This window comes from Magnolia sinica, chromosome 8, assembly GCF_029962835.1.
Source record: "Magnolia sinica isolate HGM2019 chromosome 8, MsV1, whole genome shotgun sequence".
NCBI classification, from domain to species: domain Eukaryota; kingdom Viridiplantae; phylum Streptophyta; class Magnoliopsida; order Magnoliales; family Magnoliaceae; genus Magnolia; species Magnolia sinica.
Window position 1 is genome coordinate 66,610,991 of NC_080580.1, and position 72,089 is coordinate 66,683,079.

At 41.4% G+C, this 72,089-nt stretch overlaps 1 protein-coding gene, 1 long non-coding RNA gene and 1 other non-coding gene across 4 annotated transcripts; 2 read left to right on the forward strand and 1 right to left on the reverse strand.

Annotated features, from left to right (window-relative positions):
- Window positions 1-16,523: 16,523 nt before the first annotated feature.
- On the forward strand, window positions 16,524-16,630 carry LOC131254559 (small nucleolar RNA R71). The gene has a single exon (XR_009175677.1). It is a non-coding gene; the product is annotated as a small nucleolar RNA R71 (small nucleolar RNA).
- A 2,207-nt stretch (window positions 16,631-18,837) lies between these two features.
- LOC131254037 (uncharacterized) lies at window positions 18,838-20,154 on the forward strand. Of its 2 annotated transcripts, XR_009175449.1 has the most exons (4): window positions 18,838-18,864; window positions 19,076-19,149; window positions 19,426-19,566; window positions 19,697-20,154. It is a non-coding gene; the product is annotated as an uncharacterized LOC131254037 (long non-coding RNA). The 2 variants fall into 2 exon arrangements; XR_009175448.1 differs by lacking the exon at window positions 18,838-18,864 and having other exon boundaries at window positions 18,917-19,149.
- A 3,017-nt stretch (window positions 20,155-23,171) lies between these two features.
- LOC131254292 (ruBisCO large subunit-binding protein subunit alpha-like) lies at window positions 23,172-24,118 on the reverse strand. The gene is made up of 2 exons (XM_058255285.1): window positions 24,086-24,118; window positions 23,172-23,696 (listed from the first exon to the last, which is right to left on the reverse strand). Exons 1-2 carry the CDS (start codon window positions 24,116-24,118, stop codon window positions 23,172-23,174), a joined length of 558 nt encoding a protein of 185 aa, XP_058111268.1.
- Between the last annotated feature and the right edge of the window lie 47,971 nt (window positions 24,119-72,089).

Here is a 72,089-nt window from a genome sequence, read left to right on the forward strand (position 1 = left end):
ACATAGCTAGAGTAACCCATGCATTATATAAAAACATTCCAACCATAATAAAAATCCAAGTGTAGCGCCCATACAGGACTTATACAATCTCAAATACAAAGTTCATTAAACAAAGATAAAAATCTAGCTTCTAATGATGAAGCTCAACATGGGTCGTAGGGACCCCGTCTAGCTCCTCAACTACCCGATCTGCTTTAGCAACAATATGAACAATATCGGCTTGCTCTACACTTGCATCAACTAATATGATTTGATAGCATCAATGGCTATCGCAATGAGGAGCACCCTCAAAGATTATGCACTCATCATTCATAATCCAATATAGATCGCAAGTCATAAGAATCGATATATTAAACAACACAATGCATAATTATGATTATATATTCAAAATAAGCCAGTTAACACAATCTCGTCATGAGCATAATATAATAGCAATCGCAATATAAGTGGACCTATCTAGGTAGTTAAATAATCAATCTTGCAAACTCCATAAAATTACTAGAAAATCAGCTTTAAACCTCTACTTCACCCAGAAATCATATTGTATGTGAACACTGCAAGATGGCTACGAAATCGCTAAGCAAACACTCACTCCACCCGAAAATCACAATACGACTGAACACCGCAAGATGAAGAGAGAACAACATACAAATGTCTACTTCACTCAAAAATCATATCGTACGTGAATACCGCAAGATGGGTAGGAAATCGCTAAGTAAATACCGCTCCACCCAAAAATCACCACACGACTAAACACCGCAGGATGAAGATATAAGCAACACACAAACTCTAGACCACGTAGAAATCATATCATATGTGAACACTTCAAGATGGCTAGGAAATCACTAAGTGAACACCCACTCCACTAGAAAATCACAATACGACAGAACACCGCAAGATGGCTAGAAAACCAACAAGCCACAAAAGGGCGCTAATAATCCATCAAAGCCACAAAGGGTAAATAAGCAGTCTAAGCCATGTAAGGCAAAGTATGATCCAAGCCATGTAAGGAAGATGTGCGATCCAAGTTGCGTAAGTCAAATATGGACTGTAAGATGGTGAGTTCATGACAGGCTTCATTCATTACATCACTCAATCGTAAACAACAAACATATAGTTAATCAACAATGTACAACTAAAGATAGCATCTTATCATCATTCATTTATGCTTGCTATGAGATATGTTCATTATCTGACACAAGAATCATGTGCGCAACATATTAACATATTCACATATTCACATAATAAGTTAAGTAACTACATCAAGTAACTTAGGAGATACTAAATAAGAGGGATTAAGGCATCATCTATGATTAGAGTAATGAATTTAAGTGGGAAGCTCAAAGGGTGAGTTCTCACCTCTTGCTTCAACTAAAAATTCAAGATCTCAAGGCTCAGCTTTAGAGGCTCGACCCACACGATCTTGATTCCGAGCCAAGTCCACTACCCCCAACTAAAGCTACCTGAAGAACCAAAACACACGAGAGTTGAACCAACAACTAATATCCAACCCCAATCTGATTTGCGGCTAGAGATAAGATGTAGCCACTAAGTTGGCTCACCAGAGGCCCGGTTTGAACCCAACTTAGTTACAACCGATCTTAATCGACTCAATTCTGGCAAGGAATTCAACCCAACTTGATCTAGCTGTTGAAAAACTTGCACAAGCTAAGGAAAATGATCCGAACCATCAAATTTATAAACTGTTTATACCCAGCAACTCACTGAGTTAACTAGGTAATGACAAGCTTAAGTAGCGGGTTGGAGTCAACTCTCCTCTGATGTAACTAGATGAACTGATGCTAGACCTGGTCTAACAGTTACAATTGTCAGAATTAATTTCTTAAATGTTAGACTTGGTGGAAGAAATCAGGTGAGTTAACTCGGTAGCAACCGAGCGACTCAGCCATAGGTTTATGGTTAAAATCATACCTTTATTGGAGTTGATTTATCTGTTTATGGCCAACTATGTGGAGGAGGTCTCAACCCAACGTCTAGCTAGCTTTGATTTAGTGAGGAACTCAGTTTCGACCGAATCAACTCGGTAGCCACCAAAAACCCCAAGCTCTCTCTTTCTCTCTTCCTTCCTTTCTCCTTTCCTTCTTCTTCTCTTTCTTCTTTCTCACTCCTTTTCTTCTACTAGAACACCCATCAGCAATCCCAGCCTAAAACAAGGTTTTTAGCCTGCTGAATACCTAACCGGGTCAGGTCAGCGAGTCAACTCGACTTGCTAGCACCTCTTTCTTCTCTCCATGTCTTCTCTATCCTCAGCATTGCCAGCAAACTCGCACACAGCGAGCCAATAAGTCGCAACTCGGGCAACGGACTAATGCGGCATGACTCAGGATGTCTCACCCTCTCCGTTCTTCTGTTTCCACCTTCTTCCTTCTTTTCTTTCTTTTTTTTATTTCTGACATCAACTGCAAACTCAAGGTTTGAACTGAACTGGCCGAACTCGGTTCCGGCTCGCCTAAAACCCAACAAATGCGGTGGAGGAGGAGGTGGTGCTCTCTAAGAAGAAACTCCAGCTCTAACGGCGGATGACCATCTAATGGATTTTTCTCCAATCTGAGCCTTTGAGATAATAAGAATCAATCCAATGGAGCTTACAAGAAGGAAGTTTCCGAGCTTCGGGGTGATTCCACCAGTTTCTAGGGTTGTTGTAAGAATGAGGAAGACCTGGATTGCACTCGACTTCTACTTTTCTTATAGCATCGCCCTAACCCATACAACACCCTCAGAATGAAAATAAACGCCCCTCATTTGCTCTGCTATTGGGAGATGGTTATAAGGAGACAACACAACCAAAATTGGCCGCTGTTTTTCTCCCCCGTATAGAGGAAACCCTAAACCATATGTCTTTAAGTGGAGGGCTAGGATTGCTTTGTAGTGAATGTGTAAGTGTTATGGTTGATTGCTCCTTTGTTTTGTCAAATTTTGTGGTAACAAAAACACTATATGTGTCTTGTGTAGCATGAGAATATATATATGTTCAAGGCACTGCATCACAATGCTTCAAGTTGAGAATGAAGCTCGACTTCAAGACATACAAGGTCAAGTACAATGTCCACTCCTATAAGCTTCAAAGTTCAGAGTATTTCAAGAGCTACAAGACCTACATCAAAAGAAAAGTTCTTGTTCAAGACTCAAGTACAACTTAAGATTAAGTACAACTCAAGATTAAAGTACAACTCAATATAAAGTACAAAATGAAGTATAATTCAAATTCAAGCTTTAGAAGATCTTATATTCAAGCTACATTAAGTATAGAGATCTTAAGTTTCATAATCTTCTGAAGAAATGAAGTCTCAATGCCCATACTTCACTTTTGAGGTATGAATGACCTTAGATTGACCTTAGGGTAGGTCATTTTGTATATATAAGTCAATTGAATCATTTTATAAGTGTTTAATCTGTTCTAAGACTAGTCCTGGACTCTATTTGACTAGTCCTAGAACTGGCTCGACTAGTCAAAGAAATTCCAAGACCAGTCCTAAGTTGTTGCAAATTTTTGAAATTTTTTGGTTGAGCTATAACCAGTCCTAGGGTCTGCTCGACCGGTCGTGTGAACAGTTTACGACTCGTCCAAGACTAGTCCAGCAACTATGACTCAAACTACAGTAATGAATTCTACTTTCTCATGATCAGTCGTGGGCTTGTCACGACCAGTCGTGGAGGACTCACGACTGGTCGTGGACAGCCTTCGACCAGTCGTGGAACGGTTTTATCCGATCACGCTCAAAATTTTAAAATGTTATTGGTCCTACGACCAGTCGTAGTGTCCACAAGACCAATCGTAGATGCAATTTCTACAACTATAAATAGAGCACAATTTTCAGAGTTTTTCTGTAAGACCTGTATCCTAGCCTATACTGTTCCTTAGGCTTCTGCGGTCTTTCCGATCGAATTTCGACGACCCGCTATCTGTTATCGGCAGTTCCGCACAACCTTGAGTCGTGTCCCATATCCCAGAGTCGGATCAACCTGAGACTTGTACCCTAGTGACCGCGCTGTCGTCGTGGTTCTGATGTCACGTATTACCCACCGAGGCGATACCCAGGCCAAGAGATGTGGACCTGCGTTCAGTTTGAGGATGAACGCTGCGCGTTACAATCCCTAGAAATTATCACATCAATCACATCAATCAAGTATACATCACTCCCATCACTCACACCCATCCCCAAGTATAACAACCCTCCTTAAAGTCAACTCTCTCCCTTACACAAGTACACCCATCACCTCACTCACCCATCCCATCCTCTCTCTCTCATTTTCTTCATTTTCAAGCAACCATGAGATTCCAACGTCCAAGCTCTCTCCATGAGAGGAGCCAAGTGTGGCCCACCTTCATACCACTCAATCCAACCCTTAGACCATCATCCCAACCATCGAAGTTGTCCCCTTGGAGCTTTTGATCGTGTTGGCAGAAGAAGTCCATGAAAATCAAAGGTGGGTGATTTTATGACTTGATTTTTTTTATTTGAGGGCCCACATGGTGGGACCCATCTTGATGTATGCTTTGTATGTGTAGCCCACTTGTCTTCTCTCTCTCCCTCTCCTCATTATTTTTTTGGTGGCCCACCTAATGTGTGTATGTGTGGCATATCCATGCCATCTAACCGCGGGACCCACCCTGATGGTGTGCCCCATCTAGGCGCCGTCATCCACTCGATATCTAGTGTCCCTGGATGAAAGTAAAACACAAATATCATCTTATCCAATATCAGGTAGGCAGCGGATTGGCTTCTCCACGACACAGTAGTGCATTGAGGTTAGCAAGCTCTGAAGGTTTGATTAAGTAGACCCCACCTTGATGTTTGAATCTGATCCACACCGTCCATTCAATTTTCCCGCTCATTTTAGGCGTTAAGCCAAAAAATGGAGTTAATCCGAATCCCTGGCAGGCCATATTGTGGAAACTAGTGGTTTTGAGTGATATTAATTATTCAGACTCACTATGATGTTTCTATGCACAAAAACATATTCGATATGGGGCTTGTTAGACTTGTCCCGAGTTTAGGAATCCAACCAATGGAGTAGATTCTCCTGATAAGGGCCCCATCTATGGAAAACCCAAAGAAAACCAAAAAATAAAAATAAAATTGATATATATAAAAAAAAGGAGAAGTTGACGCTGCTTGTTGTAGCGTTCAGAGGACGCTGGCAGCAGCCGCGTCCTGTTGTTTGTACGTATGGGCAGGGAGAGTGGGCCCCACCTCAGGCCCCCACCGGATGCATGTGGAGCATCCACACCATCCATTTGATGGGTCCCTTTTATTTATATGGTGTCTTCAAAAATCAGTCATAAACAGACTCAAGTGGCCCACATCATCTACAAACTTGTGAAGACCTGCTAAGCCATATAAAAGCACTTACTAGGCCCACCTGAAATTTGGATGCTTCTGAAACTCGATTTGACCCCTTAACTAAGTGGGACACACTAAATGGATGGGCTGGATTTGTGAACCATGGCTCGGTGGGCCCTGATGTATGTGGGACCCACCGTTGGAAGCAGATTGGCTGGTGCACGTTAACGTTACAGTAGCAATAGCTGTTGTATTAACGCCTCCAATATGTGGTCCATTACGAGGTGTGGGTTAAATCCCAAGCGTCCGTCTGCTGAGGACGTGGACCCCACCACCATTGACACCTGTGTCCTATGTCCCTCCACCCATCCATTTTGACGTGACCCACCAGATCTGGACGGTGGGCCCTATCTTGATGCATGTGTTCATCCATGCGGTCCACTACCCAGATAGGGACGGTGATACCCAAGTAATGTATGTGTCTGGCCATCCGTCCAGGGCCAGCCTGAGGACAGCCACACGTGTGGCCTTCCACGTGGGTGGGACGTGGATCCCCTCTATGATGTATGTGTTACATGATCCCACCTATTGACTGATGCAGTGAGTTGTGTGGGCCATTGATGTATGTGTTAAATCCCAACTGTCCATCTGTTGGACTGGCCGCTGCCCTTACGTCAGCAACCGTGGGACCCACCTACTGCTTATGATGTTAGCAAGTTCCATGGAAACCCATCGTGTGTATGTTTTGTAATCCACGTCGTCCATCTGGACCGTGGACCCACGGTGATGTATTTATTCTACACCACCCAGATTGCGTTGGACGATGCTAGACAATGTTTAGATGGTGCTGACTTACATGGAAAATGTTGGACGGTACTGATTTACCTAGACAATGTTTGGACAGTGTTGATCATCATTCGTGGACCATGTGTGCAGTGATACATATGTTACACCTACAACTATTGCAATGATTTTGGTACGGCCTATGTGATGAAGCCCACCTTGATGTATTGGTAGCCCATCCATTAAGGCCCACCTTGATTGCAATTGTGGCCCACATGATGCGGCCCATTTGATGTATATGAGCCCATTAATGCGGCCCACTTGATGTATGAGGCCCATGGGTTGAGGCCCAATGTAATGTATACAAGTACCATGAGTGGGCCCAATGGGACGTATTGAGGCCTTTGTGTGGGCCGAATGTGATGTATTTATGGCCCATGTGCAGGGCTCACCTACTGTGTGTTTGAAGACCATATATTTTGGGCCTTGAATAAGGCCCAACTTGATGTATATATGGCCTATTGTGATATATTTTCGGCCCATATGATGAAGCCCATTGTAATATATTTCCGGCCCATTTGGTAAGGCCCATTGAGATGTATTTTCGGCACATGTTCAGGGCCCACCTGTTGAATATATGAGACCCATGAGTGAGGCCCAGAGTGATGTATGTGCGGTCCATATGTGAGGCCCATCATGATGTGTATTAGGCCCTTGAGAGGCCCATGGTGGTGTATATTGGACCATTGTGTGAGGCCATGGGTCCACTATGTATTAAGCTCCATGTGGGCCACTCCTTGGGAACAATGTGGGTTAAATGGCCACATTGTTATCGTTGAGCAATGATGGTTTAACGTCCATATTGTGACCTTCTCTTAGGCCTTGTTCGGCCGATTATCGTGACTGATTTTGATTATCGATCGATCCGATTGACGTGACTGATTTGCCGATTCTGAATTATCGATCGATCTGATTGACATGACCAATTTGCCGACTCTGATTATCGATCGATCCCGATTGTCGTGATTAATTTGCTGACTCTGATTATCAATTGATCCCGATTATTGTGACCTATTTGCCGATTCTGATTATTGATTGATCTGATTGTCGTGACCGATTTGCCGACTTTGATTATCGATTGATCTCGATTGTCGTGATCTATTTGCCGATTCTGATTATCGATCGATCCAATTGTCGTGACCGATTTGCCGATTCTGATTATCGATCGATCCGATTGACGTGACCGATTTGCTGAATCTGATTATCGATCGATCCCGACTGTCGTGACCGATTTGTCTACTCTGATTATCGATTGGTCCTGATTATCGTGATCGATATGTCGATTTTGATTATCGATCGACCCAATTGTCGTGACCGATTTGCTGATTTTGATTATCGATCGATCCGATTGTCATGACCGATTTGTCGATTCTGATTATCGATCAATCCGATTGTCATGATCGATTTGTCGACTTTGATTATTGATCGATCCCGATTATCGTGATCGATTTGCCGATTTTGATTATCGATTGACCCGATTGTCGTGACCGATTTGCCGATTTTGATTATCGATCGATCCGATTGTCGTGACCGATTTGCCGATTCTGATTATCAATCAATCCGATTGTTATGATCGATTTGCCGACTTTGATTATCGATCGATCCCGATTGTCGTGATCGATTTGCCGATTCTGATTATCGATCGACCCGATTATCGTGACCGATTTGCCGATTTTGATTATCGATCCATCCGATTGTCGTGACCGATTTACCGATTCTGATTATCAATCGATCCCGATTGTTGAGGCCGAGTATAGAAGCCGATTCCGATTGTCGAGGTTAATTGTAGAGGCCGACTCCGATTGTTGAGGCCGATTCCGAGTGTCGATTCCGATTGTCGAGACCTATATGATATATATGCGAACCATAATTGAGGCCTACTGTGATGTATTCATGGCCCATAGGCAAGGCCCACTGTGGTGTATTCGTGGCCTATGGGCAAGGCTGTTGTGATATGTATTAGGCCCATGATGTATGATGCATTTGATGTACTCGTGACCCATGTGTAGGGCCCACATGTCATGTATTCGAAGCCCATGAGCAGGGCCCACCTATTGTGTAAATGTGGCCCTTAAGTAAGGCCCATGGTGTTGTATATTATGTCCTTGTGTGAGGCCATGAGTCTACTATATATTAGGCTTTATGTGGGTTCCTTGAGGGCAATGCAGGTTAAATGTCCACATTGTTGAAATCGATTGTCGATGCTGGTCATTGATACCAATTATGAGTATGTGACTGCATAGCATCATGATACATGCCCATACTCATCATTTGCATGTTTGTTATGAGATGTGGTTGACCATTGCATATTTCATTAAGCAGATTGTTATGAGACTCCCCGATGGGCGGAGGTTATCTCACATGAGCGCACGGTATGCGTAGGGTTGATGCATGACTGGATTATATGACTCATGCATCTTGCATTGTGTGCCCTAGCGACATCAGGGTTGTAGCCTTCATAGGCATATTGTGGATTGTTCACTCCCCAAGTGCAGGGTTGTGATGTAGTAATAAACTCGGTGAAACCGAGGTCAAATCCCAGGAGACTGATGCTTGTACGTTACCTGAAACTAGGTAGAAATAGAACTAGCCTAAGATGAAATCTAAATCAAATATAAAGTGATGAATAATTGTGAGAGATTAATCTAAAACTTAAGAGAAATCAGAGATAGGAAACTAGGGATTCAGAGGATCCACTTGTAGAGATCAAGGAGAACTTATGCCTGTTTCAAGAACTCAACTGGACTTAGAGTCTCATCTTCATCCAGTTGAAGGGTGTAACCATGGAAATCAACTGAACTTCCTTTGATATAGTTTTCAAGAGATGAAAAGTATATGAATTAGAATGGATTCCATCACCAAACCATGCCCAGGAGACAAAGTAAACAACAAAATTAAACTAATTAGCAACCAATCAATCAATGTATGAAGGTTAGGAAAGGTACCGTCATCCAACCATGCCCAGGAGACGATGGTGAACAACAGGCCTTCCTGATGTCATAAACATCAAAAGGAGAAAGAAATACTCAAAGCCATCGCAGATCTATTGTAATTTCAGTCACAACAGACCATTAAAGGCTAAAAACATTCCCTTAATAATCAAACTAAAATCAAATTCAATTCATAAATTAAAATTAAATTAAAAGCATAAAATAGAGTCTCCCATCTCACTACAAGCTTCACCTCTTAGCCCTAACTAAGAGGCTTAGCCACACATAAACATGATGAAGCCAAGTATCTTAAAGGAAAAAATAAAACATAGAAAATAAAAAAGAAAAAGAATCAAGAAAAAAAAAATCTCTTTTTTGCTTTACGTTCTCCCCTTGGAATCCCTACCAATTGAATCCCCTCCCTCTCTCTTCTCTCTTGTATTTTATACATGTCAGGGGCAGTGGAATGGAGTGTGTCCCAAGAGGCTGAAGTCAATGACCTCTTTTACGCAGAAGAATCTGCATGCGAAAGGAAACGCAACTCACTTGCGTTTGGCCCGAATCTTAGGACGATAGAGTAGCTGATTTCGAGATCTGAGCCGTTCAGACTCCTTAGTGATGGAATGCGGCCGCATTGGAAGACTTTGAACGGTTCAGATCAACGAACCAATCATGATCTTGATCGTGGAACGGCCTGGAAGTCCCGATTTTCCCGGACACGGAAAACAGGGCCTGCGCAAGGATGGGTTCGCTGTTGAAGTCGGTGGGGCCCACTTCGATTTTATTTTGAGAAATCCATTCCGTCCACCGGATTCCTCTCGAAATTTCGGTTAGAAATGACTGCTTTTGGATTGCTTTTGATGTGGTCCACTGAATTCAATCACGCTACACTATTTTGAACACTATAAAACAGTCTTCTTGTGACCTCTGTTGCGGGAATGTGCCAGTGTGATTTTACCCAAATTCAACATGGGTTTGACTGGTTTTCGCCCCTCTGCGTGATGAACGGGTTGGATGGGACAGATGAACCATTATGGTGGCCCACTAGCTTCCGAAAGAGCTCTGTATGCAGGAAATAAAACGGCAGTTGCCGTTTTTTACTCGGTCACGGGATCAGCCTGTTTTGGAAGGAGGAGCAGCTGTCGTGCACGTCTGGAGCACCTGTGCACCGTGCACACCCTGACTCATGTGGGGTCCATGGTGATGTTTCTGGAGATCCACTCCATCCATACGTCTTACCCTCTAATTTAAAGGGTTGAAACCAAAATTGAAGTATATCCAGATATCAGGTGGGCCCCAAATCGCTGTTTTATGGGCTAATCTGAATGTTGGGCCACTTTCACCAGGATCCAATGGCTGATTTTTTTTATTTGTACGGTTAATTCTTGGTCCTCGAGCCATGTATGAAGTTTCGAGCCAAACAGATGATGTAAACCCAGTGATCTTGCATTTTGGCTGACTTTCAGGCCGCTTGAGCTTTAATTTCTCAATTTTTGCGGATCTTTGGCTTGTAATTCCATCTATCTTGGTCCCCTAGAGTTCATCCGTTGCCTTTGGTGTCATCAGAGCGTTAAATCTATGCTTTATCATCCTTTTTCAGTCTAAGCTCGTAAGTACACTCTGCATCACAAACACGATTAGATCAGCCATTAAACAGTATTATGCTTGTAGATCCAGGTAATAACTGGGGTCTAATATGCAATATTTGACCCTCAACACAACCCCCAACCAGCATCTTGCTAGTCTCGAGCAAAGTATGCGAAAAATAAGTTGAGAACTACAAGACAATTTCTATGTACTCGAGTGAATTTTGCAAAATAATCCAGATACGAGAATTCTAAGACTCATGAATGTTGGGCATTACTATCTCCTGGACTCGAGCACACAGTAAACGTCATAATCAAGTTCAAAGTATTAATCCATCAATTAGAATAATTCTAAACATTTAGTTTCATGGGTGTATAGTATAATCTCGGCTTATCAACATGAAACTCACTTCTCTATTTCAGGATATCATTGGTAGCCAACAAGAGAATTCATGATAACCAAAATTTGCCCCACAGATCATGACTCAATCAATGTTTACAACTTTTAATTTTGGATTAACAATTCCAACTTAATTGTGAAATTTAAAAGATACTGAATCCAAGAGTCATAAATTACCAACATTACGTATCTTGAAATTCTAAGTGCCCTAGATGGTCGTCAAAATCACTTCGAATTCACAAGAAATTTCAAAAAAAAATTAAAAATTTCACAATTTTTGCTCAAGACCAAGAAAACACTGATTAAGAAACCTAATCCCCCACCCCCAACTTAAAATCTACATTGTCCTCAATGTAAAAGAAATAAACATGCTATGCACATGGGACACGAAAATATAAGAGGAGTGATGGAAAGATAGTACCTGGGCGAAAGAATCAAGAGGCTTTCCAAAGATATCTACGTAAGAGCGGGTTAGCACAAGAGAGAAACCAACAAAAATAAAAATAATAAAAATAAAATCCTACCTACACCACTATCGCAGGTGCTCTCGATTGCATTTAGCGTATGCAACAAGCCTTTAAACCCCTAAGTTGCCCCTAGTGGACAAGTTGTAGTCTCGTGAGGGTTTGTAGCAATGTTACCCACAAACATTGAACTAACTAACTAAGAAAATGAAATGGAATGAAAAGCTGGATTGGCTCCCAGGAGAGCAAAGTTTACCGTCTATCCTAAAACAGCATAAAGGAAACTATCCTAGTCCTATGAAAACAGGAAACCTACCTATACCTCCATCAGACTAGGAGATCAATCCTGGTAAACAGGATCAATCAGAGGTATGGACATGTCCTCTGAATCAAATTTCTCGACAAATGGCTTTAAGCAATATCCATTTACTTTAAACTCCCTGCCATTGTCAGGATCTCTTATTTCAACGGCCCCATGAGGATACGCAGTGACCACAATGTAAGGGCCAGTCCAATGAGATCGAAGCTTACCTGGAAAGAGATGTAATCGAGAATTATACAAAAGGACTTTCTGACCAGGTGTGAATGATTTTCGTAAAATACGTTGGTCATGAAACACCTTCATTCTGTCTTTGTAAATTCTCGAGTTCTCGTACGCATCGTTCCGGATTTCTTCAAGTTCATTTAATTGAAGTTTATGTAACGAGCCAGAATTGTCCAGATTGAAATTCAAATTTTTGATCGCCCAGTTCGCTTTATGTTCCAACTCCATAGGCAAGTGACAAGCTTTCCCATAGACAAGTCTAAAGGGAGACGTTCCAATAGGGGTTTTAAAAGTAGTACGGTATGCCCATAAGGCATCGGTCAATCGGATTGACCAATCCTTACAATCAGGGTTAACCGTTTTCTCTAGGATATGTTTGATCTCCCTATTGGAAATCTCAGCTAGTTCACTTGTCTGTGGATGGTATGGGGTGCTCACCTTATGAGAGATACCGTATTTCTTCATTAAGCTCTCGAATGGTCTATTACAAAAGTGTGAGCCCCCATCACTAATGATAGCTCGAGGCATTCCGAATCAGGAAAGGATGTTCTCTTTTAAGAATTTAATGACCGTGTGATGGTCATTATTCCGACATAGAATCACTTCAACCCATTTAGTGACATAGTCTACAGCGAGCAAAATATATAGATTTCCAAAAGATTGGGGGAATGGTCCCATGAAATAAATGCCCCAGCAATCAAATGCCTCGATGATAAGAATGGGATTCAAGGGAATCATATTTCGACGGGACAACGCTGCCAATTTTTGACAACGCTCACAAGCTTTGCAAAACTCATGAGTGTCCCTGAACATAGTGGGCTAGTAAAAACCACAATGCAAAATCTTGGCTGTAGTCTTTTTAGCAGAAAAGTGACCACCACAGGCCTGTGAGTGACAAAAGGAGATGACACTCTGATGCTCATCGTCTGGCACACATCTCCTTAGGATTTGGTCTGGGCAATATTTAAACAAATATGGATCATCCCAGAAAAAGTTACGTACCTTGGTAAAGAATTTCTTCTTATCTTGTGCAGTTCAATGTGTCGGTATGGAACCTATGGCAAGATAATTAGCGATATCAGCAAACCAAGGTGAATGGGAGACTCTGAACAGTTGTTCATCGAGAACATATCATTGATATGGGTTGCCTCAAGGGAATTAGAGGTATTAAGGCGAGAAAGGTGATCGGCCACTACGTTCTTTACTCCTTTTTTATCTTTAATTTCCAAATCAAATTCTTGGAGTAGAAGGATCCATCTTATCAGGCGGGGCTTAGAATCATTCTTAGAAAGAAGATACTTGAGTGCCGCATGATCTGTGTAGATAATGATCAAGTAGGACCTAAATTTGTCCAAGGCGAACACTACAGCTAAGAGTTCCTTTTCCGTAGTCGAGTAGTTCACTTGGGCAGGATTTAGAGTCCTACTCGCATAATGAATAACGTAAGGCCTCTTATCTTCTCTGACCTAGAACTGCTCCAAGAGCATAATCAGAAGCATCGCACATAAGCTCAAAAGGAAGGCTCCAGTCGGGTGGTTGTATGATGGGTGCACTAGTCAACATGCCCTTAAGCTTAGTGAAAGCTTCCTGACATGGCTCAGTCCACTCGTATGATGCATCCTTTTGAAGTAGATTACATAAAGGACGAGAGATGAAACTGAAGTCCTTAATGAATCTTCTGTAAAACCCAGCGTGTCCTAAGAAGGATCGCACGTCCTGTATGTTCTTAGGTGGAGGTAGGTTAGAGATAAGATCAATTTTTGCCTTATCCACCTCGATTCCTTTGGATGAGATAATATGTCCAAGGACAATTCCCTTATGAACCATGAAATGGCACTTCTCCCAATTAAGTACCAAGTTCTTCTCTTCACATCTTTTCAGCACACATTTAAGACTTTCTAAACACTTGCTGAAAGATGAACTGAAAACAGAGAAATCATCCATGAAGACCTCTAGATATTTTCCCACCATGTCAGAAAAGATACTCATCATACAACGCTGAAAAGTAGCAGGGGCATTACATAATCCAAATGGCATCCTTCTGTATGCAAAGGTGCCATATGGACATATAAATGTGGTCTTTTCCTGATCCTCAGGGGTAATTTCAATCTGATTGTAGCCCGAATACCCGTCAAGGAAACAGTAATAGGAATGACCAGCTAGCCTTTCTAAGATTTGATCAATAAAGGGCAAAGGAAAGTGGTCTTTCCTCGTGACGGTATTCAGCTTCCTATAGTCAATGCACATTCTCCAACCAGTAGTAACTCTAGTTGGCACGAGTTCATTATTGGCATTGGCTATGATGGTGATCCCGGACTTCTTAGGAACTACCTGAGTTGGACTCACCCATTGACTATCGGATCTGGGGTATATGATACCCACATCTAATGGTTTAAGAATCTCGGCCCTAACCACTTCCCTCATGTTTGGATTTAGTCTACGTTGTGATTGCCGAGCGGTCTTCGCATTATCCTCAAGATAAATGCGGTGAGTACAAATCGAAGGGTCGATTCCCTTGAGGTCCGCTATCATCCATCTAAGGGCTCCCTTATGCTCAATGAGAGTAGATATGAGCATACTCTCCTGTTCTTTCTCTAAGTGGACAGAGATCACCACCGGGTATGTCTCATCTTGACCTAAATAGACATATTTTAAATTAGAGAGCAAAGGTTTTAGGTCAAGCTTTGGTGGCTTGAGGTTAGATGGTAGAGGCACTACATCAGTTTGGGGCAACTCTTTAAATTGTGGCCTCCACCGGTTAACTTCAAGTACCAGTGTAGTATCAAGTAAGGCACATGTCTTCCTAATCATGTTATCATCAAAATCATGCGAGTGGGCCAGGCACATCTCTAGAGGGTCAGAGGATAAGGTCAGAGGTGTCGTGAAAATCATCATCGTCGTCTAAGTTTTTGTCATTATTGAAAAAGATGTTTGACTCCAATGTCATATTCCCAAAAGACATAGTCATGACACCATTCCTACAATTGATAATTGTGTTTAAAGTGGCAAGGAATGGGCGACCAAGAATGACGGGAATCTGAGTGCTCATGTTATTGATGGGTTCGGTGTCCAGGATGATAAAATCTACAGGGTAGTAAAATCTATCAACTTGGACCAACACATCCTCAATTATCCCTCTTGGTACACAAACAGAGCGATCAGCAAGTTGTAGTGTGGTTAGGGTGGGTTTTAATTCACCCAAACCTAACTGTTTGTATATCGAGTAGGGAATCAGATTGACGCTCGCTCCTAAGTCAAGAAGTGCATGATCAATTCGATGGTCCCCGATTACACATGATATGGTCGGGCTACCAGGATCTTTGAATTTCTATGGCACGTCTTGCTTTAGGATGACACTCACTTTCTCGGTCAAGAAGATCTTCTTTTGAATACTCTGTCATCGTTTGGTCGTGCATAAGTCTTTCAGGAATTTGGCATATGAATATATCTGTTTTACGACATCAAGTAAAGGAATGTTGACTTTCACTTGTTTCAACACCTCTAAGATATCCTGAGAATTAGAGAGAGGTTTTGGTGCGACCAACCGTTGGGGAAATGGAGCAACTGGCTTTTTTAGAAGTTCTAGTTCTAATTTTTGTGGGGTCTCACTAGATCCATTATTGTTGTCCTCTTCTGGTTCTTGAGGCTTTTCGGGCCTAACCGGAAGGGTTTTATCAATGATCTTCTCACTCCTAAGAGTGGTGATGGATTTAGCGTGCCCCATTTGATTTGAAGAGCTGAGATCACTTATCTCGTATTGCGGTTTAGGATTGGGGAGCGGTTGTGCAGGAAGCATCCCCTTTTCTATAATCGTCATTTGTGAATCCATCTTTTGCATAAAGTCTCGCATTACCTAGGTTAGCTTTTGCATGGAATTTTGAACCGGTTCTTCTTGAAGTTTCCCCTAATTTGGATTTTAATTGAAGAAACCTTGAGGGGTAGCAGTTTGTCCATTTCTACAACTAAAGTTTGGATAATTTTTCCAACCAGGATTGTACGTATTAGAGGTTCGTCCATTGAAAGCTCTTTGATAATTATTTACGGCATTGGATTGTTCATTCAACACTTCTCAAAAGGCAGGTATCGTAGGACAATTTTCAGTTGTATGAATGTTGCAATCACAGATGCCGCAAACACTTTCATTAACCTTATCCTTCTTTCCTTCCATGGCCTCAACTTTTCTTATGAGCGTAGTCACTTTATACTTGAGATCATCCTCTTCTTTCAAGAGATACAATCCACCTTTCTCCTTAGATTGAGTCGACCTAGATGTGGTGTTCGATTTTGGGTAATAGTCCCATGATTGTATTTTTTCAGTAAGACTATTGAGGTAATCTCATACCTCGTCAATATTTTTATTAATGAATTCTCCATTACACATTGTCTCGCCATTTGGCACATGGAAGATGTCAGTCCATCATAGAAAAAATTTGTAATGCGCCACGTTTCAAAGTCGTGTTGTGGGCATGAACTGACCAAATCCTTGAACCTTTCCCAACATTGGTAAAATGTTTCATCCTCCTTTTGGGTGAAGTTCATGATTGCTTTTCTAAGGGTAATCGTTTTATAATGTGAAAAAAATTTCTTTATAAATTCCCTTTGCATATCATTCCATGTACTAATGGATCTAGGACGTAGTGAATATAACCACGTCTTAGCCTTCTTCTTCAAGGAAAAAGGAAAGATTTTCAGCCTGACTGTGTTCTCAAATACATTTTGAAAATATAAAGTGGCGATGATCTCATCAAACTCTTTCAAATGTAGATATGGTTCTTCAGATTCAAGCCCATGGAACTTAGGAAGGAGTTGGATAACCCCTGGCTTGATGTCCAGTAGCAGTGAGATGGAGATCGGAGGTAGAGAAGGTCTTCACTATGATGCAGTGCACATCTAAGCAATATCACTACCAAAAAAATGATCAAAGGCTACGGACTATGCTGGTTTTTAGCTACAGATATAGACCGTAGCTAAATTGCTACGGCTTAAAACCGTAGCGAAGAATGCCCAAACCGTAGCTAAAAGCTAATCCGTCCACACATTCATACAACCTGGGATAGCCCTATAAGGGACTCTATGAGGCCCATTAAAATGTATGTACTCCATCTAGTACGTCTATCCATTTTGAAAGAGAATATTAGGGCAAGAGCCCAAAAAAGGAAGTAGATCAAATGCTCAAGTGGACCACACAGTAGGAAATAGTTGAGATTAATAATTACCATTGATTGATGGTGTGGTTCAATTGGACCTTTGATTTTCCTAGATTTTGGGGTCATTCCCTATAAACAAAATTACAAAATTAATGGACGAAGTGGATATATCAAATGCAACACGATGGACCCCACAAAACCCTTAACAAGACCGTCCATCCAAAACCCTTCAAACGTCTGTGCGTGGAGGAGCTACGAAGGATAGTGTAATAGCTACGGTCAAGAGGGCTTTTAGCTACGGTCAAGAGGGCTTTTAGCTACGGTCTAAAACCGTAGCAATACTGTAGCAGGTAAAAATGCGGAAACTGCGCTGCCTTTTTCTTTTCCCCCTCTCACGAAATGATTCATTTCCCTCCACTCCTTAGAAAAAAACCCCATTCCCGGGCTTGAAAGTTTCTCTATCCTCCCTTTTGTTTGGTTTTGTGGCTGCCATCGTCCAACCATTTTCCTCTTAAATGCTGGATTTGGTGTGGTGTCTGCAATGAGAAGTGAAGCGTCTCTCTCTCTCTCTCTCTCTCTCTCTCTCTCTCTCTCACTCTGAAGCAGATCTCAAAAAATAATTTTCACTCTCTTTTGTTATTTTATCTTTTTCGGCCCTAATTTCTTCGATCTTTGTTTGTGATGATTTGAGGAGAGGATTTCATTCTGTTTTGGGAAATCTAACATGAGTTTTGTTTATTTTCTAACGATTTTGCTTCTTGCTTGGGAGTTCTGAGGCTATTTATTGGAGGTTCTTTCCAAATTAGTAGATTTGGGTGTGTTGTTTATATTTTTTTCTTAGGTTTCACATTTTCTACTTTTAGAGGAGGTTTTTATGGATATTTCACATTTCTAGTGGTGGTTTCTATGGAGTATTTAGGCTTCTCGCTTTTTTTTTTTTAACTAAGAAACTAGATCAGGCAAATAACATGGGTCTTCAAAAAACTTGAAGAAGGCCTGCAAATCCATTCGCATGTTTTCCTCAACAGGCTCGACTTAAGCCCATTCGTGCAGACCAGGCTGTTGAATTTCCATGCGAAATCTGAAGAGATTGGGTATGAACGTGGGGTGTTTGATGAAATCCTGAGAGGAATTTGATCGCCTAGAGTGCGATTCAATCATTTCAAAATCTGAGAACTTCAAATTAAAAACTTCATAATGATGAAAGTTGTTAAAACCATCACAACAAAGTGAATGGTTCTAGCTACTTTGTATAACTAAACATTCAAAATTATACTTGAATCTTCAACACTTTGAATTTCACAAGTTTGGTGGTGTTTTATATAAACAGCACAGTGGGTCCCCCCCACCTAATCAACGGTGGACATTCATCTCAATGCACTGTCTTGCGGCCCATTTAAGATTTGGATCAGGCTGATTCGTAGGCTCTGGATATCAACCTTGCCACTGCAGATGTTGTCATTCTCTGTGAAAGTGATTGGTACATTTTACATTCTGCTTTGTTAGTAGCATTTTAAATTGGTATTTTTTATTGTCTGGCTTCATCCTCTTATGTATATGCCAGTTTTTCCTGGTTGAGAGAAAAATCAAGCTAATGGGTCTACTTTCTCATACTGTTTTTAATGGTGGATGTCATGCTCTTGGGTATGTATGTTTTTCATTGATTTCCTTTTTTGTAGAAAAATAATGCCGCCTAAATGCCTAGCAGTGTTGATAGTAATCAGGTTGTAGACCTTTATCCTATATATGCATTGACAGATGCAGGTGAAAAGTTTGGAGCTCTATTATGAGCATTATTTCTTTGATTTCTATTTTCTTTCTAGAATTTTCATGGGGCTTGTGTTGTTATTGTTAGGGCTCAAAGGAGAATATATATTCCTTACAACAACAAAACAAGGAAACTTGCAAAAGCTATGCCAAGAAAATATGGTAACATCCATAGATAACTGTTCTTTTCATAAATGGGCCTTTGAGGAATTCCATCCATTTGAAATGGAGAAATGCAATCTCTCTTTTCATAATAGGCATGTTTCAAATTTCTTAAGATGAAACCCTTTAAGAAGCTCTGATTTCGTTCTAGTTTCTCCTTTTTATTTTATTAACTTGGTCTTATTTTGGTGAAAATGTAAGGCTCCATAAGAGCTTTATGGCATTGGGTTTGGATTACAAAACTGAAAGTTCTGCCCTCATTTTTAAATGCACTAGGATGACTTCACTCCAGAGGAGCTTCATACTTGGAGTGTGTTTTAAGAAACATGGCCAGCAAAACCATTAAAGTATGGTTTGTTTATTGTCCAAAATGTCAGAAGCTTCTAACAAAGTTGATCAAACATCTGGTGAGCAAAGGTCATTTTCAAACTTCAACATGATACTTTCACTGCCAAATTTGCTATTACATGATCATTTTAAGAATGGATGGATTTATGTGCTTCTTGATTGTAATTAAAACCCAAATTTGCTGGATGGTTACTTTCAGTGTAAGCTGATGAATGGTTAGGAAATAGCAGGGAAAAGGCTTTCCAAGAATTTTGGGCAAGGGAATGAAGAATTCAAAAATGAGGTTTTGGTGATTGCAAAACTTCAACACATGAATCTTGTTAGGATTATCAAATTGGCAATTATCTGCCAATTGTTTTATTTGGTGTAGGCCACATGATGAGTGGACGAGCCTGATTTTTATGTTGAGCATTCTTCGTGGTGGGGGCCAAACCTTTTGGACGAGTGGGATGTTGTACACACTTGACACTTTGAAATTTATGCTCTAGGTGGATGGTAAATTATTTTCTAACTAGTCGTGTGTGAGTCTGCCTCCTTAAATTATTATATTTTAAATGTTAAATATTACCGAAGCTTAGCATTCAAGACTCAAACCTTTTTTCATTGTAGATTCTTTTCATTGACTAATAGTCAGGTAAAAAATGCAACTTCTATAGTTTTCTTTTATTTATTTATTTATATGCATGTTGGTTTTATGGAAGTTGAAATCTTGAAAATGTTGGTATAGCTGTTGCATGAAAAAACCTTGAAAAGTTAATAATGATTTTGAGGCTTCATTGCTGTGCAGTCTATGATCAAAATCTGATCCATTAACTAATAGAAATGTTGCTTTTTGTTTTTATGTGCCAGCTGATGCACTAGTTTATTTGATTTAGTTTTAAATTTTGCATCTCATGTTCTATATTTTAAAGTTAGTATTTACTTTAGCTTGCGAAAATGGTCTAATTTCAGGGTTTGCCACATCTTGATGTTAGAATAAAGTGGCCAAATGATCTTTACTTAAATGGCCTTAAAGTTGGTGGCATCCTGTGCACCTCAATATATAAATCAAATAAGTTCAATGTGAGTGCCAGAACAAGAGCATCTTTCTTCTATTGATAATCTATTTTTCTTTTTTAGTCAGCACGGTTGCACATGCCTAAGTTGGATTTATGTTGTGGAGATGTTTTCCTTGTGATGGCCCATTGCCTTTAACATCAAGATGTCACCCATTGTCTTTAGATTCTTGTTCAATGACCTTTAATAGGAACAATCATGATCTTTTACACAAAAATCGATCAAATCAACAATTTGATCCATCTACTTGTTATTACCCATCATGAACAGAGTTCCCTTTCTGTTTTAGCTAAATGATGGCTTGTTGAGATTGATTGAACAGATCATACACGTCCAAATGAAACTCATGAAGGTCCTCTGATTTGCAAATCTATCTTGTACTATAATTCACCACCAATTTGAAAATTATGGTGACTCATCTCGTCACACTATGCATGTCTCCTTGCGAAGGTCCTCTGATTTTCAAATTATTCTTTTTGAACTCCTTTTATGTCATTAGTTTTATCTTCTGGATTTGTGTGATTTATTTTTTTTCTGTTTGGTCATTTTAATGGTTTTGAGAAATCGAAACCCATGTAAATAGAATAAATATGAAATCTAATGTTCTACATGGTTTTTTAATAAGATACCACAAACTTCAAAGAGTGTTTGTTAGCCTAAAAGATTGCATTATAGCAAAGTCAAATGGTTGCAGAATTTTAGTGCATGTTACCTCTAAAGATTGCTTATAGCAAAGTCATATGTTTGTAGAATTTTAGTAACTTTGTCCTTCCACCTTTGCAGATACCTGCTGGATAGTCAGGGTCAGGAAGTCCATGGTCAGTTTTTGAAGACCAGGTCTGTGTGCTCCTCTTGACCATATTATCATTTTGGATAATTGCAAGGACAATGGAGAACTCCCTAACTAAAATTTCTTATTTCAGGCACTTGTTGTCCTCATGCATGATTTGGTTCCTTCAATTTCATTCTCACCAATTATTGCATTGATTGCTGAATACAGTTATGCTTTGAAACAAACTGAATGATTTTTATCTAAAATTTGTTTCAATTTTCAGACTCGAGGTTTACTCAGCAAGAGTTGCCAGCTTGCAAGCCAATACTAACTCCGCAATGGGTAAGCTCCAACAGGATGCGCAATCTCTTTGCTATTGTCTGATATGCTTTTCGTAACCTCTTAATCTCATGAGTTTCTTGAGTACATTTGCCATATTTTATTGGGAATTTGATTGCTTTCCTGCTTTGAGAATTCGGAAATCAGATAATCACACCACAATTTCCATGACTGTTCCAGGTGATCTCCGCGTTCGCTCTCATCAGCATCATCTTTGTCCCCATCGGTGTTGCCTCCCTGCTTGCATCACGGGATGTACGTTTGAGATTAACTGGTCATGCACTATCTGAAATGGGAAATTCTTAGGCAATTCACAAGATGCATGCTAGTGGGCACATGTGTTATAGATCTGGGCCATTCATCAGGTGGATCCCATCTTGAACACACCCTGGGCTAAAAATCAACAGTCCACTCATCAGGTTGGCCAAATGTGTATGTTGAAGAGATCACTGATAAACTTTTCTAACCTTCTACACATGTGACCCACCTGATGATGGGCTGGAATGTAGTTTAGTAAGTATTGAGTTATATTAGGAAGCTTGATTCAGTAGATTATGATGTTCATAAGAAGCTGAAATACTTTAATTTCATTAAGTTCATGTTGTTGTCTCTGATGACTGATCACTTGTCCATTTCTGCAGGATTAGGATACGATTCCACCATTCCTGATGCTCCAAATGCAGAATCACATCTCTTAACTAAGACATTAGCTGAGAAAGTTAGTAACCATGTTGATCAGTATTTAGAAGCCATGGATAAGGTGATTTGAATCATTTGATATATCCAGCATTTCTGGTGAGGGAAATGCATATCTACAAGTAAGCTTGTAAAATTTCCCCCTTTGTCTAGGATTTATCTTTCAACCTGAACTATAACTGCACTTTTAATATGTAATACAGGACAACCAATTCTGGAAGCTTTACAAGGAAGACCCAGCTTCCTTTCCTTTTGGTTTGTTCAAACTTTGCTGCAATTCTGCATAATATTCTCATTCATACCCATCTCTGGAAATGTGGCTGATGATGTTGGCACTCTGTTTTTGAAAATTCTGTTTGGTCATTTTGAAAAGTTTTGGCCGTGACATGGCTTATATATAGTCCCATCTAATTGCAACACAATTGCAATTTCAGGCTGGGTCCTTCATCATGAAATGAATACATGCTACAAAATGTAATAACAATCTGGTCATTTGCACTTCTGAACTAGGGGTTTGTTTGGTTGGAATAGGAAGGGATTTACTAGTTTGTGGGTGTCCGCTAGCTAAGAAATGGGGGGTTTAGATTTAAGAGTAATCCAAATCCTCCAAAAAGAGTTCTTTTTGAACTCCCACCACAAAGTTCTGATTTCAAATCTATCCAATTCCACGAGTTCAAATCCACACTGCCAAACAAGCCCTTAAATTGAATTTAAATAAAATGGTCTATCCAAACACTGCCTTATGTAGTTAAATAGCAAATGTCCCATATTTTGTTTTCTAAGTACTTCCTATCACTGTTTCTCAACTCTTTTAGCCTTCACATTTTGTGCAGAGAACAGATGGTGGCATACTTACCTTCTGTATGATGTCGGCTCCCAGCCGTTCATCTGCATCTTCAAGCTTATCCTTGATCGCAGGAACACAAGCAGAGAGGTGAACAAATGCAGCGCCACCACCCGGCACAATCCCCTCCTCAATGGCAGCAAAGGTGGCATTCTTGGCATCCTCAATCCGTAGCTTACGGTCCTCAAGCTCCGTCTCCGTCGCAGCTCCAACCTTTATGACAGCAACACCACCGGAGAGCTTGGCGATTCTCTCAGCCAGCTTTTCGGAGTCATAGACAGAGTCAGTCTCAGCCAGCTCCTTCTTTATCTGCGCGATTCGGGCTTGGATCTCATCTTTGGTTGCAGCATCAGCAATGATGGTGGTGGAGTCCTTGGTGATGGTCACCTTCCTTGCCACGCCGAGCTGCTCAATTGAAGCGTTCTCTATTAGCAGACCCAGATCACTGGCTTGGAATTCAGCTCCTGTAACGAGGGGAATAGGCAGACCAGACTATAAGCAAGTAGCACAAGAACGTGCAGGTAAGAGAAGAGCCCAAGTTATCTGGTCATGGCAAGTAATTTAGGAATATCTAGCCAAAAAACCATCTTTCAAGGAATTTGAAACCCTAGGAACAAACATTTGCAGAAAGCTTTTTTATGAATCAGACAACCTCATTAGCCTGAGAAATGACACTGATAGAGGCAAGTCCTTTTCCACCTATTAGTCATGAAGGCAGTTGAAACAATACATAATGCCCTCCCCCCTTAGCACCAGAGCTTCCGCATTGCTCAACTTATGGTTCCCAGTTAGATGAATCATGAATAAAAAATTACCTTTATTTTTATTATTTGACTATTTGATTGGTGGACACTAACTGGATGAATAAAAATGAAAAATACCTTACACTCCAGTTGCAACAAACAAGTGCCCATGAATTAGTTGGTTTAACTTCAGTTAATATATGCCACACGTACAATATCTGAGTGCCTGCGTATCAAGCATCATATTCTGCCTGAGTATCATATAAACTCCCAGATAGAACAAAATGGTGCATCTGTCAAGAAGAGGGGTTGTAAATAATGGCTCTCTTCTGAGAAGACTTTAGGCTATTCTTCTTTCTAGCTGTTTTTGGTACTTATAGTTTCCCATTTTGCTTGTAAAGAGGATTGAAGAGGATCTCTGTGGCCTGGCATGCCAAATGTGTTAAAGATGGCAAGCCATTTGTCAGGTGTGGATCACCATGAACATGCTGTAGCCCAAAAAATAGGCTAGCCCACTTCTCAGGTTGAGCACACTAATACAAGAAACATGGATAGCTATAAGAAGTGATCAATGGTCAAATTTTCGTCATAAACACACCCACTTTAAGAATTGAACCAACCCATTTTGGGGCCAGGGCATTTTCATGGTGGGCCCCTTCTGATGACTATGCTAGATTTTGCATGTGCAGAGCCTCTTGGAATGGCCATGTTCAGTCTCGGTAAGATCATCTTAGTCCTTGTTTTTCAAGTGTTTTGCATTGACTTGAACTTCCTTTGAATTTTTAAAATTTTCATGACTATTCATGGCCTTACAGCTAAGAATCATAGCCCGTGGGACTAAACTTGCCGCATATGGATTGGTTGCGAGGTTCCTCGCTGGCTTGACTGTCATGGCGATCGCAACTTTTGGGGTTGGCCTCAGAGGCACAATCCTCAGAGTGTCCATTGCTCAAGTGGGTCCATTGCATTTTCAGTTCAATCTTCAAAACACACACAAACACATTTTCAGCCTCTTACGTATAATGTCATAACATGCAATTTCTTCCATTTTGTATGATGAAATTGATTTTCAACCATGTGTAAGCTTTCGGATCAAAACGAAGCTAAGAATAGGGTGTTAGTTGATGGCATATTGATAATCAGTAGAGGCACATCCATGGAGTTTTCACTTGCGATTGTTGAGAAGCTATTTGGCTGCGAGAAGGCATTGGATCTTGCTGTTATTAAGAACTTTAAATAGACATATAACTATTATGTTGGCATTGTACTTTTGTGAATGGAAATGAATGATTGTATATAATTGAATCAATGATTGTGCTTGATTGAAAGAATGAATGATTTAGCCATGAAGTATTTATCTATATTAGCTTATATGAGTTATTAGGGTGTACTGCAATGGTAAGAGCTACCATTATTATTTAAAATTTTTATTAAAAAATAGGCATTAGCTACGGCTATCAACCATAGCAATTTATCTGAAAACCATAGCTCTTACTAATTTCAGCCTATTGCTACGGTTCTCATTCTACTTTTAGCTACGGATATAATCTGTAGCTGTATATAATCTAGAGCTATAGAAAATATTACTACGGATTTAATTTGTTCTTATTTTCAATCGCTACGGCTATTAACCGTAGCCCTTTATCTGAAAACCATAGTTGTTGCTAATTTCAGCCTATTGATATAGTTCTCGCTCTATTTTTAGCTATAAATATAATCCGTAGCTGTAAATACCTTAGACCTATGGCTATGGCACTAATGGCTATGGTCATGCTACGGACTTTAACCGTAGCTATATGTTAGGGCTACGTTTTTATCCGTAGCCTTTGCCCGTTTTTTGGTAGTACAAGGCGGGGGTGCTTGATGCACCTCATTCTCATCCTAAATGTCCTCCACCCTAGGTTGGGGTAGAAGAGGTTGGTTCTCAGCCATCACTTTAATTAACTCAGGGGATTTCGAGTGGTGTTTAGTCCTGCGATGGATAGTTAACCCCTGAACCAATCCTCTTTCAGTCAAGAGACGTCGAGTATTGTCACGGGCCCACTTAAGCATGAACACTCACAGCCCTCAATCAAATTCGAAACATAATCCTAAGAAAGGAAAAGAAAATCTAGAAAGAAAGAGAGGGTTGGAAAGAAGTTACCAAATTGGAGTCCCTAAGTTAAAAACAGAATTAGAAATTTCTATCTTAAAAGCCTACAAAGTAGGAAAGTTAGTTTCTAAAAAAAAAAATCTATAAGTAGAAATTTTCTAAAAATAAATTAGGAAACAAAGTTAGATTCTAAAAGAGTTAGAATTAGAAACTTGCTAAAATAAATCCTAATTTAGAAATAGTAAGGAAGAAATTAAGAAAGAAATTACCAATTTAGAAACCTATCTCAGAATCCTACAAAACAGGAAAGTTGGGTTAGTTTCTAAAAAGGGAAGAATTTCTAAAAGAGGAAATAACTAACCTAATTTCTAAAAACAAAAGAGGAAAGTTTCTAAAAATAAACTATTTCCTAAAAATAGAAAAATACTAGAATTAGAAAATTTCTAAAACTCAAACCCTAATTCTAAAAATAAAAAAAGTAGAGAAATTAGAAAGGGATTACCAATTTAGAAGTTTATGTCAGGATCCTACAAAACAGGAACAAGTTAGTTCTAGAAATCAAATAGAAATAAGAATCTAAAACTAAAGTTAGTAAAATCCTAATCTCAAACTAATTCTAAAACTAATTAATTTCAAAGAATCGTAACCGTCAATCCCTGGCAACGGCGCCAAAAACTTGTTCACTCCCCAAGTGCAGGGTTGTGATGTAGTAATAAACTCGGTGAAACCGAGGTCGAATCCCAAGGGACTGATGCTTGTACGTTACCTGAAACTAGGTAGAAATAGAACTAGCCTAAGATGAAATCTAAATCGAATATAAAGTGATGAATAATTGTGAGAGATTAATCTAAAACTTAAGAGAAATCAGAGATAGGAAACTAGGGATTCAGAGGATCCACTTGTAGAGATCAAGGAGAACTTATGCCTGTTTCAAGAACTCAACTGGACTTAGAGTCTCATCTTCATCCAGTTGAAGGGTGTAACCATGGAAATCAACTGAACTTCCTTTTATATAGTTTTCAAGAGATGAAAAGTATATGAATTAGAATGGATTCCATCACCAAACCATGCCCAGGAGACAAAGTAAACAACAAAATTAAACTAATTAGCAACCAATCAATCAATGTATGAAGGTTAGGAAAGGTACCGTCATCCAACCATGCCTAGGAGACGATGGTGAACAACAGGGCTTCCTTATGTCATAAACATCAAAAGGAGAAAGAAATACTCAAAGTCATAGCAGATCTATTGTAATTTCAGTCACAACAAACCATTAAAGGCTAAAAACATTCCCTTAATAATCAAACTAAAATCAAATTCAGTTCATAAATTAAAATTAAATTAAAAGCATAAAATAGAGTCTCCTATCTCACTACATGCTTCACATCTTAGCCCTAGCTAAGAGGCTTAGCCACACATAAACATGATGAAGCTAAGTATCTTAAAGAAAAAAATAAAACATAGAAAATAGAACAGAAAAAGAATCAAGAAAAAAAATCTCTTTTTGCTTTATGTTCTCCCTTTGGAATCCCTGCTAATTGAATCCCCTCCCTCTCTCTTCTCTCTTGTATTTTATACATGTCAGGGGCAATGGAATGGAGTGCGTCCTAAGAGGCTGGAGTCGGTGGCCTCTTTTACGCAGAAGAATCTGCATGTGAAAGGAACGCAACTCACTTGCGTTTGGCCCGAATCTTGAGACGATAGAGTAGCTGATTTTGAGATCTGAGCCGTTCAGACTCCTTGGTGACGGAAGGCGGCCCCATTGGACGACTTTGAACGGTTCAGATCAACGAACCGATCATGATCTTAATTGTGGAATGGCCTGGAAGTCTCGGTTTTCCCGGACGCGAAAAATAGGGCCTGCGCAAGGATGGGTTCGCTGTTGAAGTCGATGGGGCCCACTTCGATTTTGTTTTGAGAAATCCATTCCATCCATCGGATTCCTCTCGAAATTTCGGTCAGAAATGACTGCTTTTGGATTGCTTTTGATGCGGTCCACTGAATTCAATCACGCTGCACTATTTTGAATGCTGTAAAACAGTCTTCTTGTGACCTCTATAGCAGGAATGTGTCAGTGTGATATTACCCAAATTTAACATGGGTTTGACTGGTTTTCGCCCCTCTGCGTGATGAACGGGTTGGATTGGACAGATGATCCATTATAGTGGCCCACTAGCTTCCGAAAGAGCTCTCTGCGCCGCTGTCTACGCACGAAAAAAAAGAAATGGCAGTTGCCGTTTTCGGAAGAAATTGAGTCCAAGGCGATTTGACTGTCTTGGACTCGTGGTGCACATCCGCCAATATGTGCCCTGTACACCCTAACTCATATGGGGTCCATGGTGATGTTTCTGGAGATCCACTCCATCCATACGTCTTACCCTCTAATTTAAAGAGTTGAAACCAAAATTGAAGTATATCCAGATATCAGGTGCACCCCAAATCGTTGTTCTATGGGCTGATCTGAATATTGGGCCACTTTCACCAGGATTTAATGGCTGATTTTTGATTTGTACGGTTAGTTCTTGGTCCTCGAGCCATGTATGAAGTTTCGAGCCGAAAAGATGATGTAAACTCAGTGATCTTGCATTTTGGCTGACTTTCAGGCCGCTTGAGCTTCAGTTTCTCAATTTTTGCGGATCCCTGACTTGTAATTCCGTCAATCTTGGTCCCCTGGAGTCCGTCTGTTGCCTTTGGTGTCATCAGAGCGTTAAATCTATGCTTTATCATCCTTTTTCAGTCTAAGCTCGTATGTACACTCTACATCACAAACACGATTAGATCAGCCATTAAACAGTATTATGCTTGTAGATTCAGGTAATAACTGGGGTCTAATATGCAATATTTGACCCTCAATATGGATGGCCATATGGGATACCAGAAATCTGTTCTACATGGGGTGTTATAGATATCCCTAGGTGAAAGTCCCTAAACCCTCTTGGTTCCTGCGGTTGCTCCAACGTCTAGACCGAGTGGATGCGCTAGAGTGGATACATGAGCGCATGAGGGTCGTATACCGTTAGGCCGCGTCTCCCACTATGTCGTGGTCGGTTGGAAGGGGGTACAACCTTACCTGTTCGAGAGGAGGGGGCAATGCTAAGCTGAGTCTGAACAGCTCAAGGAATGGGTCCGCTATCGACGAGCTGGGCCTGATATTGGCAGGTGGTTAGTGAGGTCTCTTCCACTCACCTTGTTGCACGTGATGGGGCGACAATCTGGTTTGGAGTGTAATAGACCCCGGTGATTTCCCCAGAAAGGAACCGTACTGATATGTGGACTTATTGAGTAGGAATTGCATACTCATTTATTTATTCATTCACTATCCACTCGGGCTGGTGGTACGTAACTATTTGTTATGTGTACCTTCGTAATGGCCAGGATTTCGGTTGGGGCACGCGACTAACCTGAGATCAGGAGTTTACCACATCGAGTCTGACTATCTAAATTTAGGTATGGGACTGGTTTGGATAGAAGTCCCTTGTGCTGGATTCCATAGCCTGCGATACTACGTATTATCATCCCGACTTCACACTCTAGCATGGTTATTCCATTCGCACGGCATATTGCATTTTATCCACGGCATATGACATTTTGGGTTACTGTGTTTTTGCATTTATATGGTCTAAATACGGCTGATGTTATTCGTGAACTCATCAGGATTGCATATTGCGTCGCATTCTTGACACCTGATATTTGACTCTGTATGACTTTTTGCATAGCTGATCTATATTGCGTACTCTGATAATGTATGACTCTTGGACTTGTCAGTATTCCTGCTTACTCTGTTATCGTATAATTCATGATCTTGCCAATATTTTCGATATTGTATGATTATGGCATTGTATTGGATACTTGACACTTATCTTGTGCACACACTTACACCACCCTCTAAGCTTTTTATAAGCTTATGCATGATAGATGTGTGCAGGTGGCTTTAGGTTGCAGCAGTGTCGAGCTTGGAGTGTGCAGCTAACTTCTGCAGCTTTGGATTTTGATATATGCATTTTCCCTTTTAGCATTGTACTCAAATTTTTATATTAGTGGATATGTGATGATGATGTTGCCTCTATGATTTGCGTATACTTGTGGTTATGCTTATCACGTGGTAAATATACACTTAAAAATCCTCCTTGTAGGATCCCAGGATCAGAATCTGGCGTATAGACATTAGGAGCCGAGAATGGGGTACTACGGAGGCTGTCGGCATCGAATTCGGCGATCAGGGTTCTTGTAAGTCTAATCTCTGGGTTTAGGGCATGACATTTACATCAAATTTAAGTAAAATCAAAGTATCACTCTGAGAGATAAGTTTGTGTTCTTTTTAAGCTACATTGTGCATATTTGAAATTCTCTTTTATTAGTTTCTTATATTTGATTTTGTTTCTGCATTCCAATCTCATTTGAAAGAGGAATTGGGATATTCCACTTCTTGGAATCGAAATAAAATAGAGCTAGCCCAACTTGATTTAATTTAAAATCAATTAGAACTTAGAACCATTTCTTAAGTGAGTGTTGTACATTGAACTTCTATATTCGAACTTCTACTCTGATTTGGTTCTTTCGGGCTGCTATAAAAGGAGAAATCCAGGTATTTTACATTTGTGTAAATCTTATATATTTTTGGTTTCTTTTGAGATTAAAACAGAAAAATCTCATTGTGTTAGTTATCTGAGGAGAGCCAGAAAACTCAAAGTATGGGGTTTTTGAATTGTGTAAGCCCATTTGAAAGACATAGGTGAACCTGAGAAACCTATTTTCATAGTGAATGCTAATATCCCCTGTGTGAGGATATTAGGAGTGGAGTAGTAAGCTGTGTGGCTGTTATTTAACAGTTGGTGAACACATAGGCGAACCACTATTACTCTTTGTGTTTTATGGATGTGTAAGTTATTTTCTATATCTTTTATCATTCAAGTTTGTGGGATGTATTGTGAATGTTGCAATAGTTTAGACTTCCATTCTTGCTATTTACTTTTTATTCCTCTTCAGTTTGAGATATTGATACTTAAACTGTTCTAGTAAGGTTGTCCTGCCATAAACCCTTAGTTTTTATGGTGTAAGGTTGTCCTTAGAACAACATTTGTATCAACCTCTCAAGACTAGAATTTTAAGGTTGATTTATATTTCTGTATTTTGATTTGTTTAAAGTGCTATCTTTCCTTTATTCACTTAAATTCCGCTGTTGAAGTTTTAATTTGGCATAGTCCTATTCCCCCCCCCCCCCTCTAAGACATATAGCTTGGCCTTTTCAAGTGGTATCAAAGCCATATAGCTCGTTTTAATTATTATATTTTTGGATTTATTTCCTGAGCTAATCGATCTAAGATATTTATAAGATGTCAAATTTTAATAGCCTTTCAGTCACTAGGCCTCCACCATTTGATGGCTCCAATTATGCCTATTGGAAACCCAGGATGAGGATTTTGCTTAAATCCATGGATGAGAGCGTGTGGCAAGCCATAGTGACTGAATGGACCTCTCCTACCATTGAAGTAACTGGTATCGATGGATTTAAATCTATGAAAATCTCACCTTATTTTTCTTAAACCACTCTTCAGAAAAGTGAGAGTAGTGCCAATGTAAAGGCACTAAATGCAATCACTTGCACACTATCACCGGATGAATTCAAAAGAAGTATATCCTGTGATACTACAAAGCAATCTTGGGATATTTTAGAAATGACACACGAGGGAACATCAATTATTAAGATATTTAAAGTCCAAATCCTCACAACCAAATTTGAGGAAATACATATGGAAGAAAATGAAATGTTCATGGACTTCTACACAAGATTGAATGACATTGTGAATTTTATGTGGGGTCTTAGCGATAAAATCCTAAAAAGTAAAGTGTGTGCAAAGATACTACGCTCACTACCTGAACGGTTCAACTCAAAGGTGACCGTGATCCAGGAACTTCGTGATACGGATAATATGAGGGGTAAAAGAACTAGTTGGCTCTTTACAAACCTATAAGTTAAATTTTAAAGCTCCTAAAGGTAAGTCTATTGCCCTTAAATCTTCTGAAAATATTTTTCAAGAAAATAATAGCAATTTTGATTTAGAAAACTCAGAAGATGATATGGCCCTTATAGCGAAAAAAATTTTACAAAATTTTTAAAAGTAAAAAGAGAATTGATTTTCAAAAAGCAAATGATAAAGAAAGATCTAAATCTAAAACTTGAAAATCGTTAAAAGTTAGTCAATGTTACAACTGCTAAGAATATGGTCATTTGGCAAACAAGTGTCCTAAAAAGGATAAACCCAAAAGGAAGAGTATATTGGCTACTTGGTATGAATCTTCTGGTTCTGAAACTTCTTCTGAATCAGAAGATTCTGAAACTGAGTCAGGCAATGAAGTCAAAGCCCTTATGACGCTAGCCAAGTTCACTTTTTTAGATAACAATGATCTAACTAGTAAAGAAAATCTGAATAGTGATAAGAAGAGTTTTCAAAGCTTAAAGAAAATTATGATTCTCTTATTTTAGAAAAATCTCATGTTTCAGATTGTTTGAAAAATGCAAACGCGATTTAGAATTCAAAACCACCCAGATTAAAAATCTGAAATCTGAAAATGAAAAACTTAAACTTGAAGTCTCTTCACTTTTGAGTTTGATACATGGAGGTATACCCAAGGCCATCCAAAATTAGAAAAACTTTTGTCTGGATCGAGAAAATGTGGCAACCGATCAGGTTTGGGCTACGATAGAAATATTCCTCCTAAACAGAAGAATACTTCTCCTAAGTTTGTAAAACGAGAGTCCTCAAACTCAAAAGAGAAAAGTTCTAATCAAAAGTTTTCTAAAAGTACCAAAATGTTTCAATCTTTTAAACCCAAAAGTAACCATATCAACTATAAAAATTAGAACTGAAACCCTTTAGCTGAGAAAATAGTTGATTTACTTAAGGAGCTCTTAAAATCTAACTCAGTGGGTCATTCTTACAACATCTACAAACATAAGAAAACGAACTATACTCCTAAACCCAAAATAGTTATGAAATGGGTTCCTAAGGTTATTGCTTGGTTGCCCACACGGTTTTCAAAGCTACAAGTCATTCAAAGTGGTACTTAGACAGTGGATGCTCAAGGCATATGACTGGTGATAAAGGTCTATTCACTGATCTTAAAGACATGGCTGATGGTTCAATCACATTTGGTGGTGGTAGCAACTGCAGGATTATTGGCCAAGGTATGGTTCAACTTTCCAACCTCCCCTTATTTGAGAATGTTTTATATGTAGAAGGTTTAAAACATAACTTATTAAGCATTTCTCAAATATGCGATAAAAATCATGGTGTTAAATTTTCTAACCTGGGTGTGAAATTTTAAACAAAAATGATTCAATAATATTAACTGGTCGTAGAACTTTTGAAAACTGCTACATCGTAGGTAATACTAGCTCATCTAATCAATTGTGTTACATGGTCCATACCGATGAAACTGAGTTATGACATAAACACCTTGGACATATACACTACCGCAATTTATATAGATTAAGCCAGAGAGAACTGATAAGAGGTCTACCTATATTACAGAAAGTAGACAAAGTATGTGGTGAATGCCAGATAGGCAAGCAAACTAGGAGTACTCATAAAAAGGTGAACTCCAATGCCACATCAAAACCACCCGAGCTTCTCCATATGGATCTTATAGGACCAACCAGGACGGAGAGTTGAGGTGGTAAAAAATATATACTGGTAATCGTGGATGACAATACCAGATTCACCTGGTTAGCCTTCTTAAGGGATAAATCAGAAACCCTTGATGAAGTGAAAAGAGTTCTCAAACGACTCCAAACGGAAAAAGGTTTTCAAGTCTGTAAGATCCGTAGTGATCATGGATCAGAATTCGAGAATAGCAATTTTGAGAAATTCTGTTGTGATCAGGGAATATCACATGATTTCTCTGCACCCAAAACACCACAACAAAATGGAATTATTGAAAGAAAAAAATAGAGTACTTCAAGAAATGGCTAGTGTAATGTTGAACAGTATGAAGCTATCTAAAAATCTTTGGGCTGAAGCCATAAATACTGCCTGTTATATAATCAACTAGGTTTATACAAATAAATCTAACAATAAAATGGCTTATGAAATGTGGTTCGATAAGAAGCCTATTGTCAAATACTTTCGAGTTTTTGGAAGCAAGTGTTATAGTTTACATGACTGTGAAAATCTGGGTAAGTTTGACACTAAAAGTGATTAAGGTATCTTTTTAGGATATTCTTTAAACAGTCGAGTATATCGAGTACTGAACAAGAGGACCGGTGTGATTCAAGAGTCCATCAATGTGGTCATTGACGATCACTTGAATACACTTGCCCCAAGTTCAGATAATGATGAAGTTCTTTTATTGGACAAACCAGATACTTCATCAAGTCAAAACAATTTAGAACTGAGAACTGTTAAAGATCATCCAACCACTCAAATTCTTGGAAACCCTCTCACTGGTGTGTACACTTGTAGACAACTAGAAGACATATGTAATTACATGTGCTTTACATCCTAGACAGAACCGACTAACGTAAAAGAAGCTCTTACTGATGAAAACTGGATAGTAGCGATGCAAGAAGAACTTAACAAATTTGTAAGAAATAATGTTTGGTATCTTGTTCCTAGACCTAAAGATAAACACATTATCGGAACTAAGTGGATCTTCAAAAATAAGTTTGATGAACTTAGTGATATAATTCGAAACAAGGCTAGACTAGTTGTTCAAGGGTACACTCAAATTGTAAGAATTGATTATGATGAAACCTTTGCCCCAGTAGCTCGTCTTGAATCAATCAGACTATTCATATCCACTAGTTTGTTTGTGAAATTTAAACAAAAATGATTCAGTAATATTAACTGGTCGTAGAACTTCTGAAAACTGCTACATCGTAAGTAATACTAGCTCATCTAATCAATTGTGTTACATGGTCCATACCGATGAAACTGAGTTATGACATAAACGCCTTGGACATGTACACTACCGCAATTTATATAGATTGAGCCAAAGAGAACTGATAAGAGGTCTACCTAAATTACAGAAAGTAGACAAAGTATGTGGTGAATGCCAGATAGGCAAGCAAACTAAGAGTACTCATAAAAAGGTGAACTCCAATACTACATCAAAACCGCCCGAGCTTCTCCATATGGATCTTATAGGACCAACTAGGACGGAGAGTTGAGGTGGCAAAAAATATATACTGGTAATCGTGGATGACAATACCAGATTCACCTGGGTAGCCTTCTTAAGGGATAAATCAGAAACCCTTGATGAAGTGAAAAGAGTTCTCAAACGACTCCAAACGGAAAAAGGTTTTCAAGTCTGTAAGATCCGTAGTGATCATGGATCAGAATTCGACAATAGCAATTTTGAGAAATTCTGTTGTGATCAAGGAATATCACATGAATTCTCTGCACCTAAAACACCACAATAAAATGAAATTATTGAAAGAAAAAATAGAATACTTCAAGAAATGGCTAATGTAATGTTGAACAGTATGAAGCTATCTAAAAATCTTTAGGCTGAAGCCATAAATACTGCCTGCTATATAATCAACTAGGTTTATACAAATAAATCTAACAATAAAATGGCTTATGAAATGTGGTTCGATAAGAAGCCTACTATCAAATACTTTCAAGTTTTTGGAAGCAAGTGTTATAGTTTACGTGACTATGAAAATCTGGGTAAGTTTGACACTAAAAGTGATTAAGGTATCTTTTTAGGATATTCTTTAAATAGTCGAGCATATCGAGTACTGAACAAGAGGACCGGTGTGATTCAAGAGTCCATCAATGTGGTCATTGACGATCACTTGAATACACCTGCCCCAAGTTCAAATAATGATGAAGTTCTTTTCTTGGACAAACTAAATACTTCATCAAGTCAAAACAATTCAGAACTGAGGACTGTTAAAGATCATCCAACCTCTCAAATTCTTGGAAACCCTCTCATTGGTGTGTGCACTTGTAGACAACTAGAAGACATATGTAATTACATGTGCTTTACATCCCAGATAGAACCGACTAACGTAAAAGAAGCTCTTACTGATTAAAACTGGATAGTAGCGATGCAAGAAGAACTTAACAAATTTGTAAGAAATAATGTTTGGTATCTTGTTCCTAGACCTAAACATAAACACATTATCGGAACTAAGTAGATTTTCAAAAATAAGTTTGATGAACTTGGTGATATAATTTGAAACAAGGCTAGACTAGTTGTTCAAGGGTACACTCAAATTACAAGAATTGATTATGATGAAACCTTTGCCCCAATAGCTCGTCTTGAATCAATCAGACTATTCATATCCATTGCTTGCTTTAGAAAATTCAAAATTTATCAAATAGATGCAAAGAGTGCCTTCTTAAATGGCGATCTTCATGAAGAAGTTTATGTTGAACAACCAACGGGTTTTGAAGATCCTAAGAATGTTGATCATGTCTATTGCCTAAAAAAGGCCCTCTATGGTTTGAAACAAGCTCCTAAGGCATAGTATGAAAAATTGACTAAGTTTTTACTAAGTCATAATTTTCAAATGGGAAGTGTTGATAAAACTCTTTTTATTAAGAAACATAATAATCATATCTTATTGGTGCAGATCTATGTTGATGATATTATTTATGGATCTACCTGTACTAGCATGACTGTTGAGTTTGCAGATTTAATGAAATCTAAGTTTGAAATGAGCATGGTTAGGGAATTGAATTATTTTCTAGGGTTACAAGTAAAATAACAACCTGATGGTATTTTTATTTCTCAAACCAAATATGCTCTAAACTTAATTAAAAAGTTCAGATTTGAGAATGGAAAAAAATTTGATACTCCTATGAGTACAACTTTAAGACTCTCAACGGACTCTACGGGTAAAAATGTGAATCCTAAATTTTATCGCAGTATGATTGGTAATTTACTTTATCTAACTGCAAGTAGACCTGTTATTGCTTTTAGTAATGGTATTTGCGCTAGATATCAATCTGACCCTAAAGAGTCACATCTAACTGCTGTTAAGTGGATTATTTGATATGTCGCAAGTTCAGATAATTTGGGTCTCTGGTATCCATATGATACTAGTGTTCAGTTGGCAGGGTACACTGATGCTGATTGGGCTGGAAATATCGATAATAGGAAATCAACCAGTGATGGTTGTTTCTATATTGAAAATTATTTAGTTTCTTGGTTTAGCAAGAAGCAAAACTCTGTATCACTCTCAACTACTGAGGCTGAATACATCACAGCTGGAAATGCTTGTACTCAGCTTGTATGGATGAATAGTATGTTAAGCAATTACGGAATTGCACAGGATTCAATGGTTTCATATTGTGATAATTTCAGTGGGATAAATATATCTAAAAATCCAATCCAGCATTCACTAACCAAGCACATTGACATTAGATATCACTACATTTGTGAATTAGTGGAAGAAAAGACTATTTCATTGGAATACATTTCGACCGAGACTCAACTTGCTAACATTTTCACTAAACCGTTCGACAAAAGCATGTTTAATAAATTGAAATCTGATCTTGGAATGTTCAATTTAAATTGATTAATCATGCATTTCTGTATTATAGCATATTTAATTGTTAATTTATTTAAATTTTATAATTATATGAAAAATGCATATTTTAGTTGGTACATGACCAGTCGAGGACGTACTCGACCAGTCGTATAGCGCACTGGACCTTTTAAAATTTGAGAAAAACTCCTTCATTTCGATTTTTCTCTCCAACAAGCCAACGCCCGACCGGTCATACCCACCATCCTAGATCTTCAAGGTTAGTGCATCATTTGTGTTTTCCTTATGGATTCTAGTCAATATTACTTCATTTTCATTCTTGGAGTAATTTATTTTGTGTTTCATTGAGGTTTTAGGGTTTTCTTTTAAAAAATCTATTCTAGCTAAACACCACTCTACATCCTTTGTGATCTCTTGATTCTTTGTACTCTTAATTGCAAATGGATGTAGAGGGAAAAAGAAAACTTTCTATGTTCCATCTTCTTTTAGATCTACTCTTGTCACACGGTGCCATCTTCGGTCTCCCGAAGATGATCCCTCATATGTGTGGGATTTGCGATTGCGCATTATCATTGTTGAACGACCTGTTGATCTTGAACATATTGCTCCTTTTGGTCTCCTTCCACTTCTCCAAGCTGTAGGCTGGGCTAACATCCTACATTAGGGTGGGCCTACATACCAGTCTATTGTACAGGCTATGTTTACATGTATTTTTGAATTTTCGACTGAGAATTTAACATTTTCAATAGCAACTAGAGAAAGTCTTTTTGAAATAGACCGTCATTTGATTTCAGGTCTAATGGACATACCTGTTAATGACGAGGGTATTCCTATTCATACTCTAGATGAGAAACCCTCAGAATCATAAAAACACATGCTCACTGGAGCATTGTGCAATATAGATGTGCAATGGACTCATAAGGGGAATGCGCTCCCCTCAAAGTACTTGTTACCTAGATACAAGGTTCTCTACAGAATCTTTATTTCAAATCTGTATCCGCATTCTGGTAACAAAACAGAACTGACTTCCTTTATGGTTCGTGTTTTGCATTCCGTCATCTCTAATGCTAAAGTTTATCTGCCTTCTTTAATATGTCATTCCATCATTCAATTTCGTCTCCATCCAAGACAATGATATTCCATTTACATATCTTATGACTGTGTTAACTACTCACATGCTAGTTGCTATGTTGGAGAGGCTCCTATTCATTACCTGATTTTTAACAATTCAAATATTAACAAGATGAAATTGGAATTGGCTCCTGGCCGAGTGGATGTGGGTGGTGGTGGAGCTGAAGCAGGGAATGTAGAAGAAGGTGGCGATCCTCCTCCTGGTGATATCAATATGGATGACATTTTTGATGAACTTGAATCAGACTCTACAAATGATCCTGACTATGAGCCATCTGATTTTGATGCTCATTTACATGTACTTGAGGAGAAGGTAGAGAACATGAATGTTGCCCATGATTTACAATTTAAATATATGCACAAGTATCTTAGCACTTAAACAAGGGCCTTCATCAACTTGATCCTACCATACCTGCTCCTTCTTCAGGATCTGATTAGGTGTTTTTATCATATGGTCTGTAATAACTCTTATACAACTTTGTTTTCTTTCAGTTTGTGAGACTGACTTTGGTTAACTTTAGTTTTTGCTAGTAAATGATATGTGAACTTTGAATTTACTTATTTATCTTTCATATCTTACCTAGTTAATTCCTTTATTACTCTCTTAGTTATTATCCTTTTCCATTTCTTATTTTCTTCCTTTGTCATATTGTGACAAAGGGGGGAGAAATATTTTAAGTTTTGGATTGATTGCTTATGGATATGGATAGTAGCATTATTTTTATGGATACATATGTGCTACTCACGGGGAGTAACTAAGAAGGTGTTTTGCCTAGTCCATGATGATATGTGCTAGTTGATGATAACTGGTGCATGATTCTTTAACCAGGCTGTAACTAGTTTTCTTTTATAACTGGTGCATGATTCTTATGTGCATATTGGTCATATTATTGTTAAGTGTGTTTTGTCACAAATTTGACAAAGGGGGAGATTTAAGTGCTATGGTTGATTGCTCCTTTGTTTTGTCACATTTTGTGGTGCCAAAGACACTATCTGTGTCTTGCGTAGTATGAGAATATATATATATGTTCAAGGCACTACATCACAATGCTTCAAGTTGAGAATGAAACTCTACTTTAAGACATGCTAGGTCAAGTACATTGTCCACTCCTGTAAGCTTCAAAGTTCAGAGTATTTCAAGCGTTACAAGAGCTACATCAAAAGACAAGTTATTGTTTACATAAGTTAATTGAATCATTTTATAAGTGTTTGGTCTATTCCAAGACTAGTCCTGGACTCTGTTCAACTAGTCCTATAACTGGCTCAACCAGTCCAAGAAATTTCAAGACCAGTCCTAAGTTGTTGCAAATTTTCAAAATTTTTTGGTTGAGATATGACCAGTCCTGGAGTCTGCTCGACCGGTCATGTGAATAGTGAACGACTCAACCAAGACCAGTCTAGCAGCTACGACTCAAACTATAGCAACGAATTCTGGTTTCTCATGACCAGTAATGGGCTTGTCACTACCAGTCGTGGAGGACTCACGACCGGTCGTAGACAGCCTTCGACTAGTCGTGAAATGGTTTTATTTGATCACGCTCAAAATTTCAAAATGTTGTTGGTCCTACTAACAGTTGTAGTATCCACAGGACCAGTCGTAGATGCAATTTCTACAACTATAAATAGAGCACGATTTCTAGAGTTTTACATCAAATTCAAGTAAAATCAAGGCATCACTTTGAGAGATAAGTTTATGTTCTTTTTAAGCTACATTGTGCATATTTAAAATTCTCTTTTGTTAGCTTTTAATATTTGATTTTGTTTCTACATTCCAATTTCATTTGAAAGAGGAATTGGGATATTCCACTTCTTGGAATCAAAAATCAAATAAAGCTAACCCAACTTGATTTAATTTAAAATCAATTAAAACTTAGAACCATTTCTTAAGTGAGTGTTGGACATTGAACTTCTATATTCGAACTTCTTCTCCGATTTGGTTCTTCCGGGCTGCTACAAAAGGAGAAATCCATGTATTTTACATTTGTGTAAATCTTATATGTTTTTGGTTTCTTTTGAGATTAAGCCAGAAAAATCTCATTATGTTGGTTATCTGAGGAGAGCCAGAAAACTCAGAGTGCGGGGTTTTTGAATTATGTAAGCCCATTTGAAAGACACAATTATGAGGGTTTTAGGTGAACCTGACAAACCTATTTTCATAGTGAACGCTAATATCCCATGTGTGAGGATATTAGGAGTAGAGTAGCAAGCTGTGTGGCTATTGTTTAACAGTTGGTGAACACATAGGCGAACCACTATAACTTTTTTCGTTTTGAGGATGTGTGAATTATTTTCTATATCTTTTATCATTCAAGTTTATGAGATGTATGTGTGGATGTGAATGTTGTAATAGTTTAGACTTCCATTCTTGCTATTTACTTTTTATTCCTTTTCAATTTGAGATATTGATACTTAAATCGTTCTAGTAAGGTTGTCCTGCCATAAACCCTTGGTTTTTATGGTGCAAGATTGTCCTTAAAACAAAATTTGTATCAACCTCTCAAGACTAGAATTTTGTGGTTGCTTTACATTTCCATATTGTGATTTGTTTCCTTTATTCATTTAAATTTCGCTGTTAAAGTTTTAATTTGGCATAGTCCTATTCACCCCCCACCCCCCCCCTTTAGGACATATAGCTTGGCCTTTTCAGAATGGTTAAGATGGAAAGAGATGAAGTCACGCGGATCGCCAGCCTGGCGACAGTAAACAGTTTCTGTTCCTGGAAAGATGGTTGCACACAACCATCTTGCACTCGTGATTGTGTAGTTTCACGTGGGAGGAAACGTGTGAAATTATGGGGGTTCGATCTGAATCTCCTCTCCTTCAAGATGGACGGTTCAGATTAACAGTTTGGATCCTGATGGTGGCCCATCGACGAGTGCATGGTGGCAGCCTGGTTTAAACGGCGTGGGAGGGAAAGCTGGGGAGAAATCTCCTTTTCGGGAGATATCGGGTCAAGCCTAGTTTGACTGGGTTTCCAGTCTAGTGCACGGTGGGTGTGCATCTGTTGCGCACATGCACCACGTGAAGTGGGGTCCATCATGAGGGTTTCAACCAATCCACTCTGTTCATCTATTTTGTTGACCCACATTAGAGAACAGTCCAAGGAATGAGGCAGATCCATGGCTTAGGTGAGCCATACCTTAAAATCTCAGCCTATAACTGAGGATTCTTGCTGATCTGACTGTTAGATTTTATTTTATTTTTAAATCTGATCATCAACATACGTAATAGTTCCTAGTCTTATTTTGGGCAAACTCAATGATCATCTCTATGATCAATTACCCTCACTTATTAGTTAAACGAGTGATTATGAATTTTAACTCTTGTACAGCAAGATTACCCACTGTCTTAAGAGTTACACGAGGCTCTTAAGTGAAATCTAAAATTTAATGATTGGTCTACATTATCAGACCATGAGCAGATGATGAGAGGTCCTAGAGACTATATAAATGGAAATCTAACCATTGAAGCTATACCTGGATGGATGGATTCCTTATAGGCTTAATCAATGCTGATCTAAAGGATTCTAAGGGTCCTAAATTTAAGATGGTCAGTTAGATTTGCCCATCAATGAAGTTGGAATCCCAAGAGTAGGTTTTTCTTTTCTAACGATGGGGTTATCCAATTTGAAGAATATCAGATGGGTAGTTCATTTTAGAGAAAAATTTTCATTTACTGCTATGATCCATTGATCTATATCTAAATAAAACGTACGATTGTGAGTTTGAATGGACGGATCGCCTCAACACCGGTTGATAGTGGCCCACCAAGTTGTGTACACAAAATTTAGCCTATCCTCCTTAAACATTCCCAGGCTAATCTAGGTACACTTGGACCAATGTTCCCAAAGCCCGATGAATTTACAGTTGCCTTACAGAAGGTGGTCAGTCTGAATGGCGAGTTTTGGTGATTCGGCATTTGATATTAGTAATGCATATTTGATTTATCTATCAGGGTGATTTGTAAGGCCCGTATCCTAGTTTGTATCATTCCATAGCCTTCCGCGGTCCTTCCGGTCGAATTCCAATAACCTTCGCACCATATCCGACGATTGCACGCAATCCTAAGCCGAGTCCTGCATACCAAAGACAGCTCGACGTGAAACTTTTATCTTAGCGACTGCGCCATCGCCGCGGTTCTAATGCCACGACTTGCGCACCGAACCGATACCCAGGCTGGAAAATGTGGGCCCACATTCATTTTGAGGAAAATACCGCGCGTACAAGTTCTGAGAGAATCTCTACAACATGTCTCATCAATCAATCAATCAATCAATGTCAAGTACAAGTCAAGTCACTCCATACCCCTAGTACATCAACTCATCCCTTCCCATTCCCAAAGTTAACTCTCCCTCTCTCTCCACCCATCCCTTTCTTACAACCCATCACTCCACCCATCACCCATCACACATTACTCCATCACCTCTTATCAACCCATCACTTCTCTCTCCCTCATTTCTCAAAAAAAAATCTCTCCTAAGCAAAAAAAATCCTACGTCCAAGCTCCTCTCTCCCAAGTAACAAGTGTGACCCACTTTCCCCACCCTCTCATCTCACATCTCAACCATCCATCCATCATCTACCTTCATCAAACTCGAAGGTAAGGAGCTAAGGAGGATAGGGGAGCAAGAAGAAGGAAGATAGGTGGGTGATCTACCATCAATTTGCATTTGAGGGCCCACTTATAGGTGGGACCCATTATGATGTATGTGTTGTAATCATGAGGGGCCCATAGTGGTGGGGCCCCTTCATCACCATCTCTCTCTCTCTCTCTCTCTCTCTCTCTCTCTCTCTCTCTCTCTTTCCATTATGAGGGTGTGGATCCCACCAATATGTGTTATATCTACCCTGTCCATCAACATCAGACGGTGTGCCCCACCCTATTGCAGGTGAGAATCCACACCATCCACTATTTAGATGGATCCAATACCCCCTCCCTTTATATATTATATTTTATATAATATATATATATGATATATATATATAATATATATTATATATAATATAAGACATATATTATATATGTATATACATGCAGGTGGGCCATGTGCATGTGGGACCCACCATGATATCTGTGTTGTTCCACACCATCCAGCGTCCAGAGACGTTGGACGTAGCTCAACAATGAAGTGTGAATAGGCGTGGGGCGTGGCTAACGGTGCAAGTTATATATAACAGAGTATAATAGTGATTTTGGCACTACAAATTTGACAACACATAGGGATAGAAACTATAGCACTTACATTCCCCACCTCATTTTAGGCATTGACCAGAAAGATGGAGCTAATCTGACTTTCTGACGGGCCATAGCATGACGAATAGTATCCTCACCTTTGAATTGCACCCTGATATTTCTGTACACCAAAACCCATCTAATATTGGACTTAATGGGTTTGTTTTGAGCCGTGGGGACTAATGACTGGGTCGGATCGATCTGATGTGGGCCTTACCACAGAAAAACCACAGAAAAATGGTTTTTCAAAAAAATAATAATAAGTATACAAGCAGCAGCGCCTGCTGCTACTGACCGTGCAGCGCAAGCGGTGCTACGTGCGGATGGGCTGGGATGGGACACGGGTCCCAGCCATGGACCCCACCATGATGTATTAGAACATCAACACCGTGCATTTGATAGGTCCCCTTCGGGACAGTGGGCCCCCCAAAAATCAGCCATATAAGTGACTCAGGTAGCCCACATCACAGGAAATAGTGGAGTGAACATCTGCCATTAAAACCCTTCTGGGTGTCACAAAAGTTTTGGATTATTATGAAATTTGTTTTCCCACTTCATCTGGGTCCGTGTGACCTCGTCAACGGTTTGGATGGCATATAAACATTATGGTGGGCCCCACATGAGACCCACTAATGTATGCATCATACCCCACACCATCCTAGGGTGGGACGGCTGGTGTACCTCACTCCAGCTACTGGAGTAGCGTCACCAAATTTTGTGGGTCTCACCAGTGACGTCCATGCCTTCCATCTATGGGACACACCGTGATGCATGTATTACATCCAAACCATCCAACCATTTTGAAATAAAATTTTAAGGCTTGGGATAAAAAAAATAAGACAGATTTAGGATCAGGTAGACCACATTATAGAACATAGTGGGTTTGAACGTCCACCATTAAACCCTTAGAAATTTTAATGGTGGAAATCCTTATCACCTCGTATATTTGGGTGTGGCCTATTTGATATACATGTGGCCCGTTGTTGAGGCCCACCTTGATTTGTATAAGGCCCATTGTTGAGGCCCATCTTGATGTGTTTGTGGGTCATCTGTTGAGATCCACCTGGAAACATATAAGGCCATGTGACGAGGCCCATTTGATGAATTTATGGCCCATCTTGATTTATTTATGGTTGTCTATTGAGGCCCACCTTGATATATCCGAGACAAATGTTATGAGGCCCATTGTGATGTATGCAAGGCCCATGGGTTATGACCCATTGCAATGTACATAAGGCCCATGCTTTGTGGCCCATTTGATATATTTGGGCCCTTGGGTCGAGGCCCAACAGGATATATAGAAGGTACATTGCAATGTCTGATTCATGGTAGGCCATGCCTTGGGAGCAATGTTGGTTTGACGTCCACATTGTAAGGATAATGTTAGTTAAATGTCCGTATTGTCACCCTCCCTAAGGCCCATTGATAGGCCCATACTTATAGTGTGTAGGCCATCTAAGTTCATCTTCGTTATGAACAGAGCCCATCACCATATAACACAGTTAGTATAGATCCATGATTCATGATCATACGCATCATATGTATGCCTGATATGAGGAGTGACTGATCATAGCATATGCCTACGGGCGGATTGTTTATGGGCTCCCTAATAGGCAGAGTTGCCCCACATGAGCGTGTAGTACGCGCATGATTGTTGCATGTTTGGTAGGGTGATTCGTGCACTTGCATCGTGTGATTGTGATTATTGTATGCCCTAGCGACATCAGGGCCACAGCCTCCATAAACACATCGTGGATGGCCGGATTGGATACCGAAAATACTGTTTCTAGCATCGGGGTGCCATAGATGTCCCTGGGTGAAAATCTCTAAACTCAATGGTACCAGAGGATGAATCCAACGTCGAGACCGAGTGGATACATGAGCGCGCGAGGGTCGTATACTAGGAGGCCACATCTGCCATTGTGTCGTGGTCGATTGAAAAGGGGTGTGACCTTACCCGCCTGAGTGAGGGGGCAATTCCTAGGTTGAGTTTGACCAGCTTGAGGAATCGGTCCACTATCGACAAGCCGGGCCCGATATTGGCACGCAGATAGTGAGGTCTCTTCTACTCTCCCAGTTGTGCGTCCAGATAGGGGCGGCAAGTTGGAGTAAAGTGTACTAGACTCCGGTGATTATCCAGATTGAGAACTGTACTGATTTGATGCTCTAATGAGGAGCTGCATTGACATGGGGATGTGGATTGGCATGCTTGACTTGCATTATGCATCGCATGGCCTTAATATAGCCGATAACATTTATATCCTGCACGGCATAGCCTTGGTATGGCTAATTGCATTCATATACCCATCGGCATGACTCCGCATTACTCTGACCTTGTATTCTAAGCACGCTCATATTGCGCACACACTTACACCACCCTCTAAGCTTTCTATAAGTTTATACATGATTGATGCGTGTAGGTGATGCCAGGACGCAGCCATAGTCTCACCATAATTAGAGCATGCAGCCAAGCTTCTGGAGTTTTTATTACTTTCATTATATTGCATTTCCCCTTTTATACGCCATGTACTGAAAGTTTTTTATCATAGTAGATTTTGTGATGGTGTTCTTGTGGTTATTATTCGTGGGTTATGCTTACGGTTATGCTTGTACAAAATCAAAATCATATTTGAAATCCTCCTTATAAGATCCTGGGATCGGAACTTGGTGTATAGATGCCGGGAGCCGAGAATGGGGTACTACGGAGGCTGTCGACACTAGATTCAGCGATCGGGAATTTTGTGAGCCCGGTTTTCTAGTTCGAGGTGTGACAGAAGTTGGTATCAGAGCATAACTTGAGAATAACCGAGGACAACATCACATATTTGCTATGAATTTAGGATGATTAGGTTCCGAGTGCGTAACCTTTCGATTGAATTCCCTAACGTGCGATTCTCAAGGTTGATTGGCATCCTTATTCTTCCTATAGGACATACCGCATAGGAGAGTGACCCAATTGACTCCCACTCCACCACTTGAGCCTCCAGCTTTACCACATGTGCCTCCCGTTCCACCGCCAGAGATCCCTACTCCCCTGCCTGAGGACGACGTTCCCCCACCTGATGCCGGTGCGGATCCGACCATGCCTGTAGTGCCTGGTAGTTACAGTAGAAGTTGCAAAGTTGTGACGGCTGCGCTTCAGGGACAGGGTAAGCGCCTAGTTGTTTCTCCAACCCAGGCCGAGCAGGAGCGCACGAGCGCCCTTCTTTGAGAGTTCAGATAGCTTAATCTTCCGTGTTTCCAGGGCGAGCCAGATCCAACTATGGCCGAGAGATGGTGCTCCGATGTGGAGAAGATCTTCGATACTATAGCATGTACAACCAAGCAGCTAGTCCAGTTGGCAGTATTTTTTTCCAGGGTGAGGCCGAACACTGATGGACATCTGTTACCCATGTTGCAGGACCTGATTATGTCTGGACATGGTAGGACTTTATTGACCGATTCGAGGAGCAGTACTTCCCTGACCACATTCGACGTCAGAGAGCACTAGAGTTCGAGACCTTGGTGCAGGGGGACATGTCCGTGGCATAGTACATGGCTTGTTTTGTAGCGCTATCGAGGTTCGTGCCATATTTGGTTGATAATGAGGAGCGGAAGGCCCACCGTTTCGAGAATGACTTACGTTAAGGTCTTCGAGCCCATGTTATTGGACATGAGCTTCTGACTTTTCAGGTGGTAGTACGGAGGGCTCAGATTTATGAGGCTGAGTGGGCCGGCACGCAGAGCGAACGAGATCAAAGGAGAGGTCGGAAGAGGCAAGCTCCCTCTAATAGTTCCAACAGCATCGACGATCACAGAGGTATAGGAGCCACCCATCCGCCAGGGCACAAGCAGCACCATTGGCACCTCCAGCTGCACCACCTCAGAGATAACTTTCTGGTACCTATTATGGATGCGGTGGGATAGGACACAATAGGTGGGACTGTCCTCGACCTCAGCAGCAGCAGCCGAGAGCACCACAGCAGCCTCCACAGCAACAGCCGAGAGCACGGCAGCAGCAACAGCAGATTTTACTACTGAGGCCCCCTCAGCAGTAGCATCAGTACCAGCCTCCGAGACCACAGCAGCAGAGGTAACATTTTCGATCGCCTCAGCGACAACAGCAGCAACAACATCCTTTGAGGGGACAGGCACCTCCCTAGCCAGCTCAGGCCAGATTTTATGCGGCTCAGTAGGACCCACAATCATACGGAAGAGTCGTTGAGGGTATACTTCCAGTCTCTACATGTACCATTCAAGTATTATTTGATTCCGATGCTTCACACTCTTCATATCTAAGGATTTTTACAGATCAACTGGATTGCCGATGGAGTCTGCGAGTGAGAGATTCACCGTATCGACGCCCTTGGGGAAGACTACAGTGTTGGGCCATTTCTATTCATCTTGCCCGGTTCTGGTCGGTGATATCTTTTTGCCTGCTAACTTTTTTATGCTGCCGATGTCAGATTTCGATGTTATCTTGAGCATGGATTGGCTTGCCGAGTACCACGCCATCTTGGACTGTTCCGTGAGGACAATCACGTTTTGCATACCAGGCTTGCCGCAGTTTCAGTTTGTCGCCGAGCCTAGAGGAGAGCCGTTGTCTTGTTTGATATCATGTGCAGTCGAGGAGCCCGTTGCCTTGTGTATTAATCAGTTGCTGGTGGTTTGTGATTTTTTCGATGTGTTCCAGGAGATTCCGGGATTACCGCCATGTCGTCATATTGAGTTCCAAATTGACCTTGTGCCCGGTACCGTGCCTATCTCGAAGGCCCCATACCGTATGGCACCGATAGAGTTGCGTGAGCTGCAACGACAGTTGGACGAGTTACGTGAGTTAAGATTCATTCATCCGATCAGTTCTCCTTGGGGAGTGCTGGTACTCTTTGTTAGGAAGAAGGATGGCTCGTTGAGGCTCTGTGTAGACTATCGCGAGGTCAATCGGGTCACGATTAAGAACAGTACCCACTCCTGAGGATAGATGATTTGTTTGATCAGTTGCAGGGTGCACAATTCTTTTCAAAGATTGACCTGCGTTCCTGTTGTCATCAGATTCGTGTCTGAGAGGAGGACATCCCGAAGACGGCTTTCAGGACGTGTTATGGTCATTTTGAGTTTCAGGTCATGTCCTTTGGACTGACCAATACACCCGCAGTCTTCATACAATTGATGAACGAGGTCTTCCATCTATATCTCAATCAGTTTATTGTGGTATTCATCGACGACATTCTAATATATTCGAGGACCCATGAAGATCATATGTAGCATCTGGAGATCGCATTGCAGACCCTCCGTGCCCACCAGCTATATGCGAAGCTGGAGAAGTGCGAGTTCTGACAGGAGAAGGTGAAATTCCTCAGTCACGTGGTGACGAGGGAGGGTGTCGCAGTAGACCCCTCGAAGGTTGAGGCAGTGCGTCAGTGGGACCAGCCCATGACTGCGTCCGAGATCCACAATTTCCTTAGTTTAGCGGGATACTATCGGCGTTTCATTAAGGGCTTCTCCCATATTGTAGTCCCGTTGACCAGGTTGACTCGGAAGGGCGCAGAGTTTATTTGGAGTGACACCTATGAGCGAGCATTTATGGAGCTGAAGGACCGTCTCACGTCCGCTCCTATCCTCACTCTTCCCTCTGGGAGTAATGGATTTGTTGTATTTACCGATGCCTCATGTATTGGTAGGTATTGTCCTGATGCACCACGGCAGGCCTGTAGCCTTCGCGTCTCGTCTGCTCAAGGTTCATGAGCTAAACTACCCCACACATGATTTAGAGTAGACAACAGTCATTTTCGCACTGAAGCTATGGAGACACTATCTTTATGGGGTCAAATTCGAGCTCTTCTCTGACCACAAGAGCTTGAAATATTTATTCTCTAAATCTGAGATGAACATGAGGCAAAGACGCTGGATGGAGCTTCTAAAAGACTATGATTTTGACCTCCTGTACCACCCAGGAAAGGTGAATGTGGTGGTGGATGCCCTCAGTCGTCAGCCACCGGGCCTGGTGGCACATATGACGATTCAGGAGTGGAGGATGCTCGAGGATATAGCAGAGTACGACTTCTATTTTGGTTTGCAGTCTTCTATCGTTCAACTATCGAGCCTGTCGATTCAACCCTCTCTTGTCGCAAAGGTGATCGAGGCTCAGCAGACAGACGAGTCGTTATATGATTATCGAGCAGAGGTATCATCTGAGAGTTAGAGAGATTGGCAGATTGGATCTGATGGTGGACTTTACTTCAGAGGCCGATTATGTGTCCCAGATATTCCTGAGTTACGCAGAGATCTTATGACTGATGCACATCGATCGCGGTTTTCTATCCACCCTGGCTCAACGAAGATGTACCGTGATATGAGGTGACAGTATTTTTGGGCGGGGATGAAGCACCAGATTGCCAGTTTTGTGGCCGAGTGTGACACATGCCAGCGTGTCCAGTCCGATCATCAGAGACCCCCTGGTCTATTGCAGCCATTGAGCGTCCCGACGTGGAAGTAGGAGCACGTGTCGACAAATTTTATTATGGGCTTGCTGAGGACTCAGCACGGTCACGACATCATCTGGGTTGTCATTGATCGTCTAACGAAATCGGCACATTTCTTGTGATTCGTGCGACTTGGCCTCTGGACTGGCTTGCGAGGTTATTCATCGAGAAGATTGTGAGACTGCACAACATTCTAGTCTCGATTATTTCTGACCGAGATCCGAGGTTCACGTCTCAGTTTTGGAGGAGCTTTTAGAGAGCGATGGGCACTGATTTATAGCTCAGCACCATGCATCATCTGCAGACCGATGGCCAGACCGAGAGGGTCAATTAGATACTTGAGGACATGCTTCGAGCCTGCGTGATTGACTTCGGTGGTAGCTGGGATGAGCATTTACGATTTGCTAAGTTCGCATATAACAATAGCTATTAAGTGACCATTAGCATGGCTCCTTCTGAGGCATTATATGGCAGACTGTGTAGATCTCTGAGTTGTTGGACCGAGGTTGGAGAGCGGTGTCTCCTTGGTCCTGAGCTTGTGCAGTAGACATCAGAGGTTATCGATATCATCAGGCAGAGGATGCGCACAGCTCAGAGCCGGTAAAAGAGTTTTGCTGATCACCAGCGTCGTCTGTTAGAGTTTGATGTAGGGGACCACGTGTATCTCAAGGTCTCTCCCATGAAGGGTGTAGTTCGATTTGGAGCGAAGGGAAAGCTTGCCCCGAGATTCATAGGACATTTTGAGATCACTAAGCGCATTGGCATCGTGGCCTACTGGCTTGCCTTACTATCTCAGTTGTCTGGCGTCCACAATGTTTTCCACGTATCTATATTCTGAAAGTGAGGGTCAGACATCATTCCTGTTATTGATTAATAGTCGTTAGAGGTTCATGAGGACGCTTCTTACATTGAGCAGCCAGTTCGTATCCTTGATCGAAAGGAGCAGGTCCTCCGGATCAAGGTCATTCCCTTGGTGAAGGTTCAGTAGGATCACCATTCTGTTGATGAAACGTCATGGGAGCGAGAGGTCGACATTCGAGAGCGCTATCCCCATCTCTTTAATGATTGATTGTGTATTGTATCCTGTGTGCTGTCTTCGATTTTATATGACGATGCCTTGCTTCCTCTTCTATTATGAGTTATGTTTTCTTGCGATGATTGTATAAATTTTGAGGATAAAATTTTTATTTGGAGGGGAGAGTTGTAAGGCCTGTATCCTAGTCTGTACCCTTCCATAGCCTTCCGCGGTCCTGCCGGTAGCACGGAGCCATCCGTCTACAATATGGACCACGTAACAACAATGAGGCCCAATTATTTGGGTTAACCTACTAATAGAATAATGAGAATGAGCCTAACAAGGCCTAAAGGAAGGTCACAATGTGGACATTTAACCATCATTGCCCATCAATGTGGAAATTTAACCCACATTGCTCCCAAGGAGTGGCCCACATAGAGCCACACGTATAGTGGGCCCATGGCCTCACATAAGGGCCTAATATACATCATCATGGGCCTCACTCAAGGGCCTAATACACATCACAATGGGCCTCACTCATGGGCCACATATGCATCACATTGGGCCTCACTCATTGGCCTCATATACATCACATCGGGTCTCATCATATGAGCCTCACATACATCAAATGGGCCGCAATACATGGACCTCATATACATAAAATGGGCCACAATATATGGGTCCCATATACATCAAATGGGCCACGTCCCATGGGCCCTGAATACATCACAACAGGCTACAGCCCATGGGCCTCAAACACATCACAATGGGCCTCTCATACGGGCCGAATATACATACTATATTTTCATTTTATTATATCTCCACATACATCTATTTTTAGAGATCATTTAGAGCATTACCCAAAAATAAGAATCATATCGAAAATCATCTGGACCATAGCACAAATAACAGTGGAGATAATGATTTTCATTGTTAAACAATCAAAGGACCTACCATAACATTTATTTTCCATCCAATCTGATCATAATGTCACAAGGACCTGGATTAAGAGGAAAAACAAATTCCATATTGATCAATAACTTCTATGACCCCAAACGGGTTTCAATGATAGACGATCATCCTCCATTGATTTTTGTAGTGTGGTCCACCTGATAGATGGCATGGACATATAAAATATACATCAGCGATGGGGCCCACCGTCCAGCCATCTAGACGGTGTGGATAAGACCCATACATCGGGGTCGGACCCACAGAACTTGTTGGTGTCAATGCAGCAACGAAATGGCTGGGTGATCCCCACCGTCCAGACGGACGATCGGGATATATCACATACTTCAGATCACAGAACTAGCTAACCTCAATACAACAACTATATAGCTGGAGGGGCCAAGAAATGGACAATTAGATGTAACGCATCCTGATGATCAGGCCCACAGGCCTGTTGACGTCATATAACAGCTATATGGCTGGTGTGAGGGCCACGTCCAGATAGATGGATGGTTGGATAAAATATATACATTAAGGTGGCCCAGCGTCCGAGCAATGGATGGTGTGGATGGAGCAGATGGATGGCATGGATGGAATACATGCATCAAAATGGGACTCACAAAACTTGCTGACATCAATGCCATAGCTATATAGCTGTGTAACGTACACCAGCCAATCCTTTTCTCATCAAGGTAGGCCTTAATGTGTAACATGTGGGGTGGGTCCCACCATCCACGTAGACGATGTGGATACATCTAGCCAGGTGGGTCCCACGTCTAGTCCGGCTGGATGGTGTGGATGGACCCATACACCAAGCAGTCCCACCGTCCAGCCTATTTGGACGAAGTACAGATACAACGGTGGGTCCACACGTGTGTGGCCCACCAGAATATCAAGCTAATATTTGTTATTTCCTTTCATCTGGGCCTGTCCAGGAAGGACAGCGAAGATAAAACACCTGCATCAAGTGGGTCCACACATGTGTGGCCCACCATCCGACCAAATTGATATTTGTGCTTTCCTTCATCTAGGCCTGTCCAGACGGACAGGCAGCAATCCCATCTGCTAGACAGTCCAGCAAGGTGGGCCCAGCTCATGTACAACATGGATATGATACATACTTCATAGGTGGGCCATACAATCAGGAGAGAGAGAGAGAGAGAGAGAGAGAGATGGTGTAGTGGAGGGACCTGGCCACTATGGGCCCCTCTTGGTTTACAACACATACATCAAATAGGTCCCATCACAAGTGGGCCTTTAAATGAAAATCCATGGTGGATATCCTACAATCACCCACCTATATCACTCCTTGTTGGTCCCTTGGCGTCCTAGGCTCCTATGCTCAATCTTTAAGGGTAGATGATGAAGTTTGAAGGGTTAAATAGTGAGATGAGGAGGTAGGAAGTGAGCCTTCTCTTTTATCTCCTTGAATATTTTTTTTCTCTCATGGAAGCTTGAAAAATGGTGGAGAGAATGAGAGAGGAGATGGTATTGTGAGAAGGATGGGATGAGATGAATGGATGTTATAAGAAATTAATATGAAGGGTATGGGCTTGGTTGAATTTTAGATGATAGAGGGATGGGTGGGGAGAGAGAGAGTTGACTTTAGGTAAGGCTTGTGTAGGAGATGGATGGGTTGTGTACTTAACTTGTGATTGATTGATTAATGTGATGAGTTGTAGAGAGCGATGGGTAGCATTTTCCTCGATATGAACGCGTTCCCACAACTCCTGGCCTGGGTATCGCATCGGCGCACGAGACGCGGCCTTGAAACTATGGCGACGGCGGGGTCACTAAGGTACAAGTTTCGAGTCGAGCCAATTTAGGTTGACAAGGTGTGACTTAGGGTCATGTGTAAATGTTATCTACGCATTGCGGGTCGCCAAAATTCGACAGGGAGGACCGCGGGATCCTAAGTAACGGTACGGACTAAGTTACAAGCCTTACAGGTCTTCCCTCCTAATAAAAATTTCGTCCTCGAAATTTACACTAATAACACAATTAGACAAGACTCGCAAGGAAAAAGGAAATATAGCATCGTCATATAAAATCAGAGACAGTATACAAGATACAACATATAATCAATCATCAAAGAGATGGGGATAACGCTCTCGAATCTCGGCTTCGCACTCCCAAGATGCCTTATCAATAGAATGGTGACCCCATTGCACCTTCATTAAGGGAATGACTTTAGTCCGGAGGACCTACTCCTTCCGATCAAGGATACGAACTGGCTGCTCAATGTAAGAAGCGTCTACGCGAACCTCCAACAGCTGCCAATCAATCACTGAAATGGTGTCTGACCCACACTTCCTCAACATAGAGACATGAAAAATGTTGTGGACGCCAGACAACTGAGATGGTAAGGCAAGCTGATAGGCCATGTGCCAACGCGCTCAGTGATCTCGAAAGGTCTAATGAATCTCGAGGCAAGCTTACCCTTCACTCCAAATCGAATTACGCCTTTCATGGGCGAGACCTTGAGATACAATCTGTCCCCAACAGTAAACTCCAAGGGACGACACCGGCGATCAGTAAAACTTTTCTACCGACTCTGAGCTATGCGCATCCTCTACCTGATGATATCAATAGCCTCTGACATCTGCTGCATAAGCTCGGGACCTAGGAGACATTGCTCTCCAACCTCGATCCAACAACTCGGTGATCTGCACGGTCTGCCATATAATGCTTCGAAAGGAGTCATGTCAATGGTTACCTGATAGCTATTGTTATATGCAAACTCAACCAATCACAGATGCTCATCCCAGCTACCCCCGAAGTCAATCATGCAAGCCCGAAGCATATCCTTAAGGATCTGGTTGACCCTCTCAATCTGCCCATCGGTCTACGGATAATATGCAGTGCTGATCTGCAAAACAGACCCCATAGCTCTCTGAAAGCTCCCCCAAAACTTAGACGCGAACCTCGAGTCTCAGTCAGAAACGATGAAGACTGGAACATTGTACAGTCTCATAATTTCCTTGATGAATAACCTAGCAAGTCGTCCAAAGACCAGGTTGCACGAATCGTGAAAAAATGTGTCGACTTCGTCAGGCGATCCACGACAACCCAGATGGCATTGCGCTGAGTCCTCGGCAAACCCATATTAAAATCTGTCGACACGTGCTCCCACTTCCACTTCGGGATACTCAACGGCTGCAATAGACCAAGGGATCTCTGATGATCGGCCTTGACACGCTGGCATGTGTCACACTCGACCACAAAACTGACGATCTGACAGTTCATCCCCGCCCAAAAATACTGTCACCTCATATCACGGTACATCTTCGTCGAGCCAGGGTGGATAGAAAATCGGGATCTATGTGCCTCGGTCATAAGATCTCATTGCAACTTTGGAATATCTGGGACACATAATCAGCCTATGAAGCAAAGTCCGCCATCAGAACTAAGTTGTCAATCCGATTGACTCTCAAATGCTACCTCAGCTCAATAACTCTACAATGACTCATCTACCTGCTGAGCCTCGATCATCCTTACGATAAGACCAGGTTGAATCAACAAGCTTGATAGCTGAACGATAGAAGACTGCAGACCAATCTCGAAGTCATATGCTTCTACATCCTCAAGCATCTTCTACTCTTGAATCATCACGTGTGCCACCAGGCCTCATGGATGACGGCTAAGGGTATCCACCACCACGTTTGCCTTACCTAGGTGATACTGGAGATCAAAATCATAATCCTTCAAGAGCTCCATCCAATGCCTCTGCACTTGTGGTCGGAGAAGAGCTCAAACCTAACCCAATAGAGATAGTGGCTCCACACCTTCAGTGCGAAGACAACTGCTGCTAGCTCTAAACCATGCGTGGGGTAGTTCAGCTCATGGACCTTGAGTTGGTGAGACGTATAAGCCACTAGCCTCCCATGCTGCATCAGGATAGCACCCAAACCAATATACGAGACATTAGTAAATATAACAAATCCATCACTTCTAGAGGGAAGCGTGAGGATAGGAGCAAACATGAGGTGTTCCTTCAGCTCCATAAATGCTCACTCACAGGCGTCACTCCAAACAAACTCTGCGCCCTTTCGAGTCAACCTGGTCAATGAGGTTGCAATACAGGAGAAGCCCTCAATGAAAAGCCGGTAGTAGCCTGCCAAACTAAGGAAACAGCAGATCTTCGACGCATTCATGGGGTGGCCCCACTGACGCACTGCATCAACCTTCGAGGGGTCTACAGTGACGCCCTCCCTCGTCACCACGTGACCTAGGAACTTCACCTCCTCCTGCCAAAACTCGCACTTCTCCAGCTTCATATACAACTGATGGGCATGTAGGGTCTGCAATGCAATCTCTAAATGCTGCACATACTCCTCATAGGTCCTCGAATATATCAGAATGTCATCGATGAATATCACAACAAACTGATCGAGATACGGACGGAAGACCTCATTCATTAACTGCATAAATACTTGGAGCACATTGATCAGTCCGACGGACATGACCAGGAACTTAAAATGACCATAGCGCGTCCTCAAAGTTATCTTCGGAATGTCCTCCTCTTGGACATGAAACTAATGATAACCAGAACGCAAGTCAATCTTTGAAAGGAACTGTACACCCTACAGCTGATCAAATAAATCATCTATCCTCGGAAGTGAATACTTATTCTTGATCGTGACCTAATTGAGCTTGCGGTAATCCACGAAGAGCCTCAACGAGCCATCCTTCTTCCTGACGAAGAGTACTGGCGTTCCGCACGGTGAACTGCTCGAACGAATGAAACCCAACTCACGCAACTCGTCCAACTACGACTGCAGCTCTCACAAATCCATCGGTGTCATATGATACGGGGCCTTCGAGATAGGTACGGTACCAAGCACAAGATCAATCTGGAACTCAATATGCTGGCACGGCAGCAACCCCGAAATCTCTTGAAATATGTCAGGGAAATCACAAACAACAGGCAACTGATCAACGCTCACTGCCACGGGCTCCTCTACTGCACATGACATCAAATAAGACAATGGATCTCCTCTGGGCTCGGTAACGAACTATAACTGCAGCAAGCCTGGTATACAGAACATGAATGTCCTCACGAAGTAGTCTAAGACATTGTGATACTCAGTAAGCTAATCCATGCCCAGGATAACATCGAAATCTGACATCAGCAGTACAAACAAGTCGACAGGCAAGAAAATCTCTCCCACCAACACGGGGTAAGACGAACAGAAGTGGCCCGACATTGTAGTCTTCCACAAAGGCATCAATATGGTCAACCCCTCGTGAGTAGACTCTGTCGACAATCAAGTCAAATGGCAGAATCCCTCAAAATTAAAAGAATGTGAAGCACCAGAATCAAATAAAACTTAAGCGATACATGTAAAGAGAAGGAGAATACCCTCGACGATCCCTCTAAATGACTATGGGTCCTACTAAGCCACCTAGAACCTAGCCTGAGCTAGTTAGGGAGGTGCCTGTCCCCTCTGAGGGTGTTGTTGCTGCTGCTATTGCCACTGAGGTGGCCTATATTATTGTCTCTGCTGCTGGTGGGGCCTCGGCAGCTGAGGTGGCTGCGTTCGCTGCTGCGGTGGAGGATGTTGTGGCCCTCTCGGCTGTTGTTGCTGCTCAGGGTAGGGGCACTCATGTATGTAGTGCCCTATCCCACCACATCCAAAACAAGTCTATGTAAACGGTCACTGGGGTGGCACTGGAGGTGCCACTAGTGCTGCTAGTGCTCTGGCGGCTGGGCGGCCTGTGCGCTTCTTCTGCTAACGACGCTGCTGCTGCTGTGAGCTACTGGAGGGGCTTGCCTCTTCTGATCTCTCCTTTGATGATGGTCACTCTGTGCACCGGCCCACTCAGTCTTATAAATCTGAGCCCTCTGTACTACCGCCTGAAAGGTCAAGAGCTCATGCCCAACAACACCGCCTCGAAGACCATAATGCAAGCCGTTCTCAAAACGGCAGGGCTTCTGCTCCTCATCATCAACTAAATACGGTGCGTACCTCGATAGCGCAATGAAACGAGCTGCATATTGCACCACAAATATGTCTCTATGTACCAAGGTCTCGAACTCTAACGCTCGCTGCTGATGAATGTGGTCGGGGAAGTACTGCTGGTCGAATCAATCAATGAAATCCTCCCATGTCCAGATGGAGGTACACCAGTGCTCGGCCTCACCCTAGAGAAGAAATACGACTAACCGGACCCACTGCTGGGTCGTACATCCCATCGTATCAAAAATCTTCTACACCTCAAAGTGCCATCTCTCGGCTGCTTTCGGGTCTGGCTCACCCTGGAAATGCAGGGGATCGAGTTGTCGGAGCTCTCGAAGAAGGGCGCTCGCACGCTCCTGCTCTGGTTGGGCTTGCGTATCAGCCAGGTGTCTTCCCTACCCTTGGAGGGCGGCTGTCACAGCCTACAGCATCTTCTGTAGCTGGGAGGCACTCACGGGTACGGTCGGATCCTCACCGATCTCGATTGGAGGAGAGGCATCCTTAGGCTGGGGAGTAGGAATCTCTAGTGGTGGAGTGAGAGTCGTAGGTGGTAAAGCATGAGTCATTTAGGTCACTCTCCTGGGTGGCATGTTCTATAGGGAAGAATAAGGATACTTATCAACCTTAAGAACTCTCGAAGGCATGCAAGTTAAAGGTCTATAATAGAAGATCGTTGAGCTATCTAAACTCGAGACCTAATCATTCTAAACTCATAGCAGACATGTGATGTTGTTCTCAGTTATTCCCAAGTTATGCTCTGATACCAACTTCTATCACGCCCCAAACTTAAAAAATGGGCTCACAAAATTTTTGATCGCCGAATCCAACGCCGACAGCCATATACTAGGTTCCATTCTCGGCTCCTAACACCCATATACTAGGTTCCAATCCTAGAATCCTACATGGATAATTTTTCAGTCTGAATTTATTCTATACCAAGCATAAGCATAAACATAACCCACAAACAACAACCAAGACACCATCACAAAATCCATTATGATAAAAAACTTTAAGGTATAATATGCATAAAAGGAAATACAATGATAATAGTAATGGAAAATCCTGAAGCTCGACAGTACACTCCTACTCCTACTAAGCTACGGTTGCGTCCTGTCGTCACCTACATGCATCAATCGTGTATAAGCTTATAGAAAGCTTAGAAGGTTGTGAGAGTGTGTGTGCAATATAAGCGTGATCATGATACAATATCAGAGTAATGCGGAATATACTGGTAAGTCCATGAATGTAAGCAGTCGTACTAAGGTTATGCGATGTAAGGCATGAATGCCATCGACCATATCAAGGCCATGCGATGCAAGGCGTGAATGATGCCAGCCATACCAAGGCCACGCAATGTGAGATGTAACTCAAGCATACCGATCCTCATCCAAATCCACATATCAATGCAGTTTATCACTAGAGCATCACATATCAGTACAGTTCTCACTCTAGATAATCACCAGGGTCTAGTGCACTCTACACAGTTTATTGTCCATATCCGAGCGTACAATTGGGTAAGTGGAAAAGACCTCACTATCTGCCTGCCAATATTGGGCCCGGCTCGTCAATAGCGGACCCATTCCTCAAGCTAGTCAAACTCAATCTAGATATTGCCCCCTTACTCAGACGGGTAGGGTCACACCCATTTCCAACCGACCACGACACAGTGTGAGACGCGACCTACTAGTATACGGCCCTCGTGCGCTCATGTATCTACTCGGTCTTGACGTTGGAGTCATCCTCTGGTACCATCGGGTTTAAGGATTTTCACCTAGAGATATCTATGATGCCCCGATGCTAGTAACAGTATTTTCAGTTTCCAGTCCAATCTGCCCCTCCACGATGTGCCTGTGGAGGCCACAGCCTTGATGTCGTTAGGGCGTATAGTAACCACATCACACAATGTAAGACGCATCAGTCATACAATCCAGTCATGCATCAATCCTGCGTGTACTGTGCCCTCATGAGGGACAACACTGACTATCAGGGAAACCCACAAACAACTTGCCAGAAGGCATATGCAATGGCCAACCTCATCTCATCACAAGTATGCAAATGATGCATATAGGCTTGTATCATCATGTTATGCTGTCACATACTCATAATCGGTATCGATGATCGAGATCGATAATTGGCCTATATACAAGGCGGGGTCCATAGATGAACAGCCGATCTAAACCATAATATAAAGATTGGCCCTCGGCCGTAGATATATCAAATCTGGTAACATGGAGCCATCCATCTACGGTGAGGATGGACCATGCAACATCAATGGGGCCCAATGATTTAAGTTAAACCACTAAGAAAATAATGAGAATAGACCTAACAAGGCTTAAGGGAAGGTCACAACGTGGACATTTAACCATCATGGCCCATCAATGTAGACATTTAACCAACATTGCTCCCAAGGAGTGGCCCACATAGAGTCGCGCGTATAGTGGGCCCATGGCCACACACAAGGGCCTAATATACATCACCATGGGCCTCACTCAAAGGCCTAATACACATCACGATTAGCCACACTCATAGGCCACATATGCAACAGATTGGGCCTCACTTATGGGCCTCATATACATCACATCGGGCCTCATCATATGAGCCTCACATACATCAAATGGGCCACAATACATGGGCCTCATATACAGAAAATGGGCCGTAATATATGGGCCTCATATACATCAAATGGGCCCCAAATACATCACAACAGGCTACAACCCATGGGCATTAAACACATCACGATGGGCCTCTCATATGGGCCCAATATACACATTATATTTTCATTTAATTACATCTCCACCATACATCTATTCTTAGAGATCATTTAGAGCATTACCCAAAAATATGAATCACATCAAAAATCATCTGGACCATAACACAAATAATAGTGGAGATAATGATTTTCACTATTAAACAATCACAGGACCTACCATAATGTTTATTTTCCATCCAATCTGATCATAAGGTCACAAGGACCTGGATTAAGAGGAAAAACAAATTCCACATTGATCCAGAACTTCTGTGACCCCAAACGGGTTTCAATGATAGACCATCATTCTTCATTGATTTTTATAGTGTGGTCCACCTAATAGACGACATGGACATAGAACATATACATTAGCGACGGGTCCCACCATCTAGCCATCTAGACGGTGTGGATAAGACCCATACATCAGGGTCGGACCAACAGAACTTGTTTGTGTCAATGCAGCAGCAAAGTGGCTGGGTGGTCCCCACCTTCCAGATGGATGGTTGGGATATATCACATACTTCAGACCACAGAACTAGCTACCCTCAATGTAACAGCTATATAGCTAGAGGGGCCAAGAAATGGACGGTTACATGTAATGCATACCTGATGATCTGGCCCACAGGCCTGCTGATGTCATACAGCAGCTATATGGCTGGTGTGGGGGCCACGTCCAGATAGATGGACGATTGGATAAAATACATACATTAAGGTGGCCACCGTCTGAGCAATGGACGGAGTGGATGGAGCAGATGGACAGCATGGATAGAATACATGCATCAAAACGGGACCCACAGAACTTGCTGACATCAATACCACAACTATATAGCTTTGTAACGTACACTAGCCAATCCTCATCTCATCAAGGTAGGCCCCACGTGTGGGGTGGGTCCCACCATCCATGTGGATGGTGTGGAGACATCCAGCCTAGTGGGTCCCATGTCCAGTCTGGCTCAACGGTGTGGATGGACCCATACACCAAGCAGTCCCATTGTCCAGCCTATCTGGACGGTGTATAGATACAACGGTGGGTCCACACATGTGTGTTCCACCAGAATATCAAGCTGATATTTGTTATTTCCCTTCATCTGGACCTATCCCTGAAGGACGACCAGGACAAAACACCTGCATTAGGTGGGTCCACACATGCATGGCCCACCATCCGACCAAACTGATATTTGTGCTTTCCTTCATCCGGGCTTGTCCAGACAGACGGGCAGCAATCCCATTCGCTGGATAGTCCAGTAAGGTGGGCCCCATACATGTACGGCATGGATACGATACATACTTCATAGGTGGGCCATACAATCAAGAAAAAGAGAGAGAGAGAGAGAGAGAGAGAGACGGTGTAGTGGAGGGACCCCGCCACTATGGGCCCCTCTTGGTTTACGACACACATCAAAATGGGTCCCATCACAAGTGGCCCCTTAAATGAAAATCGATAGTGGATATCCTACAATCACCCACCTATATCACTCCTTCTTAGTCCCTTGGCCTTCTAGGCTCCTATGCTCAATCTTTAAGGGTAGATGATGAAGTTTGGAGGGTTTGATGGTGAGATGAGGGTGTAGGAAGTGGGCCTTCTCTTTTCTCTCCTTAGAATTTTTTTCTCTCATGGAAGCTTGGAAAATGGTGGAGAGAATGAGAGAGGAGAGGGTGTTATAAGAAGGATGGCATGAGAGGAATGGATGTTGTAAGAAAATGACATGGAGGGTATGGGCTTGGTTGAATTTTGGATGAGAGAGGGATGGGTGGAGAGAGAGAGAGAGTTGACTTTGGGTAAGGCTTGTGTAAGAGAGGGATGGGTTATGTACTTGTGATTGATTGATTGATGTGATGGGTTATAGAGATTCTCTTGGGATTTGCAACCAACATTTTTCTCGAAATGAACGCGGGCCCACAACTCCTAGCTCGGGTATCGCATCGGCGCGTGAGAGGCGGCTTCGGAACCGCGGCAACGACGCAGTCGCTAGGGTACAAGTATCGAGTCGAGCCTATTCAGGTTGACAGGGTGTGACTCACGGTCACGTGCAAATGTTATCTACACGTCGTGGGTCACCAGAATTCGATTGGGAGGACCGTGGGATCCTAAGGAACGGTACGGATAAAGTTATGGGCCTTACATTTGGTGCATATCATGACAATTCATCAAGGCACGCTTCATATTGAGACACTGTCGTATTCCCTTGTTCCAACTTGAGAAACTCATATATTTTCTCGTGGCGATAGCATGGAGGAAAGTATTTTTCATTAAACCTCTTCTTCAACTCAATCCAGGTCCACTCATAATTAGATAGGACCCTTCTTAGCATGCCTTCCCACCATATATTAGCCTCGCCTTCCAGGGCATAAGTAGTGAGGACAACCTTCTAGGCATCTGAACAACCTAGCGGTTTCATCATCTTGGCCATTTTATTTAGCCAGTGTTCTGTTAGAATTGGATCCGGTGCTCCTAAGAAGGATGGTGGCCTCAGCCTCTGAAACCTTTCAAACAGATCTGCCCCACTAACTTCTTCGGTCTTTGAGGCCGATGCATGCATATTATGTTAGAGAGCTTCTAACAGTGTGGTGATCAAAGTCAGTTGTTGTGTACAATGGTGGTCAGCTGACTAATAACATCTCCAGGTGGGGCTTCACAATGCGCATTTGATGGGGGTGTGCCAACAAGACCAGTAGGTGGTTGAGATGGGATGGTTCCTAATGCCGATTCTCTTTCAGGACTACTTGGCCTAATTGGAGATATAGGAGAGCGCTCAAGACCCTCTTCCCTAATAACCTCGTTTGTCAGCGAAGTTAACAAATGAACAGTCTGCAGTCTTGGGTGACGGGATTTTGGGTCCATAATCTTGTTAAAAGAAAGTATTCATCATGGTCTTATCCTTATGACTTTAAACAAAGTTTAGCCTAGGATCGCAAAACATTTAATATGAATTGGATAACTAGAGTATTGTTCAAATCGATAGGTGCACGACAACTCCCTATCCTATGCGATTAGGTGTAACAAGACTTCAAAGATCCTAAGATGACCATTAAAACATCCTTATACCCACATCTTCTAGTCTTCGACCTACAACTAAGGTCCTACGATAATCTTAAGGTTATATTTGTGCCCTGAGATGGATTACAAGGGGTCTAAACTTATGAGTTCTTGAATTTAACCCAACTTTCCACAACACCAAAAATTTGTTTCTAAGTTCAATGACTATCTTAGAAATTCTCAGGGGAGCCTAAAATTTTGGTTTCTAGATTCACAAGGCACCCTAAACATAAGGGAATGGAACCTAGTTTCAAGTTTCTAATTTCATCAATGTAACTTCGATGTATTTGAAGTTATATAAGTCCTATTTTTCCCAAAGCCCGATTTATCTAGACTCGCTCTAATACCACTTTATAACGCACCAGTTTTTAAAACCTGAGTATATGACTCGATCTCCAAAAACCCGAGTGTTAGCTTATAAAATTCAGTATAAATTTGAATCGCTTATCATTCATCAGAGTTAGCCATAAAAGTAGCTAGAGTAAACCATGCATTATATAAAAACATTCCAACCATAATAAAAATCAAAATGTAGCGCCCGTACAAGACTTATACAATCCTAAATACAAAGTTTATTAAATAAAGATAGAAATCTAGCGTCTAATGATGAAGCTCAACATGGGTTGTAGGGACCCTGTCTAACTCTCAGCTACCCGATCTGCTCTAGCAACCTAGTGAACAGCATCGGCTCACTCTACACTTGCATCAACTGATATGGTTTGATAGCGTCAATGGCGATCACAATGAGGAGCACCCTCTAAGATTATGCACTCATCATTCACAATCCAAGATAGATCGTAAGTCATAAGAATGGATATATTAAATAGCATAATGCATAATTATGATTATATGCTCAAAATTAAGCTAGTCAACACAATCTCATCATGAGCAAAATATAATAGCAATCACAATGCAAGTGGACGTGTCCAGATAGTCAAATAATCAATCTTACAAACTCCATAAAATGACTAAAAAATAGCTTTAAACATCTACTTCACTCGAAAATCATATCGTATGTGAACACCGCAAGATGGTTAAGAAATAGCTAAGTGAACACCCGCTCCACCCAAAAATCACAATACGACTGAACACCGCAAGATAAAGAGAGAACAACATGCAAATATCTACTTCACCCGGAAATCATATTGTACGTGAACACCGCAAGATGGCTAGGAAATCGCTAAGTGAACACCCGCTCCACCAGAAAATAACTACACGACTGAACACCGCAAGATGAAGAGATAAGCAACATACAAACTCTAAACCACCCAAAAATCATATTGTACGTGAACACCGCAAGATGGCTAGGAAATCGCTAAGCAAACACTTGCTCCACCCAGAAATCACAATACTACTGAACACTGCAAGATGGCTAGAAATAATCCATTAAAACCATGAAAGGCAAATAAGCGATCTAAGCCATGTAAGGCAAAGTGTGATCCAAGCCAAGGAAGATGTGCGATCCAAGTTGCGTAAGTCAAATATGGTCTACACGATAGTGAGTTCATGACAGGCTTCATTCATTACATCACTCAATCACAAATGACAAATATATAGTTAATTAACAATGTACAACTAAAGATAGCATGTTATCATCATTCATTTATGCTTGCTATAATTAAAGAGATATGTTCATTATCTAACACAAGAATCAACTGCGCAACATATTAACATATTCACATATTCACATAATAAGTTAAGTAACTCTATCAAGTAACTTAGGAGATACTAAATGAGAGGGATTAAGGCATCATTTATAATTAGATTAATGAATTTAAGTGGGAAGCTCAAAGGGTAAGTCCTCACCTCTTGCTTCAACTAAGAACTCAAGCTCTCAAGGCTCAGCTTTAAAGGCTTGACCCACACGATCTTGATTCCAAGTCAAGTCCACTACCCCCAACTGAAGCTACTTGAAGAACCAAAACACACGAGAGTTGAACTAACAATTAAGATCCAACCCCAATCTGATCTGCGGCCAGAGAGAAGATGTAGCCACTAAGTTAGCTCACCAGAGACCCATTTTGAACCCAACTTGGTTACAACCGATCTTAATTGACTCGATTCGGATGAGGGATTTAACCGAACCTGATCTAGCTATTGAAAAACTTGCACAAGCCAAGGAAAATGATCTGAACCATCAGATTTCTAAACCGTTTATACCCAGTAACTCACTGAGTTAACTGGGTAATGACAAGCTTAAGTAGCGGGTTGGAGTCGACTCTCCTCTGATGTAACAAGATGAACTGATGCTAGACCTGGTCTACTAGTTAGGACTGTCAGATTTAACTTCCCAAATGCTAGACTTGGTGGAAGAAATCAGGTGAGTAAACTCGGCAGCAACCGAGCGACTCAGCCATAGGTTTATGGTTAGAATCATACCTTTATTGGAGTTGATTTATCTGTTATGGCCAACTAGGTGGAGGAGGTCTCAACCCAATGTCCAGCTAGCTCTGACTCAGTGAGGAACTTGGTTTCAACCGAGATAACTCGACAACCACCAAAAACCCCAAGCTCTCTCTTTCTCTCTTCCTTCCTTTCTCCTTTCCCTCTTCTTCTCTTTCTTCTTTCTCACTCCTTTTCTTCTACTAGAACACCCAGCAGCAACCCCAGCCTAAAACAGGGCTTTTGGCCTGCTGAATACCTAACTATGCCAGGTCAGCGAGTCAACTCGACCCGACAGCACCTCTTTCTTCTCTATCCTCAGCACTGCCAACAAACTCGCACATAGCGAGCCAGTAAGTCACAACCCAGGCAACGGACCAGTGCAGCACGGCTCGAGGAGTCTCACCGTCTCCGTTCTTCTCTTTCCACCTTCTTCTTCCCTCTTTTCTTTCTTTTTTATTTCTGACATCAACTGCAAACTCAAGGTTTGAACTGAACTGGCCGAACTCGGTTCCGACTCACCTAAAACCCAGCAAATGTGGTGGAGGAGGAGGTGGTGCTCTTTAAGAAGAAACTTCAGCTCTAATGGTGGATCACCATCCAATGGATTTTTCTCTAATCTGAGCCTTTGGGACAGTAAGAATCAATCCAATGGATCTTATAGGAGGGAGGTTTCCGAGCTTCAGGGTGATTTCCCCTGTAGGTTCAGTGATTCCACCGGTTTTTAGGGTTGTTGTAAGAACGAAGACCCAGATTGTACTCGACTTCTACTTTTCTTATAGCGTCACCCTAACCCATACAACACCCTCAAATTGAAAATAAACGCACTTCATTTGCTCTGTTATTGGGAGATGGTTATAGGGAACCAACACAACCAAAACCGGCCGCTGTTTTTCTCTCCGGTATAGAGGAAACCCTAAACCATATATCTTTAAGTGGAGGGCTAGGATTGCTTTGTGGTGAACGGTTAAGATGAAAAGAGACGAAGTCACGCGGATCGCTAGCTTGGTGGCAGTAAACAGTTTCCATTCCTAGAAAGATGGCTGGACATAGCCATCTTGCACTCGTGATTGTATAGTTTCACGTGGGAGGAAACATGTAAAATTCTGAGGGTTCGGTCTGAATCTCCTGTCCTTCAAGATAGATAGTTCAGATTAACACTTTGGATCCTGATGATAGCCCATCGACAAACACATGGTGGCAACCCGGTTTAAATGGCGTGGGAGGGAAAGCTGGGGAGAAATCTCCTTTTTGGGATATATCGAGTCAAGCCCAGCTTGACTGGGTTTCCAGTCCAGTTCACGGTAGGTGTGCATCTGTTGCGCACATGCACCACATGAAGTGGGGTCCATCATGAGGGTTTCAAACAATCCACTCCATTCGTCTGTTTTGTCAACCCACATTAGAGAACAGTCTAAGGAATGAGGCAGATCCATGGCTTAGGTGGGCCATACCTTAAAATCTCAGCCTATAACTGAGGATTCTTGATTTTATTTTATTTTTAAATCTGATCGTCAACATACTTAATAGTTCCTAGTCTTATTTTGGGCAAACTCAACAATCATCTCTATGATCGATTACCCCCACTTATTAGTTAAACAAGTGATTATGAATTTTAACTCTTGTATAACAAGATTAACAACTGTCTTAAGAGTTACATGAGGTTCCTGAGTGAAATCTGAAATTTAATGACAGGTCTACATTATCAAACCATGAGCAGATGATGAGAGGTCCTAGAGACTATATAAATGGAAATCTAACCATTGAACCTGTACCTAGATGGACGGATTCCTTATAGGCTTAATCAATGATGATCTAAAGGATTCTAGTGGTCCTAAATTTAAGATGGTCAGTTAGATTTGCCCATCAATGAAGTTGGAATCCCAAGAGTAGGTTTTTCTTTTCTAACGATGGGGTGATCCAATTTGAAGAATATTGGATGGGTAGTTCATTTTAAAGAAAAAAATTTCATTTACTGCTATGATCCATTAATCCTATATCTAAATAAAATGTACGATCGTGAGTTTGAATGGACGGATCGCCTCAACACCAATTGATAGTGGTCCACCAAGTTGTTTGCATGAAATCTAGCCTATCGTCCTTAAACATTCCTAGGCTAATCTGGATACACTTGGACCAATGTTCCTAAAGCCCAATGAATTTACAGTTGCCTTATAGAAGGTGGTTTGTCTGAATGGCGGGTTTTGGTGATTCAACATTTGATGTTGACAATGCATATTTGATTTATCTATCAGGGTGGTTAAACCTAAAATAGACCTCCCTTATGATGTGATACTCCATCTTAGAAGATGACGGATGGATGACTTGATCTACGAGCGAAGTTCACCCTTAACGGGGGAGGATAAATGGTTAGTTAAATTGGGTTTGCGATCCTGAATAAGGTCCTCATAGTAACACCTAAGTACTAAAAATTATAGGGTGTTACAAAACTCATTGAGCAAGTTTGTCAATTGTATCTTCTCTTGTGGCTTCAAAAGATGGCTAATGAATGTGGGCTTTAAGTCTTGCTCGGTCCCTAAGTTGACTTCGACCAAAGGATTTTAAACTTAGGGCTGAGAATCCTCCACCTTATTAGGCACCTTTTCAAGCTTGACTCCCCCTTTCTTTGGCCAAAACATCCATATCGCCCAAGTTCACGAGGCAGCCATCATCCATCTCTTTCAGGCTTTCTTCAAGTCTTCTTATTTTAACTATGAGATTAGCCTAGTATTGCTCATTTCTTGGCGTACCGATAATGGAATTTCTTCGATGGTACAATGTGGAACCGTCCAGTAAGGAATAATGTCCCTTGGTAGGGTATCGCCTGGTTAGATCACTACACAATACTGTCTAGATTCTTTTTATGGATATTCTAATCGGTCGGCCAAAATGATCCTACCACTGAACCGAATTGGTCCTACTTCCCCGTAATAATAAGCTTCATTAGTGTTCAAAGTGCCTAGGAAAGGTTTATTATTGGCCATGACTAGTTTAACCTTATCCCAATTCCAGAAGATCACGAATTGACGTAGGGAGGATGGGATACATGCAAATGAATGAATCCATTCTTTGCCCAACAAAGCAGTATAGCTTGATGAAGTATTAACCATGAAAAATAGTGCCAATATTTTTTTACTCCCAACAGTCAAATTGACCATCAAGATGCCATGAGTATTCATAACATGACCAACAACATGACTGACAGTCACCTCTAATGGGATTAAATCAGTCGTTGTCTTCCCCAACTTTGAGATCATCCTCAATGGAAGAAAGTTAACAATAGCCCCATGTTCACAACCCCAAGTGTAGGGTCGCGATATAGTAATAATCTCGGTGAGACCGAGGTCGAATCCACAGGGACTAATCTCATACGTTTTTGAAAGCAACTAGAACTAGAACTAGAACTAGAAGAAGATGTAAATAAACTAACAAATTCAAAGGTGGTAACTAGGGTTTCCAAGGATCCACTTGTAGAGATCAGGGAGATCTATGCTTCATTCAAGGACACAACTGGAATCAGAGTCCTATCTTATCCAATTGGAAGATATCTCAGTAAAATTAAATCTGAACTTCCTTTGACCTAATTCTCAATGGACGAGAGGAGTGAGAAGTAGAAGTGATTCCATCACAAAACCATGCCTAGGAGATAAGACAAACAACAGGATTTACCAATCCCACAACCAATCATAAGAGAATTGAGAAGATTAGGTAGGATTCCATCACCCAACCATGCCCATGGGACAATGGTGAACAACGGGATTGTCTAATTTCACAATCTCAATACATGGAAAGAACATATTCAAAGCTATTGCAGATCTATTATAATTTGAGTCACAACAAATAATTAAAAACTGAAAGTATTTCTTAAAAATCAAACTAAAATTAAAGAAAGTTCAACAAAAACATGAATTAAAGTAATAAAAAACATCCCATCACACTACAAGCTTCTCCTCTTAGCTCTAGCTAAGAGGTTTAGCCAACCATAGACATGATTGAACTGAAATCTCTTAAGAAAAGTATAAAAACAACTAAGGAAAAGGAAGAAAAACTCTTGGCGACAGCTTCTCCATGCTTTTGTTTCACTCCTCAAACCCTAAATATCCCTAAAAGTTCATAGGAAACTCATATTTATAACCTTGTCGGCATAGATTCGCAAAATCGCCTCAAATTTATGCAGTTTTCTAAAATAAACTTCACTCTGTACAATTTCACAGAATGACCTAGAGTTTCAGAATATGCTTCTTCAGGACACTTTTAGGAATATGTTTGTTTTTAAGACAATTTTAGGAAACCTTTTCTTCACTTCAAATATTTGATTCTCTTCATTTCTCACTTGGTTTTCTTGGATCTTTACCATGTGTTCTTCAATCTTGGTCTCCTAAGATCTATCCCTTGCCTTGGTGATTCTTGAGCATCAAATCTATGCTTTTAGCACCACTTTTAATCCAAGCTCTTAAATTCACCTTACAACACAAACATGAGTAAAATAGAACATTAAGCATTATCATGTTCATAAAACCAAGATATAAATGGGGGATAATATACAATATTTGACCCTCAACACCCCATCGTCGAATAGTGACTCTGCATCCTTTGAGATGACCAAATATGTACAACAACTTGAGATGATGCATAATTTCTTGAGTAGGTCTCTCTATAACCACCCTTTTAGACGTAGCCCCTGACTCTACTGTGATGGTATTAATATGAGAGGCCTCATCCACCTTGGGTTCATTTCTAACTTCTTCAAATGAAAAAGAAGCTTGATGTATTATCATTTAGGGGGTATGCTCTTCCACATCGCCCGATATCTTGTTCGGTTGGTTGATCTGGCCTAGAAACTGGAAGGCAACGTGAAAACCATGTTGCAATGGAACACGACTAGTGGCAACGTCCCAAACATAATTCCCTTATTTGGACATTGCCTCCCTAGTGTTCCTTGGTCTATTTCCATTATAAGGTCTTCTACCTGACTATTTCTTTCATCAATTGCAAGGAAGACCGAGGTGTTCATTGATGAGACAATTTGCGGCACTTCAGCAGTCAATGCCAATTCATTAGCCAACCACTCATTCACTAGGAAGCACTCATCACTGAGTTAATTTGATAAATTAACGCAACTATCTTCCTCCTTAGGGTTGGACGAATAATGGGTGGGTCGAGCATATTGGATTCCTAGTTACGTTACATATGAGACAATACTGCCCCCACCGTATTTATAGCCACCGGACCTTTGGACATAAGAATCCTCCAGAAGGGTCTAGGTTGAGTTACATCTAGCCAAGGCAGATTTTGCAGGTTCTTCTTATTTTCTTCTTATTGTGGCCCGATGCCTCTACCGTTGACGCTTTCGAGTTCAGGTTAATGCGTCTGGTGCCACTGGAAATTTTGGATGCACAACCTGCTTCCAAACTCCTTCATAGGTCACTGGAGGTTTAACCATTCTTCGGCTGGGTGCCTTAGATCACTGGTGGCAGTTAGGGATCGCTCGTTGTGGCCAATGTCAGTCATTACCTTTGACTTGCCTAGGGGTAAGGTAACAGCCCCCCACTTCAATTCAGGAGGATCCCCCCATCCAGGAACGATTCTTCTAGCACATCAATCGCATAGTTGCGAGCCTTGCTCGTCTCGTTGAACA

Coding starts and splice junctions, on each gene's coding strand:
- LOC131254292 (XM_058255285.1), bottom strand. CDS start 24,118: ATGGGCACTTGTTTGTTGCAACTGGAGTGTAAG. Junction 23,697..24,085: donor TGTTGCAACTGGAGTGTAAG/GTATTTTTCATT, acceptor ACTTGCTTATAG/TCTGGTCTGCCTATTCCCCT.